General features: G+C 44.3%; 4 protein-coding genes across 15 annotated transcripts in view; 2 read left to right on the top strand and 2 right to left on the bottom strand.

Moving 5' to 3' along the window:
• Nucleotides 1–6,089, top strand: part of LOC124042117 (type III endosome membrane protein TEMP-like) — a 12,265-nt gene extending 6,176 nt beyond the window's left edge. For 6 of the 10 annotated variants that reach the window (XM_046360457.1, XM_046360460.1, XM_046360461.1 and 3 more), the window contains one exon: nucleotides 4,637–6,089. In XM_046360457.1, coding sequence (XP_046216413.1) covers nucleotides 4,637–5,043 — 407 coding nt within the window. In that variant the 3' untranslated portion in view covers nucleotides 5,044–6,089. Of the gene's footprint in view, nucleotides 1–3,619; nucleotides 3,690–4,636 lie in introns of those variants that run through there. The other 4 variants (XR_006840047.1, XM_046360458.1, XM_046360466.1 and 1 more) reach the window with 2 other exon arrangements.
• A 7,228-nt stretch (nucleotides 6,090–13,317) lies between these two features.
• Nucleotides 13,318–51,517, bottom strand: cfap57 (cilia and flagella associated protein 57). The gene is made up of 23 exons (XM_046360456.1): nucleotides 51,381–51,517; nucleotides 51,002–51,204; nucleotides 49,391–49,704; nucleotides 48,302–48,561; nucleotides 47,429–47,612; nucleotides 47,062–47,214; nucleotides 44,503–44,642; nucleotides 42,223–42,388; nucleotides 41,932–42,045; nucleotides 41,572–41,784; nucleotides 40,130–40,303; nucleotides 38,768–38,929; nucleotides 37,796–37,951; nucleotides 35,348–35,441; nucleotides 32,587–32,777; nucleotides 31,845–32,018; nucleotides 28,201–28,359; nucleotides 25,934–26,077; nucleotides 22,053–22,169; nucleotides 17,530–17,664; nucleotides 15,469–15,612; nucleotides 14,959–15,088; nucleotides 13,318–14,154 (listed from the first exon to the last, which is right to left on the bottom strand). The coding sequence occupies exons 2-23, from the start codon at nucleotides 51,156–51,158 to the stop codon at nucleotides 13,976–13,978; spliced, it is 3,660 nt and encodes a 1,219-aa protein (XP_046216412.1). The 5' UTR covers nucleotides 51,159–51,204; nucleotides 51,381–51,517; the 3' UTR covers nucleotides 13,318–13,975.
• Nucleotides 51,518–52,368: 851 nt separating this feature from the next.
• Nucleotides 52,369–54,875, bottom strand: LOC124041020 (doublesex- and mab-3-related transcription factor 1-like). 2 transcript variants are annotated; one of them, XM_046358175.1, is made up of 4 exons: nucleotides 54,185–54,875; nucleotides 53,592–53,854; nucleotides 53,217–53,352; nucleotides 52,369–52,953 (listed from the first exon to the last, which is right to left on the bottom strand). In XM_046358175.1, exons 1-4 carry the CDS (start codon nucleotides 54,741–54,743, stop codon nucleotides 52,877–52,879), a joined length of 1,035 nt encoding a protein of 344 aa, XP_046214131.1. In that variant the 5' UTR covers nucleotides 54,744–54,875; the 3' UTR covers nucleotides 52,369–52,876. The 2 variants fall into 2 exon arrangements, with proteins under 2 accessions (XP_046214131.1, XP_046214132.1); XM_046358176.1 differs by having other exon boundaries at nucleotides 53,673–53,854.
• A 16,375-nt stretch (nucleotides 54,876–71,250) lies between these two features.
• The window catches only part of LOC124041019 (low-density lipoprotein receptor-related protein 8-like), a 194,351-nt gene continuing 193,512 nt past the window's right edge, over nucleotides 71,251–72,089 (top strand). For both annotated transcript variants that reach the window (XM_046358174.1, XM_046358173.1), the window contains exon 1: nucleotides 71,251–71,401. In XM_046358174.1, the coding sequence (XP_046214130.1) occupies nucleotides 71,338–71,401 (64 nt within the window). In that variant the 5' untranslated portion in view covers nucleotides 71,251–71,337. The remainder of the gene's footprint in view (nucleotides 71,402–72,089) is intronic.

The following is a 72,089-nucleotide window of genomic DNA, read 5'->3' as shown; positions in this document are numbered from 1 at the left end:
CCTTCTCCCCCGATTGTTCGGTTTGGCCGGGAAGCCAGCTCTAGGAAGAGTCTTGGTGGTTCCAAACTTCTTCCATTTAAGAATGATGGAGGCCACTGTGTTCTTGGGGACCTTCGATGCTGCAGAAATGTTTTGGTACCCTTCTCCAGATCTGTGCCTAGACACAATCCTGTCTCGGAGCTCTACGAACAATTCCTTCGACTTCATGGCTTGGTTTTTGTTCTGACATGCACTGTCAACTGTGGGACCGTATATAGACAAGTGTGTGCCTTTCCTAATCATGTCCAATCATTTGAATTTACCACAGGTGGACTCCAATCAAGTTGTAGAAACATCTCAAGGTTGATCAATGTAAACAGAATCCACCATTTCTGCTGCATCGATGAATTTAATTTCGAGTCTCATAACAAAGGATCACTCCTCAGTAAAAGGCATATGACTGCCCGCTGGGAGTTTGCCAAAAAACACCTAACAGACTCAGACCATGAGAAACAAGATTCTCTGGTCTGATGAAACCAAGATTGAACTCTTTGGCCTAAATGCCAAGCGTCTCATCTGGAGGAAACCTGGCACCATCCCTACAGTGAATCATGGTGGTGGCAGCATCATGCTGTGGGGATGTTTTTCAGCAGCAGTGACTGGGAGACTAGTCAGGATTGAGGGAAAGATGAATGGAGCAAATTACAGAGAGATCCTTGATGAAACCCTGCTCCAGAGCGCTCAGGACCGCAGATGGTGGTTCACCGTTCCACAGGACAACAACCCTCACCACACAGGCTTCGGGACAAGTCTCTGAATGTCCTTGAGTGGCCCAGCCAGAGCCCGTACTTGAACCCAATCGAACATCTCTGGAGAGACCTGAAAATAGCTGTGCAGTGACGTTCCCCATCCAACCTGACAGTGCTTGAGAGGATCTACAGAGAAGATGGGAGAAACGCCTCAAATATAGTTGCACCAAGCTTGTAAAGTCATACCCAAAAAGACTCGTGGCTGTAATCGCTGACAAAGTTGCTTCAACAAAGTACAGAGTAAAAGGTCTGACTACTTATGTAAATGTGATATTTACATATATTTTTTTTAAACACAATTTTAAAAACATTCTAAAAACCCGTTGTTCCTTTGTCATTATGGGGTAGTGTGTGTAGATTGATGAGGGGAATCAAAATAAATGTGGAAAAGACAAGGGGTCTGAATACTTTCTGAATACACTGTACATATGAGTCCCACCAATCCAGTGTCAAATTACATTTTTGGGTGTTGAAAAAATAACACTGTTTCAGTTTATACCTTGACACACCTTGACACAATACACTATGGAAGTGATGTGGCATTTTCCAGGAAGTATCCTTCCAAGAATTAGCCTTTTTAACTTTCGTAGGCTTTTTGAGGGGTCTTTAATGGACCAAAACTTTATAAAAGGCCTCTGGTAGAAATAAATTCAAACACAAATTAAATTTTATACATATCTTAAGTGATGGCGTTTCACAAATGTTATGATATAAACATCATGGCCATTCAAAAGATTAGGGTACAGGACCCGGAAGTATGACATCAGTTTGCACAGCGTATAGTTTTTGGTATAGGCTACATACAGTATTAGTGTGGACAAAGTGGAAAATAACCATACAATGGTCAGTAACTCTTCATAATCATTCAATTATAATAAACATGCTTACATTACAACACACACACAATATCCACACTAGCACATATCCACACACACACAATATCCACACTAGCACATATCCACACACACACAATATCCACACTAGCACATATCCACACTAGCACATATCCACACACACACAATATCCACACTAGCACATATCCACACTAGCACATATCCACACTAGCACATATCCACAAACACACATATCCACACTAGCACATATCCACACTAGCACATATCCACACTAGCACATATCCACACACACACACTGGTGAATTCTCAATACATTGCTTCAATATACAGAGCCTTCAGAAAGTATTCACACCCCTTGACTTTTTCCACATTCTGTTGTGCTACAGCCTGAATTTAAAATGGATTAAATGTACATTTTGTGTCACTGATCTACACACAATACTCCATAATGTCAAAGTGGAATTATATATTTTTAAAATCTTTTCAAATTAATTTTAAAAAATGAAAAGCTTAAATATATATTGAGTCAATAGGCATTCAACTAGTTTGTTATGACAAGCCTAAATAAGCTCAGGAGTAAAAATGTTTATTTTATTTTATACAAGTCACATAATAAGTTGCATAGACTCACTCTGTGTGCAATAACACTGTTTAACATGTACCCCACACATACAAATATCTATAAGGTCCCTCAGTCGAGCAGGGAATTTCAAGCACAGATTCAATTACAAAGACCAGGGAAGTTTTCCAATGGTTCGCAAAGAAGGGCACTGATTGGTAGATGGGGAAAAAAGGGGGTCCACTACAAAGATACAGGTGTCCTTCCTACCTCAGTTGCCGGAGAAGAAGGAAACCGCTCAGGGATTTCACCATGAGATCAATGGGGACTTTAAAACAGTTAGAGTTTAATGGCTGTGTTAGGAGAACTGAGGAGGGATCAACAACATTGTAGTTACTCCACAATACTACCCTAAATGACAGAGTGAAAAGAAGGAAGCCTGTACAGAATAAAATATTCTAAAACATGCATCCTGTTTGTAATAAGGCACTAAAGAAATGCCAAAAATGGTGGCTGCATCATATTATGGGTATGCTTGTCATAGGCAAGGACTAGGATGTTTTTTAGGATAAAAATTAATTAAATAGAGCTAAGCACAGGCAAAATCCTAGACGAGAACCTGGTTCAGTCTGCTTTCCTACAGACACTGGGAGACAAATTCACCTTTCAGCAGGACAATAACTTAAATCACAAGGCCAAATATGCACTGGAGTTGCTTACCAAGACGACATTGAATGTTCCTGAGTGACCTAGGTTACAGTAATTATTTAACATTTAACATTTAAGTCATTTAGCAGACGCTCTTATCCAGAGCGACTTACAAATTGGTGCATTCACCTTATGGCATCCAGTGGAACAGTCACTTTACAATAGTGCATCTAAATCTTAAAGGGGGGGGGGTGAGAAGGATTACTTATCCTTAAATCGGCTTGAAATTCTATAGCAAGACTTGAAAATGACTGTCTCAACAACCAACTTGACAGGGCTTGAACAATTATTTAAAGAATAATGGGCAAATATTGGACAATGAGCAATCCAAGTGAGCAAAAACCCAGAAACACTCACAGCTGTAATCCCTGCCATCCCTAACATGTATTGACTCAGGGTTCAATACTTATCTAATCAAGATATATTAGTGTTTTATTTTTCATTCATATATAGTACCAGTCAGTACCAGTCAAAAGGTTGGACACACCTACTCATTCCAGGGTTTTTCTTTTCAGTATTGACTGACCTTCATGTCTTAATGTAATGATGGACTGTCGTTTCTCTTATTTGAGCTGTTCGAACATAGCCCTTTTACCAAACAGGGTTATGCTCTGTAAACCACCTCTACATTGTCACAACACAACAGATTGGCTCAAACATTAAAAAGGAAATTACTTTTAACATGGCACACCTGTTAATTGAAATGCATTCCAGGTGACTACCTCATGAAGCTGGTTGAGAAAATGCCAATATTGTGCAAAGCTGTCATCAAGGAAAAAGGTGGCTATTTATTTTATTATTATTATTTTTTATTTTACCCAGTTTTCTCCCCGATTTCGTGGTATCCAATTGTTTTTAGTAGCTACTGTCTTGTCTCATTGCTACAACTCCCGTACGGGCTCGGGAGAGACGAAGGTTGAAAGTCATGCATCCTCCGATACACAACCCAACCAAGCCGCACTGCTTCTTAACACAGCGCGCATCCAACCCGGAAGCCAGCCGCACCAATGTGTCGGCGGAAATACCGTGCACCTGGCAACCTTGGCTAGAGCGCACTGTGCCCGGCCCGCCACAGGAGTCGCTGGTGCGCGATGAGGCAAGGATATCCCTACCGGCCAACCCCTCCCTAACCCGGAGGACGCTAGGCCAATTGTGCTTCACCCCACACCCTCCCGGTCACGGCCGGTTACGACAGAGCCTGAGCGCGAACCCAGAGTCTCTGGTGGCACAGCTGGCACTGCAGTACAGCGCCCTTAACCACTGCACCACCCGGGAGGCCAAAAGGTGGCTATTTTGAAAAATCGCAAATATACTTTTGATTTGTTTAACACTTTTTTGGTTACTACATGATTCCATATGTGTTATTTCAGAGTTTTGATATCTTCACTATTATTCTACAATGTAGAAAATAGTAAAAAAAATAAAAAAATAAGTAGGTGCTCGAATAAATGAGTAGGTTTGTCCAAACTTTTGACTGGTACTGTATATATATATATATATATATATATTATATTTATTTTTTATTCTTCCACATTGACATTACAGCGTATTTTGTATAGATCGTTGACAAAAAAATATACAATTAAATCCATTTTAGTCCCACTTTGTAACACAACAACATGTGGAATAAGTCAAAGGGGTGTGATTACTTCCTGAAGGCTCTGTATGTAGTAGCTTGTGTGGTGGATAATGGAACATTCTCTGGTTGTTCTCTGAATTTACCCCAGTCTCCTGTCCCCTGCACCCCACAGCTGCCCACCCCACCGTGGCTGGTTCCTCCACAGGCTCTACCTACCTGATTGCAGCACTGGCCTCCGCCTTCACTGTCTCCCTGTTCCTCGTGGTGGCCTTCAAGTGCCGCCTATTCCACCGCTACCTGGCCAGCAACCGCCACGCCCTGCTCCCCGAGGGGGACACAGCCAGCCAGTACAGCCCAGACGAGGTGTCCTTCCCTGGGCACGGCATGGTAGGCAGAGGGGGTGAAGGCAATAGGACCCATCGAGGGTTGGATACAGATGACGACGATGGCTTCATAGAGGATAATTACATCCAGGCCAGTGAGAGGGCGAGAGCGGAGAGTCACGTGGATGACGAGATGGAAGGAGAGGATAGTGATGATGATCTCCTGATTTGAGGTGATTTAGGACTGGTTGAAAGGAATAGTTAATAGTTGACTTGATGACAGTTGTGGGGTCACTTCATAGAGTCCAATGCTGTCCAGACCAGGCCTGGGTTCAAATAATATTGGATTTCTTTCAAATATTTCAGCTGTGCTTAATTGAGCTTGTGTGACACAGCTGAACCAAATGAATCGTCTCAAAAGTGAAAAACCCCACCCAACAGGCACTCCAGGCAGGCTCAATAAAACACTCAAAGTATTTTAAAGAAAACAATTACTATTTGAACCCAGGTCAGGTGAGACTATGTCGAAAGATGGCAGAGATACTGAGAAAAGATCATGGTCCCACTTAACAACATACTGTATAATTACTGTATACTTTAAAGACTTTATATCAAAAATATAACATTCATCATAAATACTTAATTAGGCTGTTTGAGAAGGTTTGAATCTTAAGCAACCTGCACACACATGATTTGAAGTACAATAGACCAACATAGCTACTGTAGTAGGTCAAAGCTGTGCGTTGTAAAACCTTGGTATGACATGGGTGAAGTACGTATCGTGGCGCTCATGTGAATTTCCTTTATTTTTTGGCTGCATACCAATGCCTACTTCTCACTCAAAACAGTTTTTCATCTTTAATATAACATATAGTGATTTACAATTCATTTGTATGTAAATACTGTAAAACCATGATGATATATTAGGTCATACAATCTGATTCTTTGCCAAATGTGGCATAGTAACCCCTTTAAAAAGGGTTTATGAAGGCTTCGTTAACAGTTAAAAGTGTTTCCTTTAAAGTGGGACATTTTTCAAGCGGGGGACTAAATGAGCCTGAGCCACATTGAAGATGAGTTGTTACTGTTTGGTATGCAATGATTTTTATTTTCTGAAGGCCGCAATGCAAAATAAATATCCTTGATTCTTTTTGTATATACAGTACCAGTCAAAAGTTTGGACACACCTACTCATTCAAGGGTTTATCGTTATTTTAAAAAAGAAAACTATTTTCTACATTGAAAAGCATTCCTCATGAAGCTGGTTGAGAGAATGACAAGAGTATGCAAAGCTGTCATCAAGGCAAAGGGTGGCTACTTTGAAGAATCTCAAATATAAAATGTATTTTGATTTATTGAATAGTTTTTTGGTTACTACATGATCTCCGTATGTGTTATTTCATAGTTATGATGTCTTCACTATTATTCTTCAATGTAGAAAATAGTCCAAATAAAGAAAAACCCTGGAATGAGTCGGTGTGTCTGACTGGTACTGTACAAAGCCTTTTGACACCATCATGTAAAATGTTAATAATGTTGAAGATGCAAGATCCATTCAACACTATGCTCAACAAGTGATGTTGTTTTGATAGTCCTTAAAAATGATGTGTTACCATCGATATTGATTTGATAACTTTATGATAATGCATTGTGGAAATCAATTATTGAAACGTTGCTGTTGTAGTTTTTTTTTTTTAAATCTTCAGTAATATTCTTAGCCACTTTAACATCACCGATGAAGAATTAAGACAATAAATTCTTCTTTACACCTGGCGCTAATATGCTTCCTTTGCCCTGATCTGGTCCACATTCTCATCATGCCCACATTTTCAGAAATATGTCTACACACATGGTATTGTAATGTGTCTGTTATCCGTCCAATGTGTCCACATTGTGACCAGATATCCTGGTCCCTCCGTCCCTGATTGTAAATGATTTTACATCTGTTCTTTGAAAATAATCTAAATGTTTTTACTAAGTCATATTGATGCCATTAGTCAATGGTGGCACAACGGTACCAACTCTTAATGACTTTAGAAAGTGGATAATTATGATTCGCTGAAGTGTTACAGATCGCACACAATGTTTACCGTGAACGCGGTCTCTGCTAAAGCGGGAACATTGCCTTTAAATGTTAATCACGCTGTAATGCTGAATTTCCGCGATACGGATTGAATAGAGCCCTAAATGGTTTCAACTGTCCAGATCCGTCTACACTTGTAAGATTTCCAGGCACCAAGCGTGCCTGACTACCTTCCGAGTTGGTCAGGAAGATCCTATCACTATCAGATCACAATGTGTCTACAACTGACTGAATATAGAGGCAGAATCAGAATGTGGACCAAGGACGCATTCTAGAACCAGGTACAAACAGGGCTAAAGTCTCATGGAGAAAATATTAACCTTCTTGTTTACAGTTCTCAGGTTTGTGCACAGTGTCATTTTTTTCCCCTGCATTTAATAAAAAAATATAAAAAATTGTGATATTAATCCGACACATACAAAATAACAAAACCTGTTTTACGGTGTCCATATTAGGACAGCTCAGAACAAGCCCTGCTGAGACTGAGGATGTCCTAATATGGGGGGGTCCGCCCGCCCACCACTCATCATTAACTCTATCCGTCTCCGGCTGCGAACGCAACTCATGAGGACAGCCGGCACTAGGAGGCAGAGCATGTTGCCGGGATCGGAGCACCACCAGTACAGAGCTGCTCAGGAAAGGCAGCAGGCAGGTGTGAGTGCATCTGAACGCACAGTTAGGCAAAGACCTTTGGAGGATGGCCTGGTGTCAAGAAGGACAGCAAAGAAGCCACTTCTCTCCATGAAAAACATCAGGGACAGACTGATATTCTGCAAAAGGTACAGGGATTGGACTGCTGAGGACTGAGGTAAAGTCATTTTCTCTGATGAATCCCCTTTCAGATTGTTTGGGGCATCCGGAGAAGACAAGGTGAGCGCTACCATCAGTCTGTGTCATGCCAACAGTAAAGCATCCTGAGACCATTCATGTGTGGGGTTGCTTCTCAGTGAAGGGAGTGGGCTCACTCACAATTTTGCCGAAGAACACAGCCATGAATAAAGAATGGTACCAACACATCCTCCAAGAGCAACTTCTCCCAACCATCCAGGAACAGTTTGGTGACGAACAATGCCTTTTCCTGCATGATGGAGCACTTTAAAATAAGGAAAAAGTGATAACTAAGTGGCTCGGGGAACAAAACATCAATATTTTGGTCCATGGCCAGGAAACTCCCCAGACCTTAATCCCATTGAGAATTTGTGGTCAATCCTCAAGAAACGGGTGGACAAACAAAACCCCACAAATTCTGACAGACTCCAAGAATTGATTATGCAAGAATGGGCTGCCATCAGTCAGGATGTGGCCCAGAAGTTAATTGCCAGCATGCCAGGGCAGATTGCAGAGCTCTTGAAAAAGAAGGGTCAACACTGCAAATATTGACTCTTTGCATCAACTTCATGTAATTTTCAATAAAAGCCTTTGACACTTATGAAATGCTTGTAATTATACTTCAGTATTCCATAGTAACATCTGACAAAAATATCTAAAGACACTGAAGCAGCAAACTCTGTGGAAATTCGTATTTGTGTCATTCTCAACACTTTTGACCACGACTGTAGAGTCACATTGCAGGTTAGTCAAGGTAATGTGTACATGTAGGTAGAGTTAAAGTGACAATGAATAGATAATAACTAAAGAGTAGCAGCAGCGTAAAAGAGGGGTGGAGGAGTCTTATGGCTTGGGTGTAGAAGCTGTTAAGACTGTGGACCTAGACTTGACGCTCCGGTACCGCTTTCTGTGCGGTAGCAGAAAGAACAGTCTATGACTAGGGTGGCTGGAGTCTTTGACAATTTTTAGGGCCTTCCTCTGACACCGCCTGGTATTGAGGTCCTGGATGGCCCCAGTGATGTACTGGGCCGTATGCACTACACTCTGTCGTGTCTTGCAGTCGGAGGCTGAGCAGTTGCCATACCAGGCAGTGATGCAACCAGCTTTAATGGTGCAGCTGTTTAACCTTCTGAGGATGCTAAATTTGTTCAGTCTCCTGAGGGGGAATAGGCTTTGTTGTGCCCTCTTTACGACTGTCTTGGTGTGTTTTGACCATGATAGTTTATTGATGTGGACATAAAGGAACTTGAAGCTCTCAATCTGCTCCACTACAGCCCCATCGATGAAGCATTGTGGAGGAGGTGCGATGGTGCTTTGTTGGTGACACTGCCTGTGATTTATGTGAAATTCAAGGCACACTTAACCAGCAGGGCTATCATCATTTTGCAGTGATACTCCATCCCATCTGGTTTACGCTTAGTGGGACTATCATTTGTTTTTCAACAGGACTATGACCCAATACACCTCCAGGCTGTGTAAGGGTTATTTGACCAAAGAGGAGAGTGATGGAGTGCTGCATCAGATGACCTGGCCTCCACAATCACCCAACCTCAACCGAATTGAGATGTTTTGGGATGAGTTGGACTGCAGAGTGAAGGAAAAGCAGCCAACACGTGCTCAGCATACTTTTTTGGTTACTACATAATTCCATATGTGTTATTTCATATTATTCCACAATGTAGAAAATAGTCAAAATAAAGAAAAACCCTTGAATGAGTAGGTGTGTCCAAACTTTTGACTGGTACTATATATATATTACATTTATGGTCTTTTTATATATAGAGGCTATTTATATAGAACATTTGAATAAAACCCATTATATTTATAAATATGATAATATTTTAGGTTGATTATAATTCCATTACACACTTTCTGATATAATCACATACTTTTATTTTCCTGCATCAGTAAAAGCAGGAAATTCATCACCTCGGCCTACTGCCATTCATTCCAATTAAACCTGGTTGGATTTCTCCCCGACCAAGATGGCTGCCATTTTCAACTCATTCCGGAACTTTGAGGGTATATAGCCACTCTATTAAGTTAATAGGACCTCTATGGTTCTAACTTTGTAAAAATGTATGAATACAATCATATATGTTATTACTGGTAATCATGTTCTCTATACTCACTTCAGACTGTATACACATACGACTACTACTAATAATAAGACATTAATTTGTGTAGCACATTTCATACCTGTGTCATGAATTTACATTGAAGCGTATTAATTTATACTACCGACAAATACTCTTTCCTGATTTATTTGTGTATATTTTAGTAGTATATTTTAGTGGTCCTTCTGTAGCTCAGTTGGTAGAGCATGGCGCTTGTAACGCCAGGGTAGTGGGTTCGATCCCCGAGACCACCCATATGTAGAATGTATGCACACATGACTGTAAGTCGCTTTGGATAAAAGCGTCTGCTAAATGGCATATATATATATATATGGTTAGAAGAAAAGTTGCAATTTATATTTCTTCAAATTTCAAGTTTTGTTCTCCGGGAAAGAAAGTATCCAAAATAACTAGGTGTTGTAATCATTACATTATCAGTGGAATACTGAATACGTATTTGAGCTTTTATTTTACTCTACAGTCTACAGCCCATACTCCACAACACATTTTTTTTCAACCTTTATTTAACTAGGCAAGTCAGTTAATGAACAAATTCTTATTTTCAATGACGGCCTGGGAACAGTGGGTTAACTGCCTTATTCAGGAAGGACAATGACCTCATCCCGTCAGTTGAGGATGCCTGGTCATTCTTTAAGAGTAACTTCCTCACCATATTAGATAAGCATGCTCCGTTCAAAAAATGCAGAACTAAGAACAGATACAGCCCTTGGTTCACTCCAGACCTGACTGCCCTCGACCAGCACAAAAACATCCTGTGGCGGACTGCAATAGCATCGAACAGTCCCCGCGATATGCAACTGTTCAGGGAAGTCAGGAACCAATACACACAGTCAGTCAGGAAAGCTAAGGCCAGCTTCTTCAGGCAGAAGTTTGCATCCTGTAGCTCCAACTCCAAAAAGTTCTGGGACACTGTGAAGTCCATGGAGAACAAGAGCACCACCTCCCAGCTGCCCACTGCACTGAGGCTAGGGAACACGGTCACCGCCGACAAATCCATGATTATCGAAAACTTCAACAAGCATTTCTCAACGGCTGGACATGCCTTCCGCCTGGCTACTCCTACCTCGGCCAACAGCTCCGGCCCCCCCGCAGCTCCTCGCCCAAGCCTCTCCAGGTTCTCCTTTACCCAAATCCAGATAGCAGATGTTCTGAAAGAGCTGCAAAACCTGGACCCGTATAAATCAGCTGGGCTTGACAATCTGGACCCTCTATTTCTGAAACTATCCGCCGCCATTGTCGCAACCCCTATTACCAGCCTGTTCAACCTCTCTTTCATATCGTCTGAGATCCCCAAGGATTGGAAAGCTGCCGCAGTCATCCCCCTCTTCAAAGGGGGAGACACCCTGGACCCAAACTGTTACAGACCTATATCCATTCTGCCCTGCCTATCTAAGGTCTTCGAAAGCCAAGTCAACAAACAGGTCACTGACCATCTCGAATCCCACCGTACCTTCTCCGCTATGCAAACTGGTTTCCGAGCCGGTCACGGGTGCACCTCAGCCACACTCAAGGTACTAAAAGTCATCATAACCGCCATCGATAAAAGACAGTACTGTGCAGCCGTCTTCATCGACCTTGCCAAGGCTTTCGACTCTGTCAATCACCATATTCTTATCGGCAGACTCAGTAGCCTCGGTTTTTCGGATGACTGCCTTGCCTGGTTCACCAATTACTTTGCAGACAGAGTTCAGTGTGTCAAATCGGAGGGCATGTTGTCCGGTCCTCTGGCAGTCTCTATGGGGGTGCCACAGGGTTCAATTCTCGGACTGCCTCTTTTCTCTGTGTATATCAATGATGTTGCTCTTGCTGCGGGCAATTCCCTGATCCACCTCTACGCAGACGACACCATTCTATACACTTTCGGCCCGTCATTGGACACTGTGCTATCTAACCTCCAATCGAGCTTCAATGCCATACAACACTCCTTCCGTGGCCTCCAACTGCTCTTAAACGCTAGTAAAACCAAATGCATGCTTTTCAACCGATCGCTGCCTGCACCCGCTTGCCCGACTAGCATCACCACACTGGATGGTTCCGACCTTGAATATGTGGACACCTATAAGTACCTAGGTGTCTGGCTAGACTGCAAACTCTCATTCCAGACCCATATCAAACATCTCCAATCGAAAATCAAATCAAGAGTCGGCTTTCTATTCCACAACAAAGCCTCCTTCACTCACGCTGCCAAGCTTACCCTAGTAAAACTGACTATCCTACCGATCCTCAACTTCGGCGATGTCATCTACAAAATTGCTTCCAACACTCTTCTCAGCAAACTGGATGCAGTTTATCACAGTGCCATCCGTTTTGTCACTAAAGCACCTTATATTACCCACCACTGCGACTTGTATGCTCTAGTCGGCTGGCCCTCGCTACATATTCGTCGCCAGACCCACTGGCTCCTGATCATCTACAAGGCCATGCTAGGCAAAGCTCCGCCTTATCTCAGCTCACTGGTCACGATGGCAACACCCATCCGTAGCACGCGCTCCAGCAGGTGTATCTCATTGATCATCCCTAAAGCCAACACCTCATTCGGCCGCCTTTCGTTCCAGTACTCTGCTGCCTGTGACTGGAACGAATTGCAAAATCGCTGAAGTTGGAGACTTTTATCTCCCTCACCAACTTCAAACATCAGCTATCTGAGCAGCTAACCGATCGCTGCAGCTGTACATAATCTATTGGTATATAGCCCACCCATTTTCACCTACCTCATCCCCACAGTTTTTATTTATTTACTTTTCTGCTCTTTTGCACACCAATATCTCTACCTGTACATGATCATCTGATCATTTATCACTTCAGTGTTAATCTGCAATATTGTAATTATTCGCCTACCTCCTCATGCCTTTTGCACACATTGTATATAGACTCCCCTTTTTTTCTCTACTGTGTTATTGACTTGTTAATTGTTTACTCCATGTGTAACTCTGTGTTGTCTGTTCACACTGCTATGCTTTATCTTGGCCAGGTCGCAGTTGCAAATGAGAACCTGTTCTCAACTAGCCTACCTGGTTAAATAAAGGTTGAAATAAAAATAAAAAGGGGCAGAACAACAGATTTCCACTTTGTCAGCTTGGGGATTCAATCTTGCAACCTTGCGGTAACAAATCCAACTCTCTAACCACTAGGCTACCTACCTCTCTAACCACTAGGCTACCTACCTCTCTAACCACTAGGCTACCTACCTCTCTAACCACTAGGCTAACCACTAGGCTACCTACCTCTAACCACTAGGCTACCTACCTCTCTAACCACTAGGCTACCTACCTCTCTAACCACTAGGCTACCTACCTTCTCTAACCACTAGGCTACCTACCTCTCTAACCACTAGGCTACCTACCTCTCTAACCACTAGGCTACCTACCTCTCTAACCACTAGGCTACCTACCTCTCTAACCACTAGGCTACCTACATCTCCACATGATGTGTAATACATCCAAACACATATTTCAGGAACATTTTAAAATCTTTATTTACATCACACATAACACAAATAGCTTCTTATTGCCCGACTATATAATATAAATACACTCTGCTCGTATTTGACTGTTGAAATGGTGTTTTCAATGCTTCACTCAGTGTGACTATGTGATAGATATTGTGGGCAGACACCTGATCAATCCTTGGCCCTGTGTTTCTGCAGGTGGCTTCTAGCTTGGTCCCAGATCAGTTTGTGCTGCATAACCAACTCCTATGATCGTTGTCATGCAAATCAGCACAAACAGATCTGGGACCAGGCTAGATGCCCTCAGCTCGACTACCTCCATGTATAATCAGTACATGTATCTCTACATGTATGTAGTTCATTGGGTATATACCACATCTACTGCTCATGTCCACCAATGTCCGGTTCATTCCATTAAAACGGAGTTCCGTCAGGATCCTAATCAGACCTGGGTTCAAACAGTATTTATTTTCGCTCAGCGTTTGATTGAGCCAACCAGGAATGCTGGATTTGCACGTTTATGGTCTGTTCTACTTACTCCATTGTGCCAGGCAAGCTCAATCAAACTCTGCTAAATGATTTTAAAGAAAAACAATAACTTTTAACCAATAACTCTTAACTCGTGTAACCATCACAACCCCTCTCCCCCTCCTCTCCTCCCCCAGGATCAAGTGGTGAGTACAGGCAGCTTGGTGCTGCTAGAGGGGGGTATTAGGGAGTGGCTCTGGCCCTGCATCTGCATCTTCAGCCTCTGGATCTCCACGCGCTGCAGCTGGATGATACGCTCCGCTTCCTCCTCGAAATTCAGCCTCGCCACTAAACCCCTCCCCTCCACAGAGGTCAGCGCTATGGGGATACAGAGGTCAGAGGTCAGTGCTATGGGATATAGAGGTCAGCGCTATAGGGATACAGAGGTCAGAGGTCAGTGCTATAGGGATACAGAGGTCAGAGGTCAGTGCTATAGGGATACAGAGGTCAGCGCTATAGGGATACAGAGGTCAGTGCTATGGGATACAGAGGTCAGCGCTATAGGGATACAGAGGTCAGTGCTATGGGATACAGAGGTCAGTGCTATGGGGACACAAAGGTCAGAGGTCAGTGCTATGGGATACAGAGGTCAGCGCTATAGGGATACAGAGGTCAGAGGTCAGAGCTATGGGATACAGAGGTCAGTGCTATGGGATACAGAGGTCAGTGCTATGGGATACAGAGGTCAGTGCTATGGGATACAGAGGTCAGCGCTATAGGGATACAGAGGTCAGAGGTTTACACTACGGTGATGCAGAGTGGTCAAGAGGGTCATATTATGCTTTTTCTTGCATTAATGTTAATTTATTATTATTTTTTTTTTCATTTTAGAATGCATGGGAAGTTGTTCCATCACTACATAGAAACAAGAACGAGTTCAAAACTATTGAAGATGAACAGGGGACTAATTTACTAGCTAGGCGTTTGCACCAAAGTTTGCAGAATGTTTTTTCCAAAAAGGATTCCATTATTGAAGACAGAACAAAAAGGTCAAATAAAGGTCAGAAGTGTGAACGCAGGATGAACCGATAAAACAAGTAGAAACAGATCCACTCTCAGGTCAAACTGTTATCTGGGTTATAGGGAATATCAGATATTGTTAGTGTGTGAGGGTCCAGTCACCAGTGAGGTCTGAGGAGCTCAGTTTCTTTTTGCTGATGCTTGATTGGCTCTTATTGTCGTGGACCTGAGTCCTCACCAGACGCAGCTCCCGCCTCAGATCATTGATCTCCTTTATCAGAGACACGTTCTCCTGGAAAAGAGACATGAAACTGAACATCGGTGCTAAACTGAAATTAGGATTTTGAAATATCATTTAATTAATGGAATAAACCACACTATATATCATGGAAGGTAAATTCCCAGCTCTCAAAATTGGGTTGTAGACATCATCTTTTTCTGGTTGAAAAGTCATGTTCAGCAGGGGGGAAACGTTTTTAACTGGGTAGGTACAACCTGAATTTATCCAATAAGAACAGATTTTCATTTTCGGTTACAAAATGTTTTGCTACAGTGTGCTCTACTGAACACAACCTTGGTTTTTCACGTTGAAGCATTGTCTTCACAGGCTTTTCTCAACCCATTTTGCCCACGGGGCTTCGTTTGGTGTTAGCGAGCGTCTCTCCCTCCCACCTTCATGATCTTAACGTTTTCTGTCCGGTGGACCTCTGTGTCTTTGGCCAGCTTCCTCTTCAGAGACGCCACGTTCCTCTCCAGGTGTTCCCTCTGACGACTGTACTCCCTCTGGATGTCTGCGTCCACACCCACTATGTCCACCTCAACACACACATTACACACACATTACACACACATTACACCCACTATGTCCACCTCAACACACACATTACACACACATTACACCCACTATGTCCACCTCAACACACACATTACACACACATTACACCCACTATGTCCACCTCAACACACACATTACACACACATTACACCCACTATGTCCACCTCAACACACACATTACACCCACTATGTCCACCTCAACACACACATTACACCCACTATGTCCACCTCAACACACACATTACACACACATTACACACACTACACACATTACACACATATTACACACACATTACACCCACTATGTCCACCTCAACACACACATTACACACATTACACCCACTATGTCCACCTCAACACACACATTACACACATTACACCCACTATGTCCACCTCAACACACACATTACACCCACATGTCCACCTCAACACACACATTACACCCACTATGTCCACCTCAACACACACATTACACACACATTTACACACATTACACACCACTATGTCCACCTCAACACACACATTACACACATTACACCCACTATGTCCACCTCAACACACACATTACACCCACTATGTCCACCTCAACACACACATTACACACACATTACACCCACTATGTCCACCTCAACACACACATTACACCCACTATGTCCACCTCAACACACACATTACACACATTACACCCACTATGTCCACCTCAACACACACATTACACACATTACACCCACTATGTCCACCTCAACACACACATTACACACATTACACCCACTATGTCCACCTCAACACACACATTACACCCACTATGTCCACCTCAACACACACATTACACCCACTATGTCCACCTCAACACACACATTACACATTACACACACATTACACACATTACACACATTACACACACATTACACCCGCTATGTCCACCTCAACACACACATTACACACATTACACCCACTATGTCCACCTCAACACACACATTACACCCACTATGTCCACCTCAACACACACATTACACACACATTACACCCACTATGTCCACCTCAACACACACATTACACCCACTATGTCCACCTCAACACACACATTACACACATATTACACACACTATGTCCACCTCAACACACACATTACACACACATTACACACATTACACACATTACACACACATGACACACACATTACACACATATTACACACACACACACATTACACACACACACATTACACACACACACATTACACACACAACACACACATTACACACACAACACACACATTACACACACAACACACACATTACACACACATTACACACACACATTACAGACACAACACACACACACACATTACACACACATTACAGACACAACACACACATTACACACACACATTACACACACACATTACATACACACATTACGCACACACACATTAGACACACATTAGACACACACACATTACAGACACACAATACACACACACACACACACATTACAGACACACACACATTACAGACACACACACATTACACACATTACACACACACATTACACACACACATTACATACACACATATTCATTTTACTAGCATGTGTGTATTTGTGTTTCCTGAATATTTATTCCGGATGCTAACTGGTAATTCATTCCCTTAAAGTGGTAATTTATCAAAAACATTTTAGAAATGCATCCAACTAATCTGTGTTAAGTGTGTGTCTGTGAGCCAGCATGCAGAGCAGCACTTGAGTGTGTGTGTGTGTGTGTGTGTGTGTGTGTGTGTGTGTGTGTGTGTGTGTGTGTGTGTGTGTGTGTGTGTGTGTGTGTGTGTGTGTGTGTGTGTGTGTGTGTGTGTGTGTGTGTGTGTGTGTGTGTGTGTGTGTGTGTGTGTGTGTAATCTCACCACATCACTCTGCTGGACGTAGTGGTCATAGAGCTCTCTGATACTATCCTTTAACCTCTTAGGCTCCTGGATGAAGCCTACACAGTTATGGAGGTCTGTCTTGAACCTGCGTACCAGGGCCTCCACGTCCCTCACCTGGGTGAAGAGAGCAAGAATACACCATGACAGTTTCTGGAATTAACAGACAGATATATTCATATACTTTGTTTATGTACAGCATCAAATCAAAATCAAAAAGTTAATTGTCACATACACGTGTTTAACAGATGTTACTGCGGGGGTGTAGCAAAATGCTTGTGTTTCTAGCTCCAACAGTGCAAGTTCATTTTATCTTTATTTAACTAGGCAAGTCAGTTAAGAACAAATTCTTATTTTCAATGACGGCCAAGGAACAGTGGGTTAACTACCTGTTCAGGGGCAGAACGACAGATTTGTACCTTGTCAGCTCGGGGATATGAACTTGCAACTTTTCGGTTAATAGTCCAACGCTCTAACCAATATATCCACTGCCGCCCCGTAATAAGTAATATCTAACAATTTCACAACAACACATAAATCTAAAGTAAAGGAAGGAATTAACAATATATATAAATATATGGACGAGCAATGCCAGAGCCGCATAGACTAAGATACAGTAGAATAGAATACAGTACATACATATGAGATGAGTATTGCAAAATATGTAAACATTGGGCTATGTATTTGAACTAGGCCTATATACTCGAACTCAGCAGTTTCCAACCTTTTCCAGCATGAGAACTACTTTTTAAATTTTTTTATGAAACTTTGCGAGCTACTATTTTTTTTAATGCTTTCAAATAGGCACATAATTTCCTTACCTACCCTGCAACTCTTCCCCAGGACCTTGGTGTACATATACAGTTGAAGTCGGAAGTTTACATACACCTCAGCCAAATACATTTAAACTGAGTTTTTCACAATTCCTGACACTTAATCCTAGTAAAAATTCCCTGTCAGTTAGGATCACCACTTTATTTTAAGAATGTGAAATGTCAGAATAATAGTAGAGAGAATTATTTATTTCAGCTTTCATCACATTCCCAGTGATGGGAATGGGGCCTGTGTCACGACTTCTACCGAAGTCGTTGCCTCTCCTTGTTCAGGCGGTGCTCGGCGTTCGACGTCACCGGTCTTCTAGCCATCATTGATCCATTTTTCATTTTCCATTGGTTTTGTCTCGTCTTCCCACACACCTGTTTTCAATCCCACTCATTACCTGTTGTGTATTTAACCCTCTGTTTCCCCTCATGTCTTTGTCAGAGATTGTTTATTGTCAGTGTAGTGTTGTTTGTTGTATAGGTGCGCGACGGGTCTTCGTACCCATATTTGTTTATGTTCTTTTCCTGTTTAGTGTTATGGAGCATGTTACTAGGACATTATTAAAAGACTCCATTTTACACTCCGTTTGACTCTCCTGCGCCTGACTTCCCTGCCACCTATACACATATGCCTGACAGCCTGTCATGCCAAACGTTTCGGGTAGCCTTCCACAAGCTTCCCACAATAAGTTGGGTAAATTTTGGCCCATTCCTCCTGACAGAGCTGGTGTAACTGAGTCAGGTTTGTAGGCCTCCTTGCTCGCACACACTTTTTCAGTTATGCCCACACATTTTCAATAGGATTGAGGTCAGGGCTTTGTGATGGCCGGCCACTCCAATACCTTGACTTTGTTGTCCTTAAACCATTTTGCCACAACTTTGGAAGTATGCTTGGGGTCATTGTCCATTTGGAAGACCCATTTGCGAGCAAACTTTAACTTCCTGACTGATGTCTTGAGATGTTGCTTCAATATATCCACTTAATTGTCCACCCTCATGATGCCATCTATTTTGTGAAGTGCACCAGTCCCTCCTGCAGCAAAGCACCCCCACAACATGATACTGCCACCCCCATGCTTCACGGTGTTTTTCGTTTTTCGGCTTGCAATCCTCCCCTTTTTTCCTCCAAACATAACGATGGTCATTATGGCCAAACAGTTCTATTTTTGTTTCATCAGACCAGAGGACATTCCTCCAAAAAGTATGATCTTTGTCTCCATGTGCAGTTGCAAACCGTAGTCTGGCTTTTTTATGGCAGTTTTGGAGCAGTGGCTTCTTCCTTGCTGAGCGGCCTTTTAGGTTATGCAGATATAGGACTCATTTGACTGTGGATAAACATACTTTTGTAACTGTTTCCTCCAGCATCTTCACATGCTGTTCACATCCCAGATTCTGTTGTTCTGGGATTGATTTGCACTTTTCGCACCAAAGTACGTTCAAAGTACGTCATACCGCTCATACCTGAGCGTCATACCTGCGTGGTCCCATGGTGTTTGTACTTGAATACTATTGTTTGTACAGATGAACGTTGTGCCTTCAGGCATTTGGAAATTGCTCCCAAGGATGAACCAGACTTGTGGAGGTCCACAAATTTTTTCTGAAGTCTTGGTTAATTTCTTTTGATTTTCCCCATGATGTCAAGCAAAGAGGAACTGAGTTTGAATGTAGGCCTTGAAATACATCAACAGGTATACCTCTAATTGACTCAAATGGTGTCAATTAGCCTATCAGAAGCTTTTAAAGCCATGACATCATTTTCTAGAAGGCACAGTCAACTTAGTGCATGTAAACTTCTGACCAACTGGAATTTTGTTACAGTGAATTATAAGTGAAATAATCTGTCTGTAAACAATTGTTGGAAAAATGACTTGTGTCATACACAAAGTAGATGTCCTAACAGACTTGCCAAGACTATAGTTTGTTAACAAGAAATTTGTGGAGTGGTTGAAAAACTAGTTTTAATGACTCCAACATAAGTGTATGTAAACTAGTTTTAATGACTCCAATCTAAGTGTATGTAAACTAGTTTTAATGACTCCAACATAAGTGGATGTAAACTAGTTTTAATGACTCCAATCTAAGTGTATGTAAACTAACTTGAATGACTCCAACCTAAGTGGATGTAAACTAGTTTTAATGACTCCAACCTAAGTGTATGTAAACTAGTTTTAATGACTCCAACCTAAGTGGATGTAAACTAGTTTTAATGACTCCAACATAAGTGTATGTAAACTAGTTTTAATGACTCCAACCTAAGTGTTTGTAAACTAGTTTTAATGACTCCAACCTAAGTGTATGTAAACTAGTTTTAATGACTCCAACCTAAGTGGATGTAAACTAGTTTTAATGACTCCAACCTAAGTGTATGTAAACTAGTTTTAATGACTCCAACATAAGTGTTTGTAAACTTACGACTTCAACTGTATGCATTGTCTGTCAATATACCTGGTAATATAATGGTTAATAAACAGTATCTGGCATTACAGTCCCCATAAAACTATCTTTTCTATTTTTCTGAATATCTGTTTTATTTGTCCTGGTTTGGGATTTTTTTACTCTCAATATTAAAAATGTTAATTGAAGAAATAATTTTAAAAACGAAAATGGATGTTCTGAGTCCATGTCGACGCTTAAATCACATCAGAAGACAATCTTGTTGGGTCTAAAAAAATATAGAATTTAGATTTTTGAGTGTAATTCCCCTTTAATTGCGCATCTAGCGAGAGAGGAACGTGTCGGTCTAGCGATGTTTCTGCTGTTAGGCATACTGCTGCAACACATGTCATGGCAGAGTTAGCAAATCAATTGCCATCCAAATTATACAAATAATGATGATTTATTTCTGTCAGGTTAGTCTACTTTGCAGTGCACATTTAGCTGAGTAGGATTTTGTAGCTTTTCTATCGACAAACAAGACACTGGTTATCATTAGCATCACTAACTGGCTACATAAGGCCTGACGCACGCATCAAACACTGACAGACGGCAATATTGCTGTAAATTAATAGGCAGATATTGTGTTACATGTCTAACCAAGAGTGGGATAATGTCAACGTGGCTTCGATTGGATAGTAGTAGTGGGAGTTTTGTGTTTATGACAGTTTGTAATTGTTCCCGAGTGACGCAGAGGTCTAAGGCCCTGCATCTCAGTGCTAGACGTGTCACTACAGACCCTGGTTCGATCCCAGGCTGTATCACAACCGGCCGTGATTGGGAGTCACATTGGGCGGTGCACAATTGTCCCAACGCCGTCCGGGTTAAGGTTTGCCGGGGGTAGGCTGTCATTGTAAACAAGAATGTGTTCTTTAACTGACTTGCCAAGTTAAAGAAAATGTTAAATAATTACAGAACACATGAAAAAACGGATGTACTTTGACATTGGTGGGCTGGTAGCTGGCGACCTGTCGGAGACGCCCTGCTCTAACTATATCTTCCATTAAACCTCATGATAGTATACAGTACATAGCAGTTAAAGACATGCATTGTGTATAAGTGCATGTGACATAGGGACCAGAATAGGTATTCCCTTTCCATGTCTTTAAGATTCTCTACTATGTAGTGTTTTCATGAGGTGAATATTTAGCATGAGCCTTCTCTCGCTCTGCCCATAGTCCCCCCCCAAAACCTCTCCAATTCTCATCCATTCTCATGCAAAGCAGACAGGCGTCCTCCAGCCTCTCTCACCCTCTGCGTCTCCTTGTGCATCTCATTATCGGTGGCTTTCAGTTTGAGTTTCAGCTCAGTGATGTTCAGCTCCAGCTGAGTGTTTCTCTTGTGGACCTGGTCCAGCTCGCCCTCCATCTAACAAAGAGAGCATCCATTGGCCAGTCAGTCAATCTCAATGAGACCTACAATACATACACTGAGTATACAAAACATGATTTAGGAACACCTCTTTCCATGGCACAGACTGACCAGGTGAATCCAGGTGAAAACTATGATCCTTTATTGATGTCACTTGTTAAATCCACTTCCAATCAGTGTAGATGAAGGGGAGGAGACATGTAGATGAAGGGGAGGAGACATGTAGATGAAGGGGAGGAGACATGTAGATGAAGGGGAGGAGACATGTAGATGAAGGGGAGGAGACAGGTTAAATAATATATTTTTAGACATGAGACAGCCTTAGGGTAGTGGGTTTTTAATGAGTGTAGGGTTAGTTCAACAGTTTCCTGTGTGTATTAAGATGGTCCACCACCCAAAGGACATCCAGCCAACTTGACACAACTGTAGGAAGCATTGGAGTCAACATGAGCCAGCATCCCTGTGGAACACTTACGACACCTTTTAGAGTCCATCTACTCTGGCTCTCCCTCCCTCCATCTGCTCTGGCTCTCCCTCCCTCCATCTACTCTGGCTCTCCCTCCCTCCATCTGCTCTGGCTCTCCCTCCCTCCATCTACTCTGGCTCTCCCTCTCCCTCCATCTACTCTGGCTCTCCCTCTCCCTCCATCTGCTCTGGCTCTCCCTCCATCTACTCTGGCTCTCCCTCCATATACTCTGGCTCTCCCTCCCTCCATCTACTCTGGCTCTCTCCCTCCATCTACTCTGGCTCTCCCTCTCCCTCCATCTACTCTGGCTCTCCCTCCATCTACTCTGGCTCTCCCTCCATATACTCTGGCTCTCCCTCTCCCTCCATCTACTCTGGCTCTCCCTCTCCCTCCATCTACTCTGGCTCTCCCTCCCTCCATATACTCTGGCTCTCCCTCTCCCTCCATCTACTCTGGCTCTCCCTCCATCTAATCTGGCTCTCCCTCCATCTACTCTGGCTCTCCCTCCATCTAATCTGGCTCTCCCTCCATCTACTCTGGCTCTCCCTCCATATACTCTGGCTCTCCCTCCATATACTCTGGCTCTCCCTCCATCTACTCTGGCTCTCCCTCCATCTAATCTGGCTCTCCCTCCATCTACTCTGGCTCTCCCTCCATCTACTCTGGCTCTCACTCTCCCTCCATCTACTCTGGCTCTCCCTCCATCTACTCTGGCTCTCCCTCTCCCTCCATCTACTCTGGCTCTCCCTCCATCTACTCTGGCTCTCCCTCTCCCTCCATCTGCTCTGGCTCTCCCTCCATCTACTCTGGCTCTCCCTCTCCCTCCATCTACTCTGGCTCTCCCTCCATCTACTCTGGCTCTCCCTCCATATACTCTGGCTCTCCCTCCATCTACTCTCCCTCTCCCTCCATCTACTCTGGCTCTCCCTCCCTCCATCTGCTCTGGCTCTCCCTCCATATACTCTGGCTCTCCCTCCCTCCATCTACTCTGGCTCTCTCTCCATCTACTCTGGCTCTCCCTCCCTCCATCTGCTCTGGCTCTCCCTCCATATACTCTGGCTCTCCCTCCCTCCATCTACTCTGGCTCTCTCTCCATCTACTCTGGCTCTCCCTCCCTCCATATACTCTGGCTCTCCCTCCATATACTCTGGCTCTCCCTCCCTCCATCTACTCTGGCTCTCCCTCCCTCCATCTACTCTGGCTCTCCCTGCCTCCATCTACTCTGGCTCTCCTTCCATCTGCTCTGGCTCTCCCTCCATCTACTCTGGCTCTCCCTCCCTCCATCTACTCTGGCTCTCCCTCCCTCCATCTACTCTGGCTCTCCCTCCCTCCATCTACTCTGGCTCTCCCTCCCTCCATCTACTCTGGCTCTCTCTCCATCTACTCTGGCTCTCTCTCCATCTACTCTGGCTCTCTCTCCATCTACTCTGGCTCTCCCTCCCTCCATCTACTCTGGCTCTCCCTCTCCCTCCCTCCATCTGCTCTGGCTCTCCCTCCATCTACTCTGGCTCTCCCTCTCCCTCCATCTACTCTGGCTCTCCCTCCCTCCATCTACCAACGGAGAAGGTAACACTATACTTAAAGCCTACAGGTATACTGCAATGAAGAGAGCACCGGGTACTCAACCTCAATGAACTCACAGTGTAGGCTATTGCAGTTTGCTGCAGCATCATATTCATGTCCACCTACATCTTACATGCATCCTCATGTGTTGACTGGAGGGCTACAGAGAGGGGTCAATGGAGGGCAGAGAGAAGGGTCAATGGAGGGCAGAGAGAGGGGTCAATGCAGGGCAGAGAGAGGGGTCAATGGAGGGCAGAGAGAGGGGTCAATGCAGGGCAGAGAGAGGGGTCAATGGAGGGCAGAGAGAGGGGTCAATGGAGGGCAGAGAGAGGGGTCAATGGAGGGCAGAGAGAGGGGTCAATGGAGGGCAGAGAGAAGGGTCAATGGAGGGCAGAGAGAGGGTTCAATGGAGGGCAGAGAGAAGGGTCAATGGAGGGCAGAGAGAGGGGTCAATACAGGGTTAGAGAGAGGGTTCAATACAGGGTTAGAGAGAGGGGTCAATGGAGGGTTAGAGAAGGGGGTCAATGGAGGGCAGAGAGAGGGGTCAATACAGGGTTAGAGAGAGGGGTCAATGGAGGGCAGAGAGAGGGGTCAATACAGGGTTAGAGAGAGGGGTCAATGGAGGGCAGAGAGAGGGGTCAATACAGGGTTAGAGAGAGGGGTCAATGGAGGGCAGAGAGAGGGGTCAATACAGGGTTAGAGAGAGGGGTCAATACAGGGTTAGAGAGAGGGGTCAATACAGGGTTAGAGAGAGGGGTCAATGGAGGGCAGAGAGAAGGGTCAATGGAGGGCAGAGAGAAGGGTCAATGAAGGGCAGAGAGAGGGGTCAATGGAGGGCAGAGAGAGTGGTCAATACAGGGTAAGAGAGGGGTCAATACAGGGTAAGAGAGGGGTCAATACAGGGTAAGAGAGGGGTCAATACAGGGTAAGAGAGGGGTCAATACAGGGTAAGAGAGGGGTCAATACAGGGTAAGAGAGGGGTCAATACAGGGGTCAATACAGGGTAAGAGGGGTCAATACATGGTAAGAGAGGGGTCAATACAGGGTAAGAGAGGGGTCAATACAGGGTAAGAGAGGGGTCAATACAGGGTAAGAGAGGGGTCAATACAGGGTAAGAGAGGGGTCAATACAGGGTAAGAGAGGGGTCAATACAGGGCTAGAGAGGGGTCAATACAGGGTAAGAGAGAGGTCAATACAGGGTAAGAGAGGGGTCAATACAGGGTAAGAGAGAGGTCAATACAGGGTAAGAGAGGGGTCAATACAGGCGACTGAGTGCTTTCGTGTGTAAATGCAACATGGCAAATGTACTGTATGTCATGGCATTTTGATCAGTTATATGAAACTGTGGATTTTTTTGTGGGCTTTTTCCCCCACATGTTAGATGTGCAAGTGCAATGAGTGAGAAAATGTAGCGGTCAATGCTGATGATTCAGGTGGGTAAAAACATGATGACATGAATGTCAGTAGTAGCATTTTGATCAGCAATAAGAATGTATGTATTTCAGATTTTTCTGCTGCTCACCTGTATGATCATATAATATTATACACCCTTTAGCAGACGCTTTTATTCAAAAAGACTTAGTCATGCCTGCATACGTTTTATGTACTGCTGGTTCCGGGAAATGAAGCCCCTATCTTGGCATGGCATGCGCCATGCTCTTCCAACTGAGATACAGAGGCGAGAGAGAGGGGTCACTGAGACCATCTAAAAACAGATCTAGCTGTCTCTGACCTCTTGAATCTGCTCCTTCATCTCCTTGATGTCGTTCTCTCTGGGCTCGATCTGTTTCTTCAGTTCTTTGATCTTGTAGTCCAGGACAAACTTGAACTTCTCCAGCTCCTGGTTCTTCTTCTTCAGGTCGTAGATTCTCTTCTCCTGCAAAAAGGAGGAGAGGAGTTTTGTTACCTCTTTTATAACCCAAAACATGTCTCTGTTGAACTAATAGCTACTGTGATAGTTTGTGACCTGTGGTAGTTCTGACATTTTGGTCCAAAATGAGTTCTTCACATAGAGTTGCTCTTCAGGCTGTCCTTTACATGTGAGACATGTGCGATTTTTTTTAAAGGACATTTACGATGAAAAACATGTAAAATCAGAAAAATCCATCTGCGCAAACACCTTTTAACTTGGTGCTATAAGGTCCTATCTGCAATCCAATCACACAACACTGGGTTGTCAATCAAAACAACTGTATGTAAGAAAATATACTAATTGAGTCATAAAGAGGAAGACATCACAAAACAGTTCCCAATACCCATTATCTCAGAACTATACAGTCTGCAAGGTAGAACCATATAGTCCCAGGTCCTTGATTATTTATATCATAGGTTCTGGTCCTCCTTAAAAAATGACTTTTTAAGATGACTGGCCATAACATAATGTAAGCTCTTTAAGGTAAAACAAAACTAATAAATACGAGTTCCTTAGATCATGTTTTTGTCTTGTTCTTTATCAATAGGAAAACCTCCTTGGAAGGAGTATTTTCACTAAAATTACAAACTTACCACATTTTATAGATGACCTTATGACTGAACCCAGAGAGGACCTTATGACTGAACCCAGAGAGGACCTTATGGCTGAACCCAGAGAGGACCGTATGACTGAACCCAGAGAGGACCTTATGGCTGAACCCAGAGAGGACCTTATGACTGAACCCAGAGAGGACCTTATGGCTGAACCCAGAGAGGACCTTATGACTGAACCCAGAGAGGACCTTATGACTGAACCCAGAGAGGACCTTATGGCTGAACCCAGAGAGGACCTTATGACTGAACCCAGAGAGGACCTTATGACTGAACCCAGAGAGGACCTTATGACTGAACCCAGAGAGGACCTTATGGCTGAACCCAGAGAGGACCTTATGGCTGAACCCAGATAGGAACCTTATGGCTGAACCCAGAGAGGACCTTATGGCTGAACCCAGAGAGGACCTTATGACTGAACCCAGAGAGGACCGTATGTCTGAACCCAGATAGAACCGTATGTCTGAACCCAGAGAGGACCTTATGTCTGAACCCAGAGAGGACCTTATGGCTGAACCCAGAGAGGACCTTATGGCTGAACCCAGATAGGACCTTATGGCTGAACCCAGAGAGGACCTTATGGCTGAACCCAGAGAGGACCGTATGTCTGAACCCAGATAGGACCTTATGGCTGAACCCAGAGAGGACCTTATGGCTGAACCCAGAGAGGACCTTATGGCTGAACGCAGATAGGGCCCTTATGGCTGAACCCAGATAGGACCTTATGGCTGAACCCAGAGAGGACCTTATGGCTGAACCCCGATAGGACCTTATGGCTGAACGCAGATAGGGCCCTTATGGCTGAACCACGATAGGACATTATGGCTGAACGCAAATAGGGCCTTATGGCTGAACCCAGAGAGGACCGTATGTCTGAACCCAGATAGAACCTTATGGCTGAACCCGGAGAGGACCTTATGGCTGAACCCAGATAGAACCTTATGGCTGAACCCAGATTGACATTTCATAGCCATAAGGTTCTATCTGCGATTGCACCCCCCCCTACTCTGCACTTTAGGTACCTTTAAGGACCTTACTGGGTTATGAAAGAATGATGTAGGACATATTCAGTTGTATCTAGGAAAGATGTTCCAGAAGAAGCTAACATAATCAGTGTCTCGTCTCCCTACCAATAACTAGTGCCAGAAGGTGGATCCAATACATATGAGGTCAATAGCCCCCTTATACAGAACATGTCCTACAGTAGTAGAACATGTCCTACAGTAGGTCATGTTTCTGTTAAAGAACACAAAACAACATTTCTTGTTACATTTCTTTCTCTCCGTCTCAGTCCCTTTTCTCTTGTTTGATGCCTAATGAACAGGACTCTGTGCATCCCACTTTCACTTGGATGGTCTCGTCTCTCTCCTGGATCTCCTTCTTCAGGCCCCCAATGTGCGTCTCCAACCCTCCCATAGCCTAGGTTCCTCCAGTACCTGTACCCACCCCATCCCCCTGCAGCCACCCACCACACACCTTATCCTGGATGGTCTCGTCCCTCTCTTGGATCTCTTTCTTCAGGCCCAGGATGTCCTTCTCCAGGGACTTGATTACCCCTCGTAGCTTCTGCTGCTCCACCCTCAGCTTCTCAATCTCCACGTTGCGGTCGTCTATATCCTTCTGCAGGCTGCTGAACTGTAACAGGAGAAGACAAAAAAGGGGAGAAGACAGAGAGGGGAGAAGACAGAGAGGGGAGAAGACAGAGAGGGGAGAAGACAGAGAGGGGGACCGGAGAGAGAAGACATGTTTAAAAGGTGTGAATGAGAAGTGGAGATTAAATAGATTATAGAATAACTATTTCATAGATATAATATATTGTAGCAGCCTATACTGTATGTGGAAGCTATAGCATACTGTATGTGGAAGCTATAGCATACTGTATGTGGAAGCTATAGCATACTGTATGTGGAAGCTATAGGATACTGTATGTGGAAGCTATAGGATACTGTATGTGGAAGCTATAGGATACTGTATGTGGAAGCTATAGCATACTGTATGTGGAAGCTATAACATAGTGTATGTGAAAGATATAACATACTGTATGTGGAAGCTATAACATAGTGTATGTGGAAGCTATAGCATACTGTATGTGGAAGCTATAGCATTGTGTATGTGGAAGATATAACATACTGTATGTGGAAGCTATAACATAGTGTATGTGGAAGCTATAGCATACTGTATGTGGAAGCTATAGCATACTGTATGTGGAACATGTAGGATACTGTATGTGGAAGCTATAGGATACTGTATGTGGAAGCTATAGGATACTGTATGTGGAAGCTATAGCATACTGTATGTGGAAGCTATAACATAGTGTATGTGAAAGATATAACATACTGTATGTGGAAGCTATAACATAGTGTATGTGGAAGCTATAGCATACTGTATGTGGAAGCTATAGCATTGTGTATGTGGAAGATATAACATACTGTATGTGGAAGCTATAACATAGTGTATGTGGAAGCTATAGCATACTGTATGTGGAAGCTATAGCATACTGTATGTGGAACATGTAGGATACTGTATGTGGAAGCTATAGAATACTGTATGTGGAAGCTATAGCATACTGTATGTGGAAGCTATAGCATACTGTATGTGGAAGTTATAGAATACTGCATGTGGAAGCTATAGCATACTGTATGTGGAAGTTAAAGCATACTGTATGTGGAAGCTATGGCATACTGTATGTGGAAGCTATAGGATACTGTATGTGGAAGCTATAGCATACTGTATGTGGAAGTTATAGCATACTGTATGTGGAAGCTATAGCATACTGTATGTGGAAGCTATAGGATAATGTATGTGGAAGCTATAGCATACTGTATGTGGAAGTTATAGCATACTGTATGTGGAAGCTATAGGATACTGTATGTGGAAGCTATAGGATACTGTATGTGGAAGCTATAACATACTGTATGTGGAAGCTATAGCATACTGTATGTGGAAGCTATAGCATTGTGTATGTGGAAGCTATAGGATACTGTATGTGGAAGCTATAGCATACTGTATGTGGAAGTTATAGCATACTGTATGTGGAAGCTATGGCATACTGTATGTGGAAGCTATAGGATACTGTATGTGGAAGCTATAGCATACTGTATGTGGAAGCTATAACATAGCGTATGTGAAAGATATAACATACTGTATGTGGAAGCTATAGGATACTGTATGTGGAAGCTATAGCATACTGTATGTGGAAGCTATAGCATACTGTATGTGGAAGCTATAGAATACTGTATGTGGAAGCTATAGCATACTGTATGTGGAAGTTATAGCATACTGTATGTGGAAGTTATAGCATACTGTATGTGGAAGCTATAGCATACTGTATGTGGAAGCTATAGGATACTGTATGTGGAAGCTATAGCATACTGTATGTGGAAGCTATAGCATACTGTATGTGGAAGCTATAGCATACTGTATGTGGAAGCTATAGGATAATGTATGTGGAAGCTATAGCATACTGTATGTGGAAGTTATAGCATACTGTATGTGGAAGCTATAGCATACTGTATGTGGAAGCTATAACATACTGTATGTGGAAACTATAGCATACTGTATGTGGAAGCTATAACATACTGTATGTGGAAGCTATAACATACTGTATGTGGAAGCTATAGCATACTGTATGTGAAATATATAACATACTGTATGTGGAAGCTATAGGATACTGTATGTGGAAGCTATAACATACTGTATGTGGAAGCTTAGCATACTGTATGTGGAAGCTATAGCATACTGTCTGTGGAGGCTATAACATACTGTATGTGGAAGCTATAGCATACTGTATATGGAAGCTATAGCATACTGTATGTGGAAGCTATAGCATACTGTATGTGGACGCTATAGCATACTGTATGTGGAAGCTATAGCATACTGTATGTGGAGGCTATAGCATACTGTATGTGGAAGCTATAGCATACTGTATGTGGAAGCTATAGCATACTGTATGTGGAAGCTATAACATACTGTATGTGGAAGCTATAACATACTGTATGTGGAAGCTATAACATACTGTATGTGGAAGCTATAGCATACTGTATGTGGAAGCTATAACATACTGTATGTGGAAGCTATAGCATACTGTATGTGAAATATATAACATACTGTATGTGGAAGCTATAGGATACTGTATGTGGAAGCTATAACATACTGTATGTGGAAGCTTAGCATACTGTATGTGGAAGCTATAGCATACTGTCTGTGGAGGCTATAACATACTGTATGTGGAAGCTATAGCATACTGTATGTGGAAGCTATAGCATACTGTATGTGGAAGCTATAGCATACTGTATGTGGACGCTATAGCATACTGTATGTGGAAGCTATAGCATACTGTATGTGGAGGCTATAGCATACTGTATGTGGAAGCTATAGCATACTGTATGTGGAAGCTATAGCATACTGTATGTGGAAGCTATAACATACTGTATGTGGAAGCTATAACATACTGTATGTGGAAGCTATAACATACTGTATGTGGAAGCTATAGCATACTGTATGTGGAAGCTATAACATACTGTATGTGGAGGCTATAACATACTGTATGTGGAAGCTATAACATACTGTATGTGGAAGCTATAACATACTGTATGTGGAAGCTATAACATACTGTATGTGGAAGCTATAACATACTGTATGTGGAAGCTATAGCATACTGTATGTGGAAGCTATAACATACTGTATGTGGAAGCTATAACATACTGTATGTGGAAGCTATAACATACTGTATGTGGAAGCTATAACATACTGTATGTGGAAGCTATAGCATACTGTATGTGGAAGCTATAACATACTGTATGTGGAGGCTATAACATACTGTATGTGGAAGCTATAACATACTGTATGTGGAAGCTATAACATACTGTATGTGGAAGCTATAACATACTGTATGTGGAAGCTATAGCATACTGTATGTGGAAGCTATAACATAGTGCATGTGAAAGAAAAAAAAGCATTGTATCATGGAATTAATTGTTTCAAAGAAATTTGAGGACTGGATATGAATAAGTCATTGTGTTCTGGTTTTCTGTGGTCTGGTTTTTACATGATGAGTGGATTAGGGTTATTATCCGAGTGGGGAACGTAAGAGTGAAGATAACTGTTTATTTTGTATTCACCTTTTTCCTCATGACGCCCGTCTCTCCCTTCAGGCGTAGGTTGATCTCTTTCTCTACCCGTAGCTTCCTCTCGTACTTGATGCGGATGTCCTGGATCTCCCGGTCTCCGTCCTCCTCCATCTGCTTCTTGGACTCCTCAAACTCCCTCATCTGCTGCCTGGACTCGTCCTGACACTGAGAGACACACACACACACACACACAATCAGAACTCAGATACACAAATATGATAAGCTTTAAAGAGGGGCTGAACTTGGCTTTTCCAATAAAAATTATGGTGATATCTTAAGTTAAAAAAAATATTAATAAATACAACCTTCCCATACACAGTTAAAAACTATTGACATTTTGCCATTAAGTAACATCATTAACAGACCAATATTTAAATATTTGTTTCCTTCATTAAGAAATGCAAGAAGCCACAAGCAAGAGCTGTTTTGCAGGTGTGATTTGACTTTGGTGTGTTAAATTCGCTACAGCCTACTGTTGTGTGTTCCTTTTAACCCGCCGTAGTTTAAATATCCAAACAATCACAGCATCAACCGCATGACGCAGCATGACAACGTGAATGTGATAGATCAAGAATTCCAAGCCCCAAGTTTCCTCTTTTCTAGAGTAGTATCTTTGATGACAGTTTGTGATGGAGCTTGGCCTCGTACAAGAGGGTGAGCTCCTCCAGGGTACATCCTAGCCCCATCCTCCCACCCCCAGACCCCCAGTCCCTACCCTGTACCCTTCCCTCACCTGGCCCAGCATGAGCATCTTCTCCTGGAGCTTGGCCTCATAGAAGAGGGTGAGCTCCTCCAGGGCGCGACCCTTGCTGTCCTCCATGGCCTGCAGCTGCCGCTCATAGCCCTCCTGCATGAGCTGCGACTTGAGCTGCAGCTCCTGGTACTTCTCGTACTCCAGCATCAGCTTCTGGTTACTAGTTGACTCTGGGGAATGACGAAGATGATGACATGGCGGCAGGTGTTAAGAGTGTTGAGGCCAGTAATCAAAAGGTTGCTAGATCGAATCCCCCGAGCTGCCATGGTAAACATCTGTCGTTCTGCCCCCTGAGAACAAGGCAGTTAACCCACTGTTCCTAGGCTGTCGTTGTAAATAAGAATTTTTCTTAACTGACTTGCCTAGTTAAATAAAAAATATATACAAAATGTTCCTCTAACAGATGCCTTTACCTTAAACAGTTTACACCGTACGGTGTGGCCCATGCAGGAATCAAACCCATGACTCGTGAAGGGTGTGCGTGTATGAGTGTGCAAATGTGGCAGTAAAATACGAGGCCCAGCAGGGTTATTGAATACAAAACTTGATCTGAATGTTCTGTTGTAAAGTATTAAGAGGTTACATTCATAAGGTTTCAGAATATTTTATTGATTCTTAAGACACATGCATTCACGTAATGGTTACGTGAATGCATGTAGAACAGGGCTCCGGGCAGCCGAGCGGAAATGGAGGAAAACTCGCCTCCCTGCGGACCTGGCATCCTTTCACTCCCTCCTCTCTACATTTTCCTCCTCTGTCTCTGCTGCTAAAGCCACTTTCTACCACTCTAAATTCCAAGCATCTGCCTCTAACCCTAGGAAGCTCTTTGCCACCTTCTCCTCCCTCCTGAATCCTCCTCCCCTCCCCCTCCTCCCTCTCTGCAGATGACTTCGTCAACCATTTTGAAAAGAAGGTCGACGACATCCGATCCTCGTTTGCTAAGTCAAACGACACCGCTGGTTCTGCTCACACTGCCCTACCCTGTGCTCTGACCTCTTTCTCCCCTCTCTCTCCAGATGAAATCTCGCGTCTCGTGACGGCCGGCCGCCCAACAACCTGCCCGCTTGACCCTATCCCCTCCTCTCTTCTCCAGACCATTTCCGGAGACCTTCTCCCTTACCTCACCTCGCTCATCAACTCATCGCTGACCGCTGGCTACGTCCCTTCCGTCTTCAAGAGAGCGAGAGTTGCACCCCTTCTGAAAAAACCTACACTCGATCCCTCCGATGTCAACAACTACAGACCAGTATCCCTTCTTTCTTTTCTCTCCAAAACTCTTGAACGTGCCGTCCTTGGCCAGCTCTCCCGCTATCTCTCTCAGAATGACCTTCTTGATCCAAATCAGTCAGGTTTCAAGACTAGTCATTCAACTGAGACTGCTCTTCTCTGTATCACGGAGGCGCTCCGCACTGCTAAAGCTAACTCTCTCTCCTCTGCTCTCATCCTTCTAGACCTATCGGCTGCCTTCGATACTGTGAACCATCAGATCCTCCTCTCCACCCTCTCCGAGTTGGGCATCTCCGGCGCGGCCCACGCTTGGATTGCGTCCTACCTGACAGGTCGCTCCTACCAGGTGGCGTGGCGAGAATCTGTCTCCTCACCACGCGCTCTCACCACTGGTGTCCCCCAGGGCTCTGTTCTAGGCCCTCTCCTATTCTCGCTATACACCAAGTCACTTGGCTCTGTCATAACCTCACATGGTCTCTCCTATCATTGCTATGCAGACGACACACAATTAATCTTCTCCTTTCCCCCTTCTGATGACCAGGTGGCGAATCGCATCTCTGCATGTCTGGCAGACATATCAGTGTGGATGACGGATCACCACCTCAAGCTGAACCTCGGCAAGACGGAGCTGCTCTTCCTCCCGGGAAGGACTGCCCGTTCCATGATCTCGCCATCACGGTTGACAACTCCATTGTGTCCTCCTCCCAGAGCGCTAAGAACCTTGGCGTGATCCTGGACAACACCCTGTCGTTCTCAACTAACATCAAGGCGGTGGCCCGTTCCTGTAGGTTCATGCTCTACAACATCCGCAGAGTACGACCCTGCCTCACACAGGAAGCGGCGCAGGTCCTAATCTAGGCACTTGTCAACTCCCGTCTGGATTACTGCAACTCGCTGTTGGCTGGGCTCCCTGCCTGTGCCATTAAACCCCTACAACTCATCCAGAACGCCGCAGCCCGTCTGGTGTTCAACCTTCCCAAGTTCTCTCACGTCACCCCGCTCCTCCACTCTCTCCACTGGCTTCCAGTTGAAGCTCGCATCCGCTACAAGACCATGGTGCTTGCCTACGGAGCTGTGAGGGGAACGGCACCTCAGTACCTCCAGGCTCTGATCAGGCCCTACACCCAAACAAGGGCACTGCGTTCATCCACCTCTGGCCTGCTCGCCTCCCTACCACTGTGGAAGTACAGTTCCCGCTCAGCCCAGTCAAAACTGTTCGCTGCTCTGGCCCCCCAATGGTGGAACAAACTCCCTCACGACGCCAGGACAGCGGAGTCAATCACCACCTTCCGGAGACACCTGAAACCCCACCTCTTTAAGGAATACCTAGGATAGGATAAAGTAATCCTTCTCACCCCCCCGCCCCTTAAAAGATTTAGATGCACTATTGTAAAGTGGCTGTTCCACTGGATGTCATAAGGTGAATGCACCAATTTGTAAGTCGCTCTGGATAAGAGCGTCTGCTAAATGACTTAAATGTAAATGTAAATGTAAAAATGTATTTCTCTCTTACCGAAATCCTGCTGCTCTCTGGAGTGTTTCTCCACGACCTCCCTCGTGACCTCCAGGTGGGACATTTCCTGCTTCTCTTTCTCCGTTTTCAGGACCTGCAACACAACAGATCAGCCCTGGGTTTAATTTCCTTCATCAATTAACGTTTGCTTTAGCCTGCCTTGTCATTTAAAAAATACTTTTTCTATTGATTCTGTTGAAACAGGGAAGCTCAGTCAAGCCCAGATAAGAGTATTCAGAATGATTTCAAATAGTATTTGAAGCCAGGCCTGAACTGAATAATGTATATACACATATAGGCTGTGAATATGCATGTCTATATCAGCACAACAGACGGACCACGACCCTGAATGAAGGGTTCTCTCAAAGGAAAATGTACTGAGTGTTGACATACAAACATCTGCACATTTGTCCCATACCAGGTGCTGCATTAGAGTAAACAGTAATGAATGTTTGTGAGAAGTAAGCAATAGTTGAGTGATTCTGCTTTTAGCAGGCTAGTTGAAGAACAAACATCTGTTTTACTATAGGAGATGTAGTCGGCACAAAGCGCTCGTCTAGCTTCTTCACTCATTGGAAAACAGATATTTGCTTTCCTATAAGAAAATCCTAAATTGGCATTAATACGTGTCACATATAAGTTTGCAAACATTGTAAAAAAAATGTTTTAATATGTATATATATATAAATATATATATATATGTATATCATTAGTAAAGCCGCATACAAACATGGTCTCTTTCTTGTTTTCTTGAGTAAGGTAGCTCCAAAATACAGGAGTTTCAGGCTAGCTCAGTGCTTTCTGTAATGGTGGGGCAAGCCAGCAGAAAATACGAAGCGTTGCACTGTGATTGGCTCAGTGTTCTGTCACTCATGGGGACACTACGTCACCGCCAAGTCTAAGGGTAAGACTTTAAAAATTCTAGCCTCTTGGGTGCTGCCATAGAGTTACATTAGAAGTGCCAATCCAAGAAGGCTCAAGATGTTTGGCCAAAGATACAATTACGTCAAATCATTTTATATGTACAGTAGTTTTGATTAGACTGATCATGTCAACATCATACTTTCAAAATCTTAGCAAGTAGTCATCATCATGAATCAAGTTGACAATCTACTGGCAAATCTTTTTTAATTCTTGTCATTGAAAATAAATAATGAAGAGAAATTATAGATGAAACGTATCGACGCTCATCGGCCATTGGACATAAACATTAAACAACAAGTTGGAAATTGGAAATTCAACAATGAGTGGTTTGGTAGGAATCAGTGGCTAACTGCAAGCATTGCAAAAAAATCATTAGCCTGCTATTCAGTGGAGTGGCTGTGTGGTCCCAAGTCACAGATTAAGGGTCTCTTTTCCTAGGGTCTCTTTTCCTGCGCCCAAAACAACTGTAAACTCGGAACTTCAAAATCTGGCTTTAGTGGGTTCAAGACAACTGGAAACTCAGGTAAAAACGAGCTACGACTAGGAAAATAAGTTTTTAACTTTCATCCGACTCGGAATTGTAAATCGGGAACTCAGGCATCTTTCAAGAGCTATGACCTGAAGATCACCGACGTCATCATGATTCAACCTTTTTTTTTCGGAGTTCCCGGTTGTCTTGAAAGCACCATAAATCCAGAGAATACCAGACTTTGATGACAAAATTTGCCAACGAAGGACCACCGCGTCACCTTCCTGTTCAAGTGAGCAGAGCACATCAAGGTGAGTCCAAAAATGTCCTGTATGCTGCTGCATAAATGATGCAATATTAGGGAGATATGTATACTGTAGCTAAGAAAGTAATACTAAGTGGGATGTTGTGTAGTAAGATGTTAGTAGCCCATGTGCCTCACCCTAATAATTTGGTCTATTTATCCCTCTTAATTTCACCTACTGTTCTGACTTGGTGGTGCACATGTAGCCTATAACCTGTTTTAGAGAAATGTAGTCATCGAATATTGTAAGAGCTTTTATTGTTTGCTTATATACCCACTTTATTTATCCTACGGTTCTGACTTGGTGTACAGGGTAGGGTGCACACTGTAAGAACAGACCATGTTCTGAATTCTGTCGCTGTACATTTCAAAAGTGCTGAACAAATAGTTATATTGACTACGTCCGTCCTAGCTCGCTCATTAATGTCTTAATCGAAATTACGGATTGCCTCTTATCCGCTTGTCGTCTCCTTATACCATAGTTTGTACATCTCAATTGTCAGTAGAAACCACATTGTTTAAGCAAGTAAGCCATATCAGCTATGTTTATTTAAATGAGGCTGAATGAACTGTTTCGCTGCCAGACAAGGCTCCGTTGATAGCCATGTGTAGCAGTGGTATAGTGCAATTAATGTATTGTTTAGTGTTATGTTGTGTAGTGGCTTTGTAGTGGCTTTGCTGGCATGCATCCCACATCTATTTTTTCCCCACCAAGGGGCATGCTAAAATACAAAATCGCCACTGGTTGTACCTGGTTTTTGGTCTTGAGGGACTCGATCTCTTGGACAAACTTCTCTGAGAGGTCCTTGATTTTCTCGTTGTAGTTCATGTCCTTCAGACGCAGCTGGTACTCATTTTCCATCTTCAGCTCCTCCACACGGGTCTTCAGCTCCATCATGATCTGGTTCTGTTACAATAGAATAAAGTACAATACAGTAGAATAGAACAGAGTAGAATAGAACAGAGTAGAGTAGAAAAGAACAGAACAAAGTAGAACAGAGTAGAGTAGAACAGAGTAGAGTGGAACAGAGTAGAATAGAGGAGAGGAGAATAGAAGAGAGTAGAAGAGAGTAGAATAGAACAGAACAGTAGAATAGAAGAGAGTAGAATAGAACAGTAGAATAGAACAGAAGAATAGAACAGTAGAATAGAATAGAACAGTAGAATAGAACAGAACAGTAGAATAGAAGAGAATAGAATAGAACAATAGAATAGAACAGAAGAATAGAACAGTAGAATAGAAGAGAGTAGAATAGAACAGTAGAATAGAATAGAACAGTAGAATAGAACAGAACAGTAGAATAGAAGAGAATAGAATAGAACAATAGAATAGAACAGAAGAATAGAACAGTAGAATAGAAGAGAGTAGAATAGAACAGTAGAATAGAACAGAAGAATAGAACAGTAGAATAGAAGTGAGTAGAATAGAACAGTAGAATAGAACAGTAGAATAGAACAGTAGAATAGAAGAGAGTAGAATAGAGGAGAATATAGTTTTTTGGGGGACAGAGAGGAAGGCAATGCATGATCAAGAACAACAACCTAGACTACGACCCAGTTATCCATTTACATGCACCTACTAGAGCCCTGGTACTCAAAGCATTAGTAGCAATGGGCAAACCAGAAGTAAATCAAAAGACATGCAAGTCTCTCATGTTTTAACTGTATTTTCTCTCTCCCGTATGTCGCCCTCTTTTTCTCCATAGTCCGTCATGGCCAGTACCTTCTCCTCCAGGTCTGACTTGGTGATGAGGATCTCCTCAGCGTAGGTGATGTCCTTGTCTCTCTTCAGGCCACGGCCCTCCTTGTCTATGATCTTCCAGATGAGCAGGCAGCAGTCCTCAGACACCGTCAGCAGGTACTGGTCGTCAAACGTGATCACCATCTGAGTGGGGACAGGGTAATAATAAGAACACCTTTTATTTAAGTGTTCTAGGTGGTACCTCCTTGTTTCATTCCATTATGAAACACTTTCTCCTTACTGAACAAGACCAACGTGATCATTATTTATATTTGTTCATTCAGTAGACTTTATTGTACAACGTACACGTAACTACCAAAATAAAGGAAACACCAACATAGTGTCTTAAGGTGTTGGGCCACCAGGAGCCGTCAGAACAGCTTCAATCCACCCTGGTATAGATCCACCCTGGTATAGATCCACCCTGGTATAGATCCACCCTGTATAGATCCACCCTGGTATAGATCCACCCTGGTATAGATCCACCCTGTATAGATCCACCCTGGTATAGATCCACCCTGGTATAGATCCACCCTAGTATAGATCCACCCTGGTATAGGTCCACCCTGGTATAGATCCACCCTGGTATAGATCCACCCTGGTATAGATCCACCCTGGTATAGATTCTACATGTGTCTGGAACTCTATTGGAGGGATGCGACACCTTTGTTCCACAAGACATTCCATCATTTGGTGTTTTATTGATGGTGGTGAAAAACGCTGTCTCAGACGCCGCCCCAGAATCTCCCGTAAAGTGTTCAATTGGGTGACTGAGACACACCCTTTAAACCCACTGTTCTCCTTTGAGACTCCTCTTTCAAAGTCACTGAGATCTCTTCTCCTAGCTTCTCCTGGCATTCATTATAATGGGCATCTGGACATTTTTATACATGACCCTAAGCATGATGGGATGTACGTTGCTTAATTAACTCAGGAACTACACCTGTGTGGAAGCACCTGCTTTCAATATAGTATGTATCCCTCATTTACTGAAGTGTTTCAATTATTTTTGGCAGTTACCTGTACATGCTGGGGTAAATCCACTGGAGAAATGGGAGCAGAAATGAGAGAGGGCTAAACGACCGCTCAAAAAAACTTGATTTGATTTGCTTTCACTTGAAATGGCAGAAAAGTCCTAGCCTGGCCCGAAATATCATAGATCAAGCATCAATTTATCTGCAAGATTCGGACATTCCTAGATCTGTTGGTGCTGTATGGTCAAATTTTACTGTAGTCGTTATTTTTATGGCAATGATCAAAAGAGTTGGCATGACAACACAAACAGATCTTTCAGGTAAGCCACAATTGAATGTTCTGTTATTGGGCGAAACATCACACACCCACCTTGGTGACAGCCCCTGAGTGGGCCTGGTACTCAATCCAGTCTTTCTGTGTGGATAGAGGGTACTTGATGGCCCTGACAGTCCCGATGGAGGTCCCTGCGAAGAGCACCCGTCCCGACCGGGACATAGCGATGGTGGTGTAAGCCACGTCGTCCGCTGCCACCTCCCTAAGGATCTGAGAACAGATTGTCACATTGGTACAAAGCACAAGCCCGGTCCCAGATCAGTTTGTGCTGTCTCGCCACCTCCTATGGTCATAGTTGGCAAGGCAGCACAAACAGATCTGGGATCAAGCTAGTACACCATGTCATTCACACTAGGGGCTTCTTCTCCTCACAGTGGCGAGGCAGAGGGAGAAGAGGGAGAAGGAGCTTCCTCTCCTCACAGTGGCGAGGCAGAGGGAGAAGTGGGAGAATTGACTTCCTCTCCTCACAGTGGCGAGGCAGAGGGAGAGGGAGGAGAGGGAGAAGGAGTTTCCTCTCCTCACAGTGGCGAGGCAGAGGGAGAGGAGGGAGAAGGAGCTTCCTCTCCTCACAGTGGCGAGGCAGAGGGAGAGGAGGGAGAAGGAGCTTCCTCTCCTCACAGTGGCGAGGCAGAGGGAGAGGAGGGAGAAGGAGCTTCCTCTGCTCACAGTGGCGAGGCAGAGGGAGAGGAGGGAGAAGGGGTTTCCTCTCCTCACAGTGGCGAGGCAGAGGAGGGAGAAGGGGCTTCCTCTCCTCACAGTGGCGAGGCAGAGGGAGAGGAGGGAGAAGCGGCTTCCTCTCCTCACAGTGGCGAGGCAGAGGGAGAGGAGGGAGAAGGGGCTTCCTCTCCTCACAGTGGCGAGGCAGAGGGAGAGGAGGGAGAAGGGGCTTCCTCTCCTTACAGTGGCGAGGCAGAGGGAGAAGTGGGAGAATTGACTTCCTCTCCTCACAGTGGCGAAGGCAGAGGGAGAGGAGGGAGAAGAGGGAGAAGGAGCTTCCTCTCCTCACAGTGGCGAGGCAGAGGGAGAGGAGGGAGAAGGGGCTTCCTCTCCTTACAGTGGCGAGGCAGAGGGAGAGGAGGGAGAAGTGGCTTCCTCTCCTCACAGTGGCGAGGCAGAGGGAGAGGAGGGAGAAGGAGCTTCCTCTCCTCACAGTGGCGAGGCAGAGGGAGAGGAGGGAGAAGGGGCTTCCTCTCCTCACAGTGGCGAGGCAGAGGGAGAGGAGGGAGAAGGGGCTTCCTCTCCTCACAGTGGTGAGGCAAAGGGAGAAGTGGGAGAAAGATGAAACTGGGCCAACATTCTGCACATTTTCTCATCAATAAAATCATAGAAATGGATCTCTGTGGATGAGACATTCAATCTAAATGCAGTTTTCTACTCCCAAAACTACAATTTGTTACGAACACAATTACCTAAACTAAGTTTTGTAGACTCGTTATCTAGGGAACCATCCTTAGCTGAGGGTATAACCTCCATCCCACCTGACAGTCTTGGATCTCCTTAAGGGTACAGTCTGTCCCCACGGCGAAGATAGTCTTGGCATCGGGCGAGATGGTGACGCCAGTGTAGCTGCAGGACTTCAGAACGCTCTCCGACTCGCGCTTGCTGTTCAGCGTGTTCCACTCGTACACGGCCCCGTCCATCCCGCACGACACCAGGCGACTGTCGTCCGTGCTCCACACGATGGCCCGCACCTGACAAACATCATTTATACACAATAACAAGTCAGACAGCAGGGAGATGTAGTAGTGACAGTCAGCTGGGTTTCATACATAGTCTCTGAGGGAAATGATGTTCGATGAGTATAGGACCATAGGTTTTCCTGTTCAGGGAAAACACACCTTTCCATTGTGGCCCTTCAGATTTAAGAGGTTGTCAAATGTAGTGGAGGAGTAGATGTGGATGAGGTTTCCGTTGACAGCAGCGAACATGTGTCCCCCATGACTGAAAACACACTAGGATTGGAGAAACACAGACAAGCAACAAGACCAGGCTTATTATTCCATTGACCGCAATACAATATTCATTCATTTAGTTCAACTGACAGTATCTATAGTGAAGTTTATTTTGACACAGAGTACCTGTAACCCACACACACCTCACCCCCACCCCAACACCAACCCTTCCCCCACCTCTCTGCAGCCCCTGACAGTGAACTCCTTGAAGGTCCTAACATCGTCGATGAGCAGGTTCATGAGGCGCAGCTTGTCGGAGAAGCCCACCAGGATGAAGAGACCAGAGGGGTGCAGGGCCACGCTGAAGGCCTCTTCCTGGAACTCCTTATGCAGCTCCAGCACACTGACACAGACAGGAGGAGAAGACTCTCATGTAGAACACAGCGTTAGTAGAAACCTGTTGTTGATGGGCTAGGCTCCAGGAGGAGTAAATTAGTACTTTTTTATATGAATCTATTTGGTGTTAATCATGCTTTGGAGTCAATAGGAGATTTTCACTAACGTTTGAATTGAGCGTAGGTTTCCCAAGAAGGGTGACCACATTTAAAATACTCAAATGAGGGACAACCAGAGTGTAGCCTACAGTAACAGTCAAACGTTTGGACACACCTACTCATTCAAGGGTTTTTCTTTATTTTTACTATTTTCTACATTGTAGAATAATAGTGAATATATCAAAACTATGAAATCACACATACGGAATCATGTAGTAACCAAAAAAGTGTTAAACAAATCAAAATATATTTTAGATTTTAGATTCTTCAAAGTAGCCACCCTTTTCCTTGATGACAGCTTTGCACACTCTTGGCATTCTCTCAACCAGATTCATGAGGTAGTCACCTGGAATCCATTTAAATTAACAGGTGTGCCTTGTTAAAAGTTCATTTGTGGAATTTCTTTCCTTCTCAATGTGTTTCAGCCAATCAGTTGTGTTGTGACAAGGTAGGGCTGGTATACAGAAGATAGCCCTATTTGGTAAAAGACCAAGTCCATATTATGGCAAGAACAGTTCAAATAAACAAAGAGAAACAACAGTCCATCATTACTTTAAGACATGGGGGTCAGTCAATACCGAAAATGTGCAGTCTCAAAAACCATCAAGCGCTATGATGAAACTGGTTCTCATGAGGACCGCCACAGGAAAGGAAGACCCAGAGTTACCTCTGCTGCAGAGGATAAATTCATAAGTGTTACCAGTCTCAGAAATTGCAGCCCAAATAAATGCTTCACCGAGTTCAAGTAACAGAGACATCTCAACATCAACTGTTCAGAGGAGACTGCGTGAAACAGGCCTTCGTGGTCGAATTGCTAAAAAAGAAACCACTACTAAAGGACACCTATAAGAAGAAGAGACATACTTGGGCCAAGAAACACGAGCAATGGACATTAGACTGGTGGAAATCTGTCCTTTGGTCTGATGAGTACAAACTAGAAATGTTAAGGTTCCAACCGCCATGTCTTTATGAGACGTAGAGTAGGTGAACGGATGATCTCCGCATGTGTGGTTCCACCGTGAAGCATGTAGGAGGTGTGATTGTGCTTTGCTGTTGACAATGTCAGTGATTTATTTAGAATTCAAGGCATACTTAACAAGCATGTCTACCTAAACATTCTGCAGCGATACGCCATCCCATCTGGTTTGCACTTAGTGGGACTATCATTTGTTTTTCAACAGGACAGTGACCCAACACACCTCCAGGCTGTGTAAGAGCTATTTGACCAAGAAGGAGAGTGATGGAGTGCTGCATCAGATGATCTGGCCTCCACAATCACCCGACCTCAACCCAATTGAGATGGTTTGGGATGAGTTGGACCACAGAGTGAAGGAAAAGCAGCCAAGAAGTGCTCAGCATATGTGGGAACTCCTTCAAGACTGTTGGAAAAGCATTCCAGGTGAAGCTGGTTGAGAGAATGCCAAGAGTGTACAAAGCTGTCATCAAAGCAAAGGGTGGCTATTTGAAGAATCTCAAATATATTTTGATTTGTTTAACACTTTTTTGCTTACTACATGATTCCATACAGTATGTGTTATTCCATAGTTTTGATGTCTTCACTATTATTCTACAATGTAGAAAAAAGTATGAATAAAGAAAAACCCTTGAATGAGTAGATGTGTCCAAACTTTTGACTGGTACTGTAAATCTTTTTTGGTGTTTTAATTTGTTGATAAAATGCGGGACATGACTGCTTGGTTGCGGGACGCAGGACAATGGGCCAAAACACGGGACTGTCACGCAAAATCTGGGACATATGGTCACCCTATTCTCAGGTTTTGTCCTACAGTATGAATAGAATGGAATTGAAAACCGCTGAAATATATAATCTAGGGACAAGAGACGTACACTGATGGGGTCGACAGTTGGGGTCGATTCCATTTCAATTCAGTCAATTCAGGAAGTGAACTGAAAATTCCCATTGAAATTTTTCCCATTGAAAAGCAAAGAGATAATCTCTTACTTGGTCTCAAAGTTCCAGATGCGTACGGAGTGGTCCAGGGAGCATGTGGCGATAAGGGGCTTGCGGATGCAGATGGACAGACCTGTGATGATGTTGGAGTGAAACGAGTGGGACAGGAACTCAAAGTGGGCTTGCTCCCCCTGGTGGACAAGACATTGAAATTGAGCTTAGTGCAAGAGGCCTTTCAACATCCCAATTCTCTACTCTTCTGCTCAAAGTGTGCATTTGTTAACTTACTTTCATACACCAATCCAATTATTTGAAATGGAAAGGGGAGGAGTATACAAGTGCCCATTACGGTGAAAGGATTGTCTAAAGGGAGACCAATATGGTCAATATACCTCACCTACACATATCCACACTCAATCTCAGGCTCTCAACTATATTCCTCTGGATTGGAAGGAAGGAAGGAATGACAGTAGGTAGGATAGAAGAACAAAATAAAGAAAAGGAGCATTTGGACCTAACCTAACCTAACCTGGCCCTAACCTAACCTAACCTGGACCTAACCTGGACCTCACCTAACCTGGCCCTAACCAAACCTAACCTGGACCTAACCTAACCTGGCCCTAACCTAACCTAACCTGGACCTAACCTAACCTGGCCCTAACCAAACCTAACCTGGCCCTAACCTAACCTGGACCTAACCTAACCTGGACCTAACCTAACCTGGCCCTAACCTAACCTAACCTGGACCTAACCTAACCTGGACCTAACCTAACCTGGCCCTAACCTAACCTGGCCCTAACCTAACCTAACCTGGACCTAACCTAACCTGGACCTAACCTGGCCCTAACCTAACCTAACCTGGACCTAACCTAACCTGGACCTAACCTAACCTGGCCCTAACCTGGACCTAACCTAACCTGGACCTAACCTAACCTGGACCTAATCTAACCTGGACCTGACCTAACCTGGATTTAACCTAACCTGGACCTAACCTACCCTGGACCTAATCTAACCTGGACCTAACCAAACCTGGACCTAACCTAACCTGGACCTAATCTAACCTGGACCGAATCTAACCTGGACCTAACATAACCTAACCTGGACCTAATCTAACCTGGACCTAACCTGGACCTAATCTAACCTGGACCTAACCTAACCTGGACCTGACCTAACCTGGACCTAATCTAACCTGGACCTGACCTAACCTGGACCTAACCTAACCTGGACCTGACCTAACCTGGACCTAATCTAACCTGGACCTGACCTAACCTGGACCTAATCTAACCTGGACCTGACCTAACCTGGACCTAATCTAACCTGGACCTAACCTGGACCTAATCTAACCTGGACCTAACCTAACCTGGACCTGACCTAACCTGGACCTAATCTAACCTGGACCTAACCTAACCTGGACCTAATCTAACCTGGACCTAACATAACCTGGACCTGACCTAACCTGGACCTAATCTAACCTGGACCTGACCTAACCTGGACCTAATCTAACCTGGACCTAACCTGGACCTGACCTAACCTGGACCTAACCTAACCTGGACCTAACCTGGACCTAATCTAACCTGGACCTGACCTAACCTGGACCTAATCTAACCTGGACCTAACCTGGACCTAACCTGGACCTGACCTAACCTGGACCTAATCTAACCTGGACCTAACCAAACCTGGACCTTACCTGGACCTAACCTAACCTGGACCTGACCTGGACCTAATCTAACCTGGACCTAACCTAACCTGGACCTAACCTGGACCCTAACCTAACCTGGACCTAACCTGGAGCTAACCTAACCTGGACCTGACCTAACCTGGACCTAATCGAACCTGGACCTAACCTAACCTGGACCTAATCTAACCTGGACCTAACCTAACCTGGACCTAACCTAACCTGGACCTAACTTGGACCTAACCAAACCTGGACCTAATCTAACCTGGACCTAACCTAACCTGGACCTAATCTAGCCTGGACCTAATCTAACCTGGACCTAACCTGGACCTAACCTAACCTGGCCCTAACCTAACCTGGACCTAACCTGGACCTAACCTAACCTGGACCTAACCTAACCTGGACCTAACCTAACCTGGACCTAATCTAACCTGGACCTAACCTAACCTGGGGCTAATCCTGCTGACTGCGAGCCCAGCATGATTTAGCAGCTGTTCACCTTGCACACATCCATATGGTCTATATCATATACCAGGGGTTCTCAAAGTGGGGTCTGCAGCCAGATCTCAAAATAAAACAATCAAAAATAGGTCTGTTTGAGATTCAAGTTGGAGGCAGAGAAGGCTGGGGGGGGGCTTTAGGAGGTTGGGCTCATTATAATAACTGGAATGGAAGAAATGGAACGGAGTTTCCATATGTTTGATTTGAAGAATCTCAAATATAAATGTTCCTTCCCAGAGACGTGGTTCTTCCGGCGATGCACTGCCAAAGTCATAGTAAAACTCCTTGTATGCTATTTTGACCTCACTCGAGTTATGATTATGAGTTGGGTTCCTGATAAATTGGGTTCCTGATACATTTTCTAAAACATAAGGGGTCTCCAGCTCCCCTGTACTATACATTTAGGCCTATATTTTCACTATATCACTGCTCACCTTGCTCATCTCAGCAGAGGACAGGGTGATGCTGTAGAGCTGACCACGGTCTGTACTGGTGACCAGGGTCTCCTCTGACGGGCTGATACACAGTGTGACCATCTCCTGCTGCTCCGCATGGCTCGGCTCGTTGCTGCACGGGTCTGCCGGGATCTGACACACAGACACAGACACACACACACACACACACACACACACACACACACACACACACACACACACACACACACACACACACACACACACACACACACACACACACACACACACACACACACACACACACATTTCAAATGAATGAGACCACCACCTCCTGTTCTGTTCATTATGAAGTCAAGTTATCATGTTCTCCAAACATTGACATTACCCTGATCTCCCTAGTCTTTCTGTAGTTGTCCTTCTCCTCTGTCTTCTCAAACAGACACACGGTCCCTGGGCCGGCAGAGCAGGCAAAGCCCTTAGAGTAGGACGTGATGGCTGTGATTCTGGGCATACGGGCTGGGGCTGCCCCCTCGGACTTGACCTCCTCTGGCTTTCTCCTCTCTAGTTGTCTGTGCCGTGAAAGGACGGTCATTTGTTATCCATTTGAGAATTAAATCTGTTAATGATTAGGATCAGACAGTCCAATTGTCAATGGGGTAAGTGTGGTAGGATTCCCCCTGCGGGAAGCATTCCTACAGACAGGTAGCCTAGCAGTTAAGAGCATTGCACCAGTAACAGAAAGGTTGCTGGTTCAAATCCCTGATCCGACTAGGTGAAAAAAATAAGTCGTCTGCTAAGTGACAAAAAAATACATTATTCTAAATAGCTGCTAGTGCTGTAAAAAAAATAACTACGTTGTCATTGCATAACACTTTGATAAATCAGAATTGTCCAACCTTATGAATAGAATGGGCTTGGAAGCAATTTGACTAGTAAACTCTCAATGGCTTCCTCTTATTGTGATGCAATAATTTCCATGGTATTTTGGAATGTTCATTCAACTGATGCTGGATTGCCATGGTAATGTAGAATGTTCATTCAAATGATGCTGGATTGCCATGGTAATGTAGAATGTTCTATCAAATGATGCTGGATTGCCATGGTAATGTAGAATGTCAATTCAAAATGATGCTAACTGACTCATGTATTTTTTGTAATAGATGTGGTAAAGAGGTCAATGGAATGCAGACTGTGGAGGATAGAAGGACGAAAATGTTTGATTGATTGATCGACTGATTGATCCGTCATCCTGTCTGACCTGTCTGCCTCCTGTGTGGCAGGCTTGGTGGTGACGCTCATCTCCCAGCGCAGGTCACCTGACTCGAACACCAGCAGCCTGCCTGTCTCTGTCCCCGCTATGACACGCTCCTCGGACATCCAGGTGTGCGACAGGAAGTTATGGGACTCCAGCTTAAGGAAGTTGGACTGCTTCAGGGCGCCCTCAGCATAGCGGAAGAGCTTGAAGACCCCATTGCCACTCACGCAGATCTGGGTGTTGTCCTGCGGGTTAAAGCTGACCTGGGGGTGATGAAGATGAAGACGATGATGATAGGTCTTTTGTATTTATTTATTGGACCTTTATTTAACTAGACAAGTCAGTTAAGAACAAATTCTTATTTACAATGGCGGCCTAGGAACAGTGGGTTAACTGGTCTAGGAACAGTGGGTTAACTGGTCTAGGAACAGTGGGTTAACTGGTCTAGGAACAGTGGGTTAACTGGTCTAGGAACAGTGGGTTAACTGGTCTAGGAACAGTGGGTTAACTGGTCTAGGAACAGTGGGTTAACTGCTAGGAACAGTGGGTTAATTCAGCAGCAGAACGAACAGATCTTTTACTAGGAACAGTGGGTTAACTGCCTTATTCAGCAGCAGAACGACAGATCTTTTACCTTGTCAGCTCGGGGATTCAATCTAGCAACCTTTCAGTTACTGGCCCAACGCTCTAACCACTAGGCTGCTATATAGTTATTCAGTGTGTGTGGTTGAGTACTTTATGCTCTGTGCTTGACTTGGACTGAAATAGGTGCCGGTACTGTTTATTTAGGTGGAGGAGCTCCACAGCACTTGTGAGCTAATATTCTATGAGAGGAACAGGAGCTCAAGCAGTAGTAAACCGGAGATGCCGATACTCCGGTGAACTCCTTGCCCATGTCAAGCAAGGTGTGTGTGTCAGTGTGTGTTCGCGTCCACAGGATATATACATCCACAACTGTACCTCAAAATGTCACACTTTTCTTTTGTTTTAATTTCACCAGGATAAAATACCATCATGAAGTAGAGGCCCACTTCTCCCCCCTCTTCTCTCCTCTCTTCTCTCCTCTGGTCTGCCTATATCTGTCACACCCACCTGGTTGATGGGGTTGGTGGACCCTGTCGTCTTCACTGAGGCCATGACCTTCTGCTTCTCCCACATCCAGTAGAACAGGGTCCAGTCGGGGGCTCCTGCCTGCCCTATCAGGTACTTGGAGTCAGGGGAGAAGGCCATGGAGACAAATTCCAGCACGGGGACCTCTCCCCCACTGAGCACCTTCCTCTTCCGGCTCTGCTCGTGCTGCAGGTCGTACACGGTGATAGTGCCCTTCTCACCACGCTCTGACACGGCCAGGTAGCGGCGGTTGGCGCTGATGGCCAGGGCCTGCATGCCCTGGCTTTTCTCTGTGCCTTTGAGGAAAAATGGAGGGGTAGTGCACTACAAAGGGAATAGGATGCCATTTGGGAAAAACACCTAATGTTGTGCATGAGGTTTCGATCTTTGTCATTTTCATTTAATGAAGTATACCTTTACTTAACCCTCCTGCTGTGTTCCAGTTTTCTCTCTGAAAAATGTACTTAATTTAATCTGATTGTCATAAGGTTCCATGACTTTGTCCACACTGGACATCTAAACACACAAAATTCATTTGGATGATTTTCATAAAATGTTGGGTGTTTTATTTAACTTTTGTACACCTGTGGTGTTCCCGGTCAAAAATGACCGGTCTTTAGAAATGAATGGGTGAGACTACAATTAGTGTATCAAATGGATTCCCAGACCCCCACATGGATGTGTGTTTGAACACACACACACACACACACATCACTCCCCTTCTTGGCTTCCATCGCAACCCCCACAGGGACCTTTCCCTAATAGAATCTTTCCCCCACGGGAACCACACCTGTTAGCATTCTCACAAACATTGTTTCAATAATATATAGAACTTATCTCGGCTCTGGTATATAAAGCTTTTTTGAGGCCTTGCGTGTTCATTTGCTAAATTGTAATTACTTCGCTACTGTGGCCTATTTATTCCCTTACCTCCTCATGCCATTTGAACACACTGTATATATACTTTTTTTCTATTGTGTTATTGACTGTACGTTTGTTTATGTGTAACTCTGTGTTGTTGTTTGTGTCACACTGTTTTCTTTATCTTGGCTCAACTGGCCTACCTGGTGAAATAAAAAAAAAAAAACGTGAGGCTCTTGATCATGACACTGGTGAGGAGAGAATCCTTGTTAAACTTTGACACAAAGTAGTCTGTGATAAATAACACAAAATATTTTATCTGAGTATTTGATAGTCAAAATAATCCATACATTATGACTTTTTTATTACTCAAGAACGAGTTGTATGAGCTCAGGTCAATTAGGGCTACAGGCCATAAATAGCGAATAGAAGTTAAAAACGTGTAATGTTCACAAGAACCTAAGCTGATAAAAAAAAAGATCTAACTACATTAGGTGATAATATATGTATTATTGTGGATTTATAATCAGCTATAATGGGTCTTTTTGGACCGGGAACACAGAATTAATTCATATGAAACGAACACAACAGGAGGGTTAACCAGACAAGTTGATTGAGAACACATCATTTTCCAATAAACTTAGCTAGCTAACGAAACGCATATGTACACTGCAAGAGAAAATAAGTATAACTAGCTAAAAATGTCTACTGTTATCATTTGGGATCAACTACCTGGAATGAACCTCTGCCATCTCTGGTCAATGTTGTAGCGCACACAGTTGTTTCCGCATGGGAAGATGACCGTCTGCTCATCGAAGTAGCAAATATTATTTATTACTCCTGTCCGCAAACCGAAGATGTAGTGACACTGGGCTACAACCGAAGCCATATTGTTCAATCCGGTAACCCGTTATTAAAAACAACTGTTCTAATGTCTGTAAGACAAAGCACACAAATGTAGCTAACCAGTCACGGATTGCAAACATACAGCCAGGCTAAATTAGCTTGCTAACGTTAGCAGTTAGCGTTATAGCTGAGCAAGTTCTGTTTGCAATTCAAGCTAACTGTCTAGAAATACAGAGACAACACACTCTCGGGCATTGACACTAACCTGATCCGTAGTTGAAACTTTGCAAAGAAATTAATATTAGTTGTCAAGTTTAGATATGTGAATCTGTCTTTCTAAAAAAAAAAGAAGTTTTTGTGCATCATTGTTTTGCAGAGCGGACGTGTTCCTCTAGTGTGTTTGGTTACCATGGATACGTGAAGCCTGAGCGATACCATAGCAACCATGGAGAATGACGCGCAACGCTGGACCATTGGATGGCGCCAAATACTGAACCTTCTCCAGATGCGATTGGCTTTGGCATTTAAATCATATCCAAGTACTACTTATCATTTTAATATCAACATCAAGAGTCATTTTTCATTACACATTACTGTAACACTGTAAGACAATTTTATGCTCAAAATTAATACATTGATCTGTGGTGGTTATTAAACTCCCAACACTCATCTGTGACACTGTATTACTGTAAGACTGTAAGTAAGACTGTATTAATATTCATGTATGCATAATGTATGTTGTAAATTAGCTTATCCAACCACTGGCTGTTTGACATCTGTAAAAAAAAATATAATGAATCAATACATTTTTTTGTGACTTCCTTATATTCAATATTCCCCGTGTGAAGGTTGGTGTAATGTAATGCTTGTCTGAATTTGGATCAACATTTAAGAAATACCGAGAGCAATAAGATCAGGCTAAAAGTATAACGCAATCTTAAAACTATAAGCTATTCCTTATGTACAAATCTGATATTAGCAATGACACTGTGTTCCTGTTTTTGCCAGTCAACATTGAATCCATATAGATTTTGTCCTGGTCCAAGATTCACTGTAATACAAAAGAAATTGGACGTGTTGAGTTTGACTGGTCTGACAGTCAACTGAATCCCATGAAGCACCCAGAGAGGCTTTACAAAGAGAACTTCTTCCTATATGTGGTTTACACTAAAGAAACCGGCATCAAATCACACAGGCCTTTTCCACGAAAGCAGCTGTTTAGGAACACGTCATGACAACAGCATTGATTTATTTGTTATATATATTTTATTTCATGAACAACCGGAACATGGCTGTGAATATAATACAACTGAACTGACTAATTAACTGAATGAGGAAGAAAACAATGTTCCTGATAAAGGCAAGACAAGAAATGACAAGGCAAATCCTTTTAGTTAAAAAAAAACAAATATGAGATTATATTTGACTATCACAAACTGATATAAATATGACTGTTAAAAATGATTAATTAAATAATTAAACAAAAATAGCTTCTGTAAAAAGTAAAAAAGCCCCCCCCCCCCCAGAAATAATAGCAGATTATTGTTGTGTTGTTGTTCTTTTATCCAATGGTTGTTATTGTGTGTACAATGAGAATTGAAACCCCTGTGCATAATGAACTACACGGTGGAACAAGGTAAAAATGTCAACAGTGACTTAGCTAAGTCTTTGGTGCTGTATATTTGCACAACAGAAAGGGTAAATATGATTTTTCTCAAGTGGATATATGATGTTAGGATGCTAACCACATGACCTTCGCCCTCACACAGTGTTCTGGGAAGAGGAGGCATTTTCCAGTGAGCTGCTCTCTGACCCTTGGTTGCTATGGGGATGTCCACCTGTAGTTGGAGAAAGGAAAGACAGGGCGACATTGTGGGCCAATCGAGTTGTCTACCTCAGTTAACACCAAGTGTAGTCAGAGAATGCATTTATTTAATTTAACTTTTATTTAAAATAGGCAAGTCAGTTTAAGAACACATTCTTATTTACAATGACGGGCTACCCTGTCCAAACCCGGACAACGCTGGGCCAGTCTCTATGACATTATACATTATCCACTAACAAAGTATGATTGCCGGCAACAGCCACAAAACACACATACTTGTTCCATGTTCTCTGTCCTTAGGTAGAGAAGGCTGTGGTGACGGATGCGACCTCAGAACCAGCTCCTCCAGGTAACTTCCAGGACGAATGTCACTGCCAGGGGGGTGAGGGGCAAAGAATGGCACTCTGCCACCCTGGGTGCAAACCATACACATTCACATACAAGCAAACGGGCTTCCATCCATTTTGTCAGGGTTCATTTTCACCAAAATAGCTATACACTGTCATGGCATAGTATGGATCGCAAAAAATATATATTAATCTGTCATGTCATAGGTATAACGTAATATCCTCAAAGTGTAAAGCCCATTTTGACAGCACATTTACTACTTCATTATATATATTTTTAAATTCTAATGCTTTTTGGTCTTACGTTTATAGGACCTGCCTCAGGAGGGTAGTGCATCGGGCCAGGTGCTGGAAAGTGAGGGAAACACATTGGACCATTACCGACCTTGAAAGGCCCTGGTGGTGGAAGCGGCATGTTCACCAGAATGGCTGGGCAAGCTGCGTAGGCATTCGGGTAGCCTGAGAAGACCTTAAAGGGGAACTGCATGGCCACCATTTCTCCAGAGTACATGTCTCTCTGACCGCCAACCTCCGCTATAACATAGTCGCTGGGGAAATGTGGGCCGCCTTCGTGGATGCGAAGTAAAGAAAGAAAGAAAAGATGTAAATGCCAGTTTGTACATACAGCATTATGTGTAGGCTACATAATCACAAACACTGAAACTCATCCCAACAAGAGAATAAAAAGGCGCGAAATTAGAGCTCTGAAATTCAATAGCAACCTAACCATGTTAGCTACCCAGTTAACAAGGTTTATCAACTATATTAAAATATATATCGTTTTAAAAAAAAGTTATTTATTATGTTTTTCAAGAATGTAACGTTAGCTAGCGCTACAACAACAAAAAACACATGCATGTTAAATGAATTTATTCAACAAAAGATTGATCCACTTACTTCGACTCATCGCTGAAGACGCATCCTGAATCCCACTCCAAGGCGCCCCGTAACCACCGTCTTCACCGCCATGATCACCACCTCCAGGGGTGGACTTTCTCTGCGGTTCATGAGTGATCCATGGGCCATGGCCATCTTTGGCAGACTTGTCGGGGACCTCCATCTCCGCATAGGTCCTACCGTATGCCTCTTCAACACGTTGTGGTGGCATCTTGATGACTGTCTCTGTACGTGTTCCGGGGCCAGGAAACATCACTCCAGATGTGTCGGGCAGATGTGCGTTTTCCACCCGGCCGCTCAAAGTGCCATCAACCGGTGTATCACTGGGCCTTGACCAAGTCAAATTAAGTGCTGATTCTTCTTTGTTAGTTTTCTTGATCCGTCTTTGAAATGCCATTATTTTCGTTCTCTCTGCAATCAGAGAACATTTCCAACAATTGCATTTAAGAAATTGACACTGTCCCGAATGTCCCTTGAGTTGAACAATGAATCCATGATTTCTGCATCTGGCACACTTTGGGTTTCGTGGACTTTTTTGCGGTTTGTAAACATTTGACATGATTAATTGTACTTAGTTAATTAATTGTACTTAGTTATCCGGCGATCAAGAAGTCCTGCAAGTCAGCCCCCAAAAAATGGCTTAATTTTCCTACTGATTGTGTTGCTAGCTATGCTTGTCACGATCATGAGCTTTCAGTCAAGAGGGGTTTCACTCAGGAACAACACAATTTAATGCGGCGGTGCCACGTGACGTGAAACCTTGTATCTATTTGGGCGTGGGAATCGTTTACAAACGTTGTTCACAGGAGCGTCGTCAATTAATTGTACAAATAAAATAAAAAATACCAAATATAATTTAGAGTTTCAGAATGGGCTCATGCATGCTGGTTTTGCACGCAATGTGGAATTAAATGTAAAACACTATATTTAACACTATACTGTAAGTAGCACTATTATTTGTAAGATGTATTAATAATTTAGACATGTTTTAATTGTATTTGAAATACCAGCAGAAATTGCTATTTTTCTTCAAATAAATATAAACTATATCAAATTTTTAAAAGAAATCTGAGCACACAGAGTATAACATTCTTAAACTAAGGATATGAAAAGTTACACCACACATCCCATTTGTCAACCATAAAATAGACTACTTAATTGCCTAATAATGAGGCGTCTTCAACATAAAACGTCAATCTTTATAAAGTGTATGCTTGCTAGTGTCTGGTTGTATGTGTTGCCAAGGTGATGGGGGAGAAGAGGTTGTGATTTATGATGGTGTCACTCAGCTGCCATTAGGCTGTCTATGCTCGGCTGCACAGTGCACCACTGTGTCACGCTACATCAGTCAGTTCAGATGTACACCAGCCTCCTGGCTCTGAGGTTCTGGGCGGAGACAGCGTGAGACAATCCCAAAACCACTGAATAGTATCCAAGTGTGAGTGATTGAAAAGTACAGAACAGTGCTTGTAAGGTAGCAGCGACTGTGGCGCGTACATGCAAACACTATGCTTTATACATTACATGAATAGCCTACATGTGGACTTGATGGTAAAGATCAAATCAAATGTATTTATATAGCCCTTCGTACATCAGCTAATATCTCAAAGTGCTGTACAGAAACCCAGCCTAAAACCCCAAACAGCAAGCAATGCAGGTGTAGAAGCACGGTGGCTGGGAAAAACTCCCTAGAAAGGCCAAAACCTAGATTATACTGCACTGTGTTGCAAGGATGCTGCTGCTACTGATTCATGACAATACAACATGACAATGTTCTGTAAAAACACAGGAGTATAATTACAATACTACAGTGCATCCAAACTCAAAACTACAGTTGTGTTAAAGGGGAATGATGAGGTTCAGGATACTTACTGTACACGGGGTCCTGTTCCAATAGTATTCTTTCCGTGACATTCAGTAGCTTTCACCAGTTATCCAACGTCAGAACAGTGATCATTTAAAGGAAGGAATTGAGAATCAAATCAAATCAAATCAAATCAAATTTATTTATATAGCCCTTCATACATCAGCTGATATCTCAAAGTGCTGTACAGAAACCCAGCCTAAAACCCCAAACAGCAAACAATGCAGGTGTAAAAGCACGGTGGCTAGGAAAAACTCCCTAGAAAGGCCAAAACCTAGGAAGAAACCTAGAGAGGAACCGGGCTATGTGGGGTGGCCAGTCCTCTTCTGGCTGTGCCGGGTAGAGATTATAACAGAACATGACCAAGATGTTCAAATGTTCATAAATGACCAGCATGGTCAAATAATAATAAGGCAGAACAGTTGAAACTGGAGCAGCAGCACAGTCAGATGGACTGGGGACAGCAAGGAGCCATCATGTCAGGTAGTCCTGGGGCACGGTCCTAGGGCTCAGGTCCTCCGAGAGAGAGAAAGAAAGAGAGAATTAGAGAGAGCATATGTGGGGTGGCCAGTCCTCTTCTGGCTGTGCCAGGTGGAGATTATAACAGAACGTGGCCAAGATGTTCAAATGTTCATAAATGACCAGCATGGTTGAATAATAGTAAGGCAGAACAGTTGAAACTGGAGCAGGAGCATGGCCAGGTGGACTGGGGACAGCAAGGAGTCCTCATGTCAGGTAGTCCTGGGACATGGTCCTAGGGCCCAGGCCAGTTGAAACTGGAGCAGCAGCATGGCCAGGTGGACTGGGGACAGCAAGGAGTCATCATGTCAGGTAGTCCTGGGGCATGGTTCTAGGGCTCAGGTCCTCCGAGAGAGAGAAAGAAAGAGAGAAGGAGAGAATTAGAGAACGCACACTTAGATTTACACAGGACACTGAATAGGACAGGAGAAGTACTCCAGATAAACAAACTGACCCTAGCCCCCCGACACATAAACTACTGCAGCATAAATACTGGAGGCTGAGACAGGAGGGGTCAGGAGACACTGTGGCCCCATCCGAGGACACCCCGGACAGGGCCAAACAGGAAGGATATAACCCCACCCACTTTGCCAAAGCACAGCCCCCACACCACTAGAGGGAAATCTTCAACCACCAACTTACCATCCTGAGACAAGGCCGAGTATAGCCCACAAAGATCTCCGACACGGTACAACCCAAGGGGTGGGGGGCGAACCCAGACAGGCCGACCACAACAGTGAATCAACCCACCCAGGTGACGCATCCCCCAGGGACGGCACGAGAGAGCCCCAGCAAGCCAGTGACTCAGCCCCCGTAACAGGGTTAGAGGCAGAGAATCCCAGTGGAAAAAGGGGAACCGGCCAGGCAGAGACAGCAAGGGCGGTTCGTTGCTCCAGAGCCTTTCCGTTCACCTTCCCACTCCTGGGCCAGACTACACTCAATCATATGACCCACTGAAGAGATGAGTCTTCAGTAAAGACTTAAAGGTTGAGACCGAGTTTGCGTCTCTGACATGGGTAGGCAGACCGTTCCATAAAAATGGAGCTCTATAGGAGAAAGCCCTGCCTCCAGCTGTTTGCTTAGAAATTCTAGGGACAATTAGGAGGCCTGCGTCTTGTGACCGTAAACGTATAGGTATGTACGGCAGGACCAAATCAGAGAGGTAGGTAGGAGCAAGCCCATGTAATGCTTTGTAGGTTAGCAGTAGAACCTTGAAATCAGCCCTTGCTTTGACAGGAAGCCAGTGTAGAGAGGCTAGCACTGGAGTAATATGATCAAATTTTTTGGTTCTAGTCAGGATTCTAGCAGCCGTATTTAGCACTAACTGAAGTTTATTTAGTGCTTTATCCGGGTAGCCGGAAAATAGAGCATTGCAGTAGTCTAACCTAGAAGTGACAAAAGCATGGATTAATTTTTCTGCATCATTTTTGGACAGAAAGTTTCTGATTTTTGCAATGTTACGTAGATGGAAAAAAGCTGTCCTCGAAATGGTCTTGATATGTTCTTCAAAAGAGAGATCAGGGTCCAGAGTAACGCCGAGGTCCTTCACAGTTTTATTTGAGACGACTGTACAACCATTAAGATTAATTGTCAGATTCAACAGAAGATCTCTTTGTTTCTTGGGACCTAGAACAAGCATCTCTGTTTTGTCCGAGTTTAATAGTAGAAAGTTTGCAGCCATCCACTTCCTTATGTCTGAAACACATGCTTCTAGCGAGGGCAATTTTGGTGCTTCACCATGTTTCATTGAAATGTACAGCTGTGTGTCATCCGCATAGCAGTGAAAGTTTACATTATGTTTTCGAATAACATCCCCAAGAGGTAAAATATATAGTGAAAACAATAGTGGTCCTAAAACAGAACCTTGAGGAACACCGAAATGTACAGTTGATTTGTCAGAGGACAAACCATTCACAGAGACAAACTGATATCTTTCCGACAGATAAGACCTAAACCAGGCCAGAACATGTCCGTGTAGACCAATTTGGGTTTCCAATCTCTCCAAAAGAATGTGGTGATCGATGGTATCAAAAGCAGCACTAAGGTCTAGGAGCACGAGGACAGATGCAGAGCCTCGGTCCGATGCCATCAAAATGTCATTTACCACCTTCACAAGTGCCGTCTCAGTGCTATGATGGGGTCTAAAACCAGACTGAAGCATTTCGTATACATTGTTTGTCTTCAGGAAGGCAGTGAGTTGCTGCGCAACAGCCTTCTCTAAAATCTTTGAGAGGAATGGAAGATTCGATATAGGCCGATAGTTTTTTATATTTTCTGGGTCAAGGTTTGGCTTTTTCAAGAGAGGCTTTATTACTGCCACTTTTAGTGAGTTTGGTACACATCCAGTGGATAGAGAGCCGTTTATTATGTTCAACATAGGAGGGCCAAGCACAGGAAGCAGCTCTTTCAGTAGTTTAGTTGGAATAGGGTCCAGTATACAGCTTGAAGGTTTAGAGGCCATGATTATTTTCATCATTGTGTCAAGAGATATAGTACTAAAACACTTGAGCGTCTCTCTTGATCCTAGGTCCTGGCAGAGTTGTGCAGACTCAGGACAACTGAGGTTTGGAGGAATACGCAGGTTTAAAGAGGAGTCCGTAATTTGCTTTCTAATAATCATAATCTTTTCCTCAAAGAAGTTCATGAATTTATCACTGCTAAAGTGCAAGTCATCCTCTCTTGGGGAATGCTGCTTTTTAGTTAGCTTTGCCACAGTATCAAAAAGGAATTTTGGATTGTTCTTATTTTCCTCAATTAAGTTAGAAAAATAGGACGATCGAGCAGCAGTAAGGGCTCTTCGGTACTGCACGGAATGGATGCATCTCAGACTATTCTAACAGGGTCCATGGTGTTCTCTGGAAATGACATCATTGACTGGATATAAAGTGACAGATGCAGATCAACCAGTTTTCAACTCAGCCGAGACAGCCCCGTCACCGTCAACTCTCACAGCATTGGTATAGGCTGTCGGAAGAGAGGCATTGGTATAGGCTGTCGGAAGAGAGGTAAAGATACCTTAATAGAAAATGACTCAAGTAAAAGTGAAAGTCTCCCAGTAAAATACTACTTGAGTAAAGTCTAAAAGTATTTGGGTTTAAATGCACTTAAGTACTAAAGTAAAAATATAAACCATTTCAAATTCCTTATAATAAGCAAACCAGACTGCACAACAAAAAAAACAGACTGTTTTTCTTTTTATTGACGGATAGCCTTTGGCACACTCCATCACTCAGACATAATTTACAAACAAAACATTTGTGTTTATTGAGTCGTTTAGATCAGAGGCAGCAGGGATGACCAGGGATATTCTCTTTATAAGTGTGTGAATTAGACCATTTTCCTGTCAAAATGTAACGAGTAATTTTGGGTATCGGGGAAAATGCATGGAGTTAAAAGTATATTATTTTCTTTAGGAATGTAGTGAAGTAAAACTAAAAGTTGGCAAAAATATACAGATATACAGATACCCCAAAAAAACTTTTAAGTAGTACTTTAAAGTATTTTTAGTTTAGTTCTTTACACCACTGAAGTCTGAAAGGGGTTTTTAGCAGGTAAGAGGCTGTGCTCATAGGTAGTGGGTTTTAGTGGTATTAACATTACACATTTTACATTTGAGTCTTTAAGCCGATGCTCTTATCCAGAGCGACTTACAGTTAGTGCATTCATCTTAAGATAGCTCGGTGGCACAACCACATATCACAGGCATAGGAAGTAACTTTTCCTCAAAGCAGCCATCAGCAGTCAGAGCTAGAAGGGGGAGGAGTCAAGTGTTGATTCAGGAAAGTGTTATTATGTATTAACACACACTGCATTATTTTGGTTCATGTCCAGGGATTTGGTTCATGTCCAGGGATTTGGTTCATGTCCAGGGATTTGGTTCATGTCCAGTGATTTGGTTCATGTCCAGGGATTTGGTTCATGTCCAGTGATTTGGTTCATGTCCAGTGATTTGGTTCATGTCCAGGGATTTGGTTCATGTCCAGGGATTTGGTTCATGTCCAGTGATTTGGTTCATGTCCAGTGATTTGGTTCATGTCCAGTGATTTGGTTCATGTCCAGTGATTTGGTTCATGTCCAGGGATTTGGTTCAGGTCCAGTGATTTGGTTCATGTCCAGGGATTTGGTTCAGGTCCAGTGATTTGGTTCAGGTCCAGGGATTTGGTTCATGTCCAGGGATTTGGTTCATGTCCAGTGATTTGGTTCATGTCCAGGGATTTGGTTCATGTCCAGGGATTTGGTTCATGTCCAGTGATTTGGTTCATGTCCAGGGATTTAGTTTTTTTCCTCATCTATTTACACACAATGCCCCATAATGACAAAGCAAAAACAGGTTTTTAGAAATTTTAGCAAATTAAAAACTGAAATATCACATTTACGTAAGTATTCAGACCCTTTCCTCAGTACTTTGTTTAATAAGTACCTTTGGCAGCGATTACAGCCTCGAGTCTTCTTGGGTATGACGCTACAAGCTTGGCGCACCTGTATTTGGGGAGTTTCTCCCATTCGTCTCTGCAGATCCTCTCAAGCTGTCAGGTTAGATGGAGAGCATCGCTGCACAGCTAATTTCAGGTTTCTCCAGAGATGTTCAATCGGGTTCAAGTCTGGGCTCTTGCTAGGCCACTCAAGGACATTCTGAGACTTGACCTGAAACCTCTTCTGTGTTGTCTTGGCTGTGTGCTTAGGGTTGTTGTGCTGTTGGAAGGTGAACCTTCACCCCCAGTCTGAGGTCCTGAGCTCTCTGGAGCAGGTTTTCGTCAAGGATCTCTCTGTACTTTGCTCCGTTCATCGTTTCCTCGATCCTGACTAGTCTCCCAGTCCCTGCCTCTGAAAAACATTTCCACAGCATGATGCTACCACCACCACGCTTCACCATAGGGATGGTGCCAGGTTTCCTCCAGACGTGATGCTTGGCATTCAAGCCAAAGAGTTCAATCTTGGTTTCATCAGACCAGAGAATCTTGTTTCTCAGTTGCCTTTTGGCAAACTCCAAGCGGGCTGTCATGTACCTTTTACAGAGGAGTGGCTTCCATCTGGCCACTCTACCATAAAGGCCTCATTGGTGGAGTCCTGCAGAGATGGTTGTCCTTCTGGAAGGTTCTCCCATCTCCACAGAGGAACTCTGGACCTCTGTCAGAGTGACCATTAGGTTCTTGGTCACCTCCCTGATCAAGGCCCTTCTCTCCTGATTGCTCAGTTTGGCCGGGTGGCCAGCTCTAGGAAGATTCTTGGTGGTTCCAAACTTCTTCCATTTAAGAATGATGGAGTCAACTGTGACGGCCGTTGGTGGAAGAAGGTGAGGACCAAAGTGCAGAGTGGTAAGTGTTCATGATTATTTAATAGAACAGAACACTGAATGACAAAAACGACAAGAGAACGAAATGAAACCAAAACAGTTCTGTCTGGTGCAGACACAAAACAGAAAACAACTACCCACAAAACCCATGTGGGCAAGAGCTACCTAAGTATGGTTCTCAATCACAGACAACGATAGACAGCTGTCCCTGATTGAGAACCACACCCGGCCAAAAACAAAGAAATACAAAAACATAGAAAAAGGAACATAGAATGCCCACCCTAGTCACACCTTGGCCTAACCAAAATGGGCGTGACAGGCCACTGTGTTCTTCAATGCTGCAAACATGTTTTGGCACCCTTCCCCAGATCTGTGCTTCGACACAGTCCTGTCTTAGAGCTCTACGGATAATTCCTTTGACCTCATGGCTTGGTTTTTGCTCTGACATGCTCTATAGAGTCTCTTCTATCAGTATGCAGTTCTGTCTCATTTGATTAACATTTAAATGCATTTTGTAGAACCATTTTGTAAATGTTCCCCGCTGGGATTTATACATTGCTGCAATCGATTGACAAACATCTCTCTCTCTCTCTCTCTCTCTCTCTCTCTCTCTCTCTCTCTCTCTCTCTCTCTCTCTCTCTCTCTCTCTCTCTCTCTCTCTCTCTCTCTCTCTCTCTCTCTCTCTCTCTCTGTCTGTCTGTCAATCAATATCTGTCTCTCTGTCTCCCTGTCAATCAATCTCTGTCAATCTCTCTCTGTCAATCTTTCTCTCTGTCAATCTCTCTCTCTGTCAATCTCTCTCTCTCTGTCAATCTCTCTCTGTCAATCGCTCTCTCTGTCAATCTCTGTCAATCTCTGTCTCTGTCCATCTCTCTGTCAATCTCTGTCAATCTGTCAATCTCTCTCTCTCTCTCTCTCTTCTCACACAGGATGTTGTAATGAACATGAGGGGAGACAGAGAGCTGGTTTCAAGCGCAGGGCACAGCTGGTGTTTATTGCAAAGGACCACAGGAGGAGGCAGGTAGCTGGGCCCAGGGGCAGGCAGAAGGTCATACACAGGAGGCAGGTAGCTGGGTCCAGGGGCAGGCAGAAGGTCATACACAGGAGGCAGGTAGCTGGGTCCAGGGGCAGGCAGAAGGTCATACACAGGAGGCAGGTAGCTGGGTCCAGGGGCAGGCAGAATGTCATACACAGGAGGCAGGTAGCTGGGTCCAGGGGCAGGCAGAAGGTCATACACAGGAGGCAGGTAGCTGGGTCCAGGGGCAGGCAGAAGGTCATACACAGGAGGCAGGTAGCTGGGTCCAGGGGCAGGTAGAAGGTCATACACAGGAGGAGGCAGGTAGCTGGGTCCAGGGGCAGGCAGAAGGTCATACACAGGAGGCAGGTAGCTGGGTCCAGGGGCAGGCAGAAGGTCATACACAGGGGGTCCAAAAGGTCAACAGTACAGGCAGGGAAAAGGCTAGTAATACCGTCCGGGAGATCAAGCTATAGGTAGGTAACGGGAAATCCGATAGGCTAAAGTACAGGCAGGACAAAGGCAAAAGGCGTCGTTAGTGAGGCAGGCAAAACTATCAAACACAGGAGGAGTAAATCACTGGAAAAACAGCACTCCGAAAGACGTGTGTCACAAAACAAACAATACCTCACAATGATGGGGTGCAAAGAACTGAACTAAACCGTGTGTGATAATGACCTACAGGTGTGTGAACAGGTGATTAGAATTCAGGTGATTGGGATCTGGAGAGTGAGCTGCGTTCAGGGGATCTGCGTGTTTGAGGGTGTGAGCTGGAAGCAGACGTTACAGATGTACTGTAGTTTGCCTCTTAATCCTCAGTGTGTCAAATGCATTTTCCTTCAGTCCTCATTCACTCTCTGGCAGCAAATTCCTTCTGCGTTATCGTCAACAGATGAGATTTGATCCAATTCATTTCTGCCACTTAAAGATTCCATGTGATTTCAGAACATTGTGCTATCATTCTCGGTTGTGCTGTGGGCTTACTGGGCTTGGGTCTAGTCTGAATTATGACATGTATATTTTAGTATACATATTAGCATATTTGTCTGTGGTGTCCCCATATGCTTATTACATAGGCATTCAAATGATACCTATAGCTGAGAGATTTTTTGTTGTTCTTTATTTGTACTTGATTTATGGATTTTCAACTATGTTTATTTATTTAAGGTTTATTTTGAATTGTACATATTTGCATCTAAAAGCTGAATTGTAGCTTACATAGGCCTATGTAAGTAAATACAACTTATATACAGTATATATAGGCTGTAGTATACAATGTTACTGTTAAGCAGCATTAAGCAGTCTCACAAGAGTAAGGCATAGAACTGTTGTTGTACCTGTCAGTCCGAGTAGGGGGAAGGATCAGTTTGTGACTGGATCAGGTAGTGACTGGATCGGGTAGTAGGGGGAAGGATCAGTTTGTGACTGGATCAGGTAGTGACTGGATCGGGTAGTAGGGGGAAGGATCAGTTTGTGACTGGATCAGGTAGTAGGGGGGAGGATCAGTTTGTGACTGGATCAGGTAGTGACTGGATCAGGTAGTGACTGGATCGGGTAGTAGGGGGAAGGATCAGTTTGTGACTGGATCAGGTAGTAGGGGGGAGGATCAGTTTGTGACTGGATCAGGTAGTGACTGGATCAGGTAGTGACTGGATCAGGTAGTGACTGGATCAGGTAGTGACTGGATCGGGTAGTAGGGGGAAGGATCAGTTTGTGACTGGATCAGGTAGTAGGGGGAGGATCAGTTTGTGACTGGATCAGGTAGTGACTGGATCAGGTAGTGACTGGATCAGGTAGTAGGGGGAGGATCAGTTTGTGACTGGATCGGGTAGTAGGGGAGGATCAGTTTGTGACTGGATCAGGTAGTGACTGGATCAGGTAGTGACTAGATCAGGTAGTAGGGGGAGGATCAGTTTGTGACTGGATCGGGTAGTAGGGGGAGGATCAGTTTGTGACTGGATCGGGTAGTAGGGGGAGGATCAGTTTGTGACTGGATCGGATAGTAGGGGGAGGATCAGTTTGTGACTGGATCGGGTAGTAGGGGGAGGATCAGTTTGTAACTGGATCGGGTAGTAGGGGGAGGATCAGTTTGTGACTGGATCGGGTAGTAGGGGGAGGATCAGTTTGTGACTGGATCGGTTAGTGGGGGGGGATCAGTTTGTGACTGGATCAGGTAGTGGGGGGAGGATCAGTTTGTGACTGGATCAGGTAGTGGGGGGAGGATCAGTTTGTGACTGGATCAGGTAGGGGGGGAGGATCAGTTTGTGACTGGATCAGGTAGTGGGGGGAGGATCAGTTTGTGACTGGATCAGGTAGTGGGGGGGATCAGTTTGTGACTGGATCAGGTAGTAGGGGGAGGATCAGTTTGTGACTGGATCGGGTAGTAGGGGGAGGATCAGTTTGTGACTGGATCGGGTAGTAGGGGGGAGGATCAGTTTGTGACTGGATCGGGTAGTGGGGGGATCAGTTTGTGACTGGATCAGGTAGTGGGGGGAGGATCAGTTTGTGACTGGATCAGGTAGTGGGGGGATCAGTTTGTGACTGGATCAGGTAGTGGGGGGGGAGGATCAGTTTGTGACTGGATCAGGTAGTGGGGGGGTCAGTTTGTGACTGGATCAGGTAGTGGGGGGGAGGATCAGTTTGTGACTGGATCAGGTAGTGGGGGGGATCAGTTTGTGACTGGATCAGGTAGTAGGGGGAGGATCAGTTTGTGACTGGATCGGGTAGTGGGGGGAGGATCAGTTTGTGACTGGATCAGGTAGTGGGGGGGGATCAGTTTGTGACTGGATCAGGTAGTGGGGGGGGATCAGTTTGTGACTGGATCAGGTAGTAGGGGGAGGATCAGTTTGTGACTGGATCGGGTAGTGGGGGGAGGATCAGTTTGTGACTGGATCAGGTAGTAGGGGGAGGATCAGATTGTGACTGGATCAGGTAGTGGGGGAGGATCAGTTTGTGACTGGATCAGGTAGTGGGGGGATCAGTTTGTGACTGGATCAGGTAGTGGGGGGGGGGATCAGTTTGTGACTGGATCAGGTAGTGGGGGGAGGATCAGTTTGTGACTGGATCAGGTAGTAGGGGGAGGATCAGTTTGTGACTGGATCAGGTAGTAGGGGGAGGATCAGTTTGTGACTGGATCAGGTAGTGGGGGGATCAGTTTGTGACTGGATCGGGTAGTAGGGGGAGGATCAGTTTGTGACTGGATCAGGTAGTGGGGGGAGGATCAGTTTGTGACTGGATCAGGTAGTGGGGGGGGAGGGAGGATCAGTTGTGACTGGATCAGGTAGTAGGGGGGGATCAGTTTGTGACTGGATCGGGTAGTAGGGGGAGGATCAGTTTGTGACTGGATCAGGTAGTGGGGGGAGGATCAGTTTGTGACTGGATCAGGTAGTAGGGGGAGGATCAGTTTGTGACTGGATCAGGTAGTGGGGGGGAGGATCAGTTTGTGACTGGATCAGGTAGTAGGGGGGAGGATCAGTTTGTGACTGGATCAGGTAGTAGGGGGAAGGATCAGTTTGTGACTGGATCAGGTAGTAGGGGGAGGATCAGTTTGTGACTGGATCAGGTAGTGGTGGGGGATCAGTTTGTGACTGGATCAGGTAGTAGGGGGGAGGATCAGTTTGTGACTGGATCAGGTAGTAGGGGGGAGGATCAGTTTGTGACTGGATCAGGTAGTAGGGGGGAGGATCAGTTTGTGACTGGATCAGGTAGATCTGCCGCTGACAGGGCCTCTCGTCTGAGGCAGCCACTTGTTATATTTCCTGGGAAATTGCAAAGCAAAATGAGAACAGAGAGACGGTTACAACAAGTGTAACATCATCTTTGTCTGAGAGAGATTATATCCTTTCACTTATCCTTACATTGAAGATCATGTAACTTTCAAGAGGTGTCTAGTTCAGTTCTTCAGTATTTCTCATCTGGCAAGGGAACAGATGCCTCTCGCCCCCTATCCCCGTGGAGAATGAGACAGCCATAATCAGTGACATTCAGGCCCCCAATTTCTGCTGTTGCTCACTGGGGCAAGAGGAGGTTTCCACAGTGGGCTGAAAGTCAGATATTGTATTTTTGTTTGCACAGCACTCAAGACATTGACTCTTAGGCAGTAATGCCTGAAATGTATTTTATCACGTCTGAGCACAATGGCCTCCAAAATGTATTTTTCACTCATCAATGCATCCATGATAACAGGCATAACAACATGTTTCACTCTTTGGTTCAACGCTCTGATTGGCCAAGGATATTATTGTTGTGTGTGTGTGTGTGTGTGTGTGTGTGTTGGAAGGAGGGGGTGGTGGTGGGATTAAGTTCCACTTCAGTTTAAATCTCCATTAAATGACAGATTTTTGTTGCTGTCAGCAGTGGTCGTGGCCTAGATTTGATTTACGGCACCGTTTGTTTTGGCGAGGAGATCGTCGACACTGTAAATACCCATTGTTGTGCCCCCCCCCCCCCTCATCACAGTGCAGAAACCTCACTGTGTTAAGCATAACCAGTTAAACAGTTGTATGGTGGGTAATGAGGGGGAAGTAGTAATGTTGTGCCCCCCCTCATCACAGTGCAGAAACCTCACTGTGTTAAGCATAACCAGTTAAACAGTTGTATGGTGGGTAATGAGGGGGAAGTAGTAATGTTGTGCTTCCCCCCTCATCACAGTGCAGAAACCTCACTGTGTTAAGCATAACCAGTTAAACAGTTGTATGGTGGGTAATGAGGGGGAAGTAGTAATGTTGTGCTTCCCCCCCCCCCTCACCACAGTGCAGAAACCTCACTGTGTTAAGCACAACCAGTTAAACAGTTGTATGGTGGGTAATGAGGGGAAGTAGTAATGTTGTGCTCCCCCCTCACCACAGTGCAGAAACCTCACTGTGTTAAGCACAACCAGTTAAACAGTTGTATGGTGGGTAATGAGGGGGAAGTAGTAATGTTGTGCTTCCCCCCCCCCTCCTCACCACAGTGCAGAAACCTCACTGTGTTAAGCACAACCAGTTAAACAGTTGTATGGTGGGTAATGAGGAGGAAGTAGTAATGTTGTGCTCCCCCCCCCCTCACCACAGTGCAGAAACCTCACTGTGTTAAGCACAACCAGTTAAACAGTTGTATGGTGGGTAATGAGGGGGAAGTAGTAATGTTGTGCTCCCCCCTCACCACAGTGCAGAAACCTCACTGTGTTAAGCACAACCAGTTAAACAGTTGTATGGTGGGTAATGAGGGGGAAGTAGTAATGTTGTGCTCCCCCCTCACCACAGTGCAGAAACCTCACTGTGTTAAGCACAACCAGTTAAACAGTTGTATGGTGGGTAATGTAGTAGTAATGTTGTGCTCCCCCCTCACCACAGTGCAGAAACCTCACTGTGTTAAGCACAACCAGTTAAACAGTTGTATGGTGGGTAATGGGGAAGTAGTAATGTTGTGCTCCCCCCCCCCTCACCACTGTGCAGAAACCTCACTGTGTTAAGCACAACCAGTTAAACAGTTGTATGGTGGGTAATGAGGGGGAAGTAGTAATGTTGTGCTCCCCCCTCACCACAGTGCAGAAACCTCACTGTGTTAAGCACAACCAGTTAAACAGTTGTATGGTGGGTAATGTAGTAGTAATGTTGTGCTCCCCCCTCACCACAGTGCAGAAACCTCACTGTGTTAAGCACAACCAGTTAAACAGTTGTATGGTGGGTAATGGGAAGTAGTAATGTTGTGCTTCCCCCTCCTCACCACAGTGCAGAAACCTCACTGTGTTAAGCACAACCAGTTAAACAGTTGTATGGTGGGTAATGTAGTAGTAATGTTGTGCTTCCCCCCCTCCTCACCACAGTGCAGAAACCTCACTGTGTTAAGCACAACCAGTTAAACAGTTGTATGGTGGGTAATGTAGTAGTAATGTTGTGCTCCCCCCCCCCTCACCACAGTGCAGAAACCTCACTGTGTTAAGCACAACCAGTTAAACAGTTGTATGGTGGGTAATGTAGTAGTAATGTTGTGCTGCCACCACAGGGAGCTAGCCGGAGACTTTGCTCACCTTACCATTTGCATATTAGACGAGAGGTGTTTTTGTCTTCATAATAGTTTGGTGTCTATTAAGATTAGGGTTGTTAAAAATATATGGCAGTGTCAAGGGGGGAGCTCCTACTGTAACTTTTCGCGCTGGTGCAAGATAGAGAAAAGCCACAGAGGGACTCTCTTGACCCTTTTTTAAAAGATGCACACGTTGAGCATCTGCTGGCACACAAGTCCAGTGTTTTAAACACCTGCAGGTGCAGAATCGTTTGACCGGCTTAACCCCATTTATATTTGCCTAGTTCCCCACTCCACCTTACTGTTCTGTCTGTCTGTCTGTCTGTCTGTCTGTCTGTCTGTCTGTCTGTCTGTCTGTCTGTCTGTCTGTCTGTCTGTCTGTCTGTCTGTCTGTCTGTCTGTCTGTCTGCCTGTCTGCCTGCCTGCCTGCCTGCCTGCCTGTCTGCCTGTGTCTGTCTGATTGTAGAGCCAGCTGGGTAGAAGTGTTCTGGCCAGGTTCCCCTCTCTCCACTGGGATTCTCTGCCTCTAACCCTATTACAGAGGCTGAGTCACTGGCTTACTGGTGCTCTTCCATGCCATCCCTAGGAGGGGTGCGTCACTTGAGTGGGTTGAGTCTCTGACGTGATCTTCCTGCCCAGGTTAGTGCACCCATCGGGTTCGTGCCGTGAGGGAGGTCTTTGTGGGCTATACTCGGCCTTGTCTCAGGATGGTAAGTTGGGGGTTGAAGATATCCCTCTAGTGGTGTGGGGGCTATGCTTTGGCAAAGTGGGTGGGGTTATATCCTGCCTGGTTGGCCCTGTCCGGGGGTATAGTCGGAGGGGGCCACAGTGTCTCCCAACCCCTCCTGTCTCAGCCTCCAGTATTTATGCTGAAATGGTTTATGTGTCGGGGGCTAGGATCAGTCTGTTAAATCTGGAGTATTTCTCCTGTCTTATCTGGTGTCCTGTGTGAATTTTAAGTATGCTCCCTCTAATTCTCTCTTTCTCTTTCTCCTTCTCTCTCTCTCTCTCTCTCTCTCTCTCTCTCTCTCTCTCTCTCTCTCTCTCTCTCTCTCTCTCTCTCTCTCTCTCTCTCTCTCTCTCTCTCTCTCTCTCTCTCTTCTGTCGGGGGACCTGAGCCCTAGGACCATGCCTCAGGACTACCTGGCCTGATGACTCCTTGCTGTCCCTAGTCCACCTGGCCGTGCTGCTGCTACAGTTTCAACTGTTCTGCCTGCGGCTATGGAACCATGACTTGTTCACCTGACGTTGTACCTTGTCCCGGACCTGCTGTTTTCGACTCTCTCTCTCTCTACCGCACCAGCTGTCTATAACTCTGAATGATTGGCTATGAAAAGCCAACTGACATTTACTCCTGAGGTGCTGACCTGTTGCACCCTCTACAACCACTGTGATTATTATTACTTGACCCTGCTGGTCATCTATGAAGGTTTGAACTTCTTTGCCATGTACTGTTATAATCTCCAACTGGCACAGCCAGAAGAGGACTGGCCACCACTGAGAACCTGGTTCCTCTCTAGGTTTCTTCCTAGGTTCCTGCCTTTCTAGGGAGTTTTTACTAGCCACTGTGCTTCTACATCTGCATTGCTTACTGTTTGGGGATTTAGGCTGGGTTTCTGTACAGCCCTGTAAAAAGGGATTTACAAATACATTGATTGATCGTGTATCTCTCTCTTGCTCTGTCTGTCTCTGTGTGTGTGTGCGTGTTTGTGTGTGTGTGTGTGTCTGTCTGTCTGTCTTGTCTGTCTGTCTGTGCGTGTGTGTGTGTGTGTGTCTGTGTCTGTGTGTCGCTCTCTCTTCAATATTTATGTGATACATACAATTATTTTGCAGAAAAAAATCAATTAGATATTAAATTAATAAAACATGGTTTATTGTGCATTATTGTGGTAGGACAAACCTTCGTTTTGGTCCTTGTTTCCAAGGGACCCTAATTAGTGGGGAACATTATAAAACGAATACAATTAAATCTGTTCAGGTAAGAGCTTTGTCCTGAAGGTCCACTGTAGAGTTGTTATTTTAAACCTTTGTTATATATTGTTTTCATCTATAGACTCGGATACTGTAATAAGTTATTATGTGCGTTGTTGGTCTATGCATCCTCATGCATTCCTGCCTATCCATCACGAGTGAAGAACAAAAGTTCATTCTTAGTTTTGGGAATTCCCGACAGTGTTTTGGCCTTTCTGTAGAACATTGTAAAAATGATAGACTACAGTAGACTACACACATTCACGGCAGTAAAGAATGGGGCGCGTTAATTAAAAAGACTGCTTTATTTTCTTGGCACAATCCCCGCCCATACACGCCGTCGTCACCGATTCAAATTGCCAGTGAGGCTGAGGCAAGGCAAGGGGGGTTCGGCCGGTAAAGTAGGCTAACACCGTCGCATCGCTAGAAGAACGGATTTTCGGACAGGCTTTGTTTGTGTATGAGCTCCATCACCTCCTCCAGAAATGTGGACGGATATAAGGAAACTACTGATCTTTCATTTGTTTGTCCTAAAACACTGCTCAAAAGGTTGGTCCTATTTTCCTTGATCACTAAAATGATGGTAATCGGTTAAAATTATACCCGTAATACGCTAAACAGAGAGAGGGGTCCAGATGCGGTCTCCTCCGGATGGTAGCGCTAGAGCAATGTGGGACAACCCCTCATTGTTTCTGAAAGCTCAATGAAAATGGTACACAATACAAAAATTGGGGGCGTTTAAACTGTATTTTCGATGTAAAATAAATGAGAACATTTATGGACAATTTGTTCGTCTACTTGGCATGTGTTCCTCCTTGGATGTGAGGCAGCATCCATATAATTGCAACATGGGATGTGGGGCAGTAGGCTGGCAACATGAATCTTTGTCTCATTGTAACGATGTGGTTTATTCAATTGTAGCCTATAATGATCAATTAGGTCTACAGAATCGGTCCGTTACAATTGTGTCTCCAGTTGCCTTTAACAAAACAGCCTCTAAGTGACGCTCGTAAACAGAATCCTCAGTCAATACTTACTGACTGAATGAATATGCTGAATATCAAGTAGGCATTCATTTACGAATGACAGTTTGAGTGCGTGCCTTTTGAGGATGCATATTAATGTGTGCCCACCCCAACACACACACACACACACACACACACACACACACACACACACACACACACACACACACACACACACACACACACACACACACACACACACACACACACAC

The sequence above is a fragment of the Oncorhynchus gorbuscha genome, linkage group LG08, assembly GCF_021184085.1.
Source record: "Oncorhynchus gorbuscha isolate QuinsamMale2020 ecotype Even-year linkage group LG08, OgorEven_v1.0, whole genome shotgun sequence".
Taxonomy (NCBI): Eukaryota; Metazoa; Chordata; class Actinopteri; order Salmoniformes; family Salmonidae; genus Oncorhynchus; species Oncorhynchus gorbuscha.
The sequence above is the reverse complement of the archived record's forward strand: the minus strand, read 5'-3'. Positions and strand labels throughout refer to the sequence as shown.

Excerpts from the sequence above, each read along its gene's own strand:
- cfap57 (XM_046360456.1), bottom strand. The coding sequence starts at position 51,158 with ATGGCTTCGGTTGTAGCCCAGTGTCACTACATCTTCGGTTTGCGGACA. Across the intron at positions 47,215-47,428 it reads GAAAGACTAGGGAGATCAGG|ATCCCGGCAGACCCGTGCAG; the intron begins GTAATGTCAATG and ends TCTGTGTGTCAG. Across the intron at positions 15,089-15,468 it reads AAAACGTTAAGATCATGAAG|GAGAACGTGTCTCTGATAAA; the intron begins GTGGGAGGGAGA and ends TCTCTTTTCCAG.
- LOC124041020 (XM_046358175.1), bottom strand. The coding sequence starts at position 54,743 with ATGTCAAATGTTTACAAACCGCAAAAAAGTCCACGAAACCCAAAGTGT. Across the intron at positions 53,855-54,184 it reads GTCTTCAGCGATGAGTCGAA|GCGGCCCACATTTCCCCAGC; the intron begins GTAAGTGGATCA and ends GCATCCACGAAG. Across the intron at positions 52,954-53,216 it reads GGACAGAGAACATGGAACAA|GTGGACATCCCCATAGCAAC; the intron begins GTATGTGTGTTT and ends CTCCAACTACAG.